The 72089-nt window shown below is 34.5% G+C and overlaps 1 protein-coding gene across 1 annotated transcript; it reads left to right on the top strand.

Moving 5' to 3' along the window:
* Positions 1–44784: 44784 nt before the first annotated feature.
* On the top strand, positions 44785–71482 carry LOC149574921 (dynamin-related protein 5A-like). Its single transcript, XM_089814770.1, has 16 exons — positions 44785–45118; positions 47953–48016; positions 48100–48207; positions 51124–51225; positions 65635–65685; positions 65798–65859; positions 66023–66113; positions 66422–66486; positions 67346–67540; positions 67659–67778; positions 67902–67972; positions 70010–70235; positions 70317–70367; positions 70462–70690; positions 70914–71053; positions 71137–71482. Exons 1-16 carry the CDS (start codon positions 44981–44983, stop codon positions 71260–71262), a joined length of 1839 nt encoding a protein of 612 aa, XP_089670896.1. The 5' UTR covers positions 44785–44980; the 3' UTR covers positions 71263–71482.
* The last annotated feature ends 607 nt before the right edge of the window (positions 71483–72089 follow it).

Raw genomic sequence — 72089 nt, 5'->3', positions numbered from 1 at the left:
TCGGATGACATATTTCGTGATTTTTAACCCTTTAGATTTATTTTGTATGATTTGTTCTATAATGGGTTTTCATATTTTATCTTGGAGGTCTATGGTGAATTTTCCATTAATTAAGTCTTAATAAATAGATTTAATTAATAAATTATTTATTTGAGAAAATTAATAAAATATCATGATCTTTGATATTTTGATTGTAATCAATTAAATGTGAATTATTGGGGAAAAGGAATTAAATAAAAGAAAACTAGAAATTAAAATTAATAATAATTATAAAATAATAATAAAGTAATAAATAAAATAATAATAATAAAAGTTATAAAAATTATAATGAAAGTTATAAAATTTAAATAGAAATTATTTAAAAGTAAATTGGAGTTATAAGCTTGCATGCGAATTAACATGTGTCAACAACGCGGGGGTTAGTGCATCAATTAAGCACAAGGTGTCTACAACTCTATGACTCACCAAAAAGGTGGGAAAAGACCCATGCTTAGTTGGTGACACCTTTCAGCGGTTTCAAGAAGCATTCCAAAGCTTTCTTGAGAGCTCTTCATATTCAGGCATTCATAGAAGCTTAGGAAGGGAGCGTTTTGGAGTGCAATTGGAGCATTGGAGGACTTGAGAACTCTGAAGAAGGCAGGAGCTTGCTCTGCGGATTTTTTGAGGAAGAGCGATTTAGCATCAGAATCCAGGTAGATTCTTGTGATTTTACTTATGCTATTTTCACATCATGCATTCCCTGTCTTCTTCGTGTCTTCCATATGTCTTCTGAGGAATTTCTTATGCAATTCTCAATATGGTAGCTAATTTTATTTGAGAATTCTATATGCTTAGATCTAGAATGAACACGGGGCTAGGGTTTAAATTTGTAGCCAAAACCATCAGATGATTTAATGGATAAAATTTGAGATCAAAAGATTATAGAAAAATTCTGAGAATTGAAATTTTGTGTATATATATGTTCATATTTTTAAATCTGCATATATATATATATATATATATATATATATATATATATATATATATATATATATATATATATATATATATATATATATATATATGCATTATTTATACATATACGTTTCACCGCAAGCAAATGTTGCATCGCGGATTACATTGGAGGGGTGTGTTTTAATAAAATGCAACTTTTAAAATATATATATGATAAATTTTTGAATGGACCGGGGGGAAATATATTTCCTCACCCCTGTCGGTGGCCACATTAATACGGACTGCGGCCACAGAGTACCTGCGGTCTGTAGTGTACCTGCAATCGCAGTGTACTCTGCGACCCGCAGGTTTTATATATTGTATCAGCGGTGATTATTATATCACCGTTGGTTTGAAATTACAAAAGTTTTATTTTATTTGCAACGATATCTCATATGATATTTAATTATGAATTTCGATTTCGTTTGCATTGTTATTAGATATTAAATGTTATTATGTATATATATATATATATTTATGTATGTATATATATATATAAATATATATATGTATATAATTATATATGTATATAATTATATATGTATATATAATTATTTATAAATAATTATTATAAAGTTCTAAATTAATGGATCACTCTTTTAATGATTAAAATATTGATATTGAGCTTGTCAATTATGAAGAGATAATAATAATTAATTTAATTAAACTCAGTTTAATTAAGATTAATTATTAGAATATATAATCTACGTTTTTGATTCATTGAGAATGTCAATTTTTCAAACAATGTCATATAAATCAATTAGAAAATTGAGTCTAATGGAGAAACTTTTATCTATCAAACATACACATGGGTTAGGTAAAACGTGAAACTTCTCCACTTGATATTTATTTGGGAAAACGTAAACTAAGACTTTTAAATTCAAATTTGAAAACTTAGCAAAACCAAAACATGTGTTTATATTGTGTATTGTTATGTTATTGTTTTGAGTTTTGGGTTGACTAGTGTTGACCAGTTTAGGATGTCTACCAGAGGCTTGGGGGTTATGTGATTGTGATGTCATGATGATGTTTTAATCTCGATCTTTATAAACCCAACCATGGTTATGTGATGGAATGCTTTATGTATTGGATGTGAATACTGATTGTTATAGTTGAGATTCTTATGTATGAGACACTTGACTTAAACAATATTTTTGGTCATTGATCAGTTATCCTTGGTTATTTTCTAGTCGCCATGATGGGACTGTAATGTGGATTTATTCTTGATGATGTCATGTGGTGACATGTTTGACTCAACCATTTTTGGAGTCTTCGATCAGTATGATTGAGATATATTTTAGTTATTGAGAACCATTGGATACTTTGATTATCAGTGATACTTCAGTTGCCAATAGAGAGCTGTTGTGGTCATGATTTTCTATGGATGCTTGTTCATGGAGATTTGATGCTTTTATGCATATTTGAAGATTTTATTTTGGTTTATCTTTTGTGACTTTGAGATTTATGATACCATGAGCATTAGGGTAGGATATCTGCATGTAGTGATGGGAAGTGGCTTGCAATGGGGGCCGGGGCCCTAAGAGGCTACCAGGGTAACTCATTGTAAGTTGGATTAATAAGTGATAACATTCACACCTAATACTAACTGAATGAACCTAAAAAGTAAGAGTTTTTGTTCTCACCCATGCCTTGAGTGCTTGTATAGGCCAGGATGGGAGTAGTGAGAACACATGGTTGCGACCTTGCATTCCATAGTATGCCTCGTTAGTATGAGAGGATACTAGTGGCCGCATGAGATCTGTATGGACCCGTGGAGTTTAGCTAACTACCAGGGTAACTTGTACAAGATAAATGCGATGAAACTTTCCCGCTTGCATAGTAGGTTCCTACATGTTATTGTGTGCCTCTGGGAAGTAGATGTTAGTTTTGTGATTGGAACCTTTGAGTTAGTATACTTTTAGGATTCCTGGACTATAGAGATTTATGCTATGTGTTATGGATAGCCTATTTGGGACTTGAGATTATCTCCTCAGCACGGTGGGATTGGACCACTTAGGTACCATGCGGTCGGGTGGTAGTGTATTTTCCACTCTTATCATTTGAGATTCATTGAGGCATCGTGGCTGATGCATCCTTCATGATGGTGGATATGTATCCTTTTTCATTGATGATTAGCATATGTTAGATGATGTTATCTTATGCTTATATTTGCATGTTAGATTACTTTCTACATATGATGTTGTATATGTTAGGAGTGACATTCCTACTATGTTATTACCGGTGATCTCTTCGGTGATTTGGGATGTTACGCACGGAGGGATGGCTAGGGACCACGATGGTCTAATGATGCTATTAATGGTTGGGAGGAACCGTGCACTTAGTTTATTTTTTTTGATCTTTATGATGGATGTATATGTCTTATATGATGATGTATCATGTGTATCATGTGATTATCTTTACTTTGATGTATCATGGATTAGAATAGGATGATGTACCTTATTCTACATATGTATATTCTTTGAGCTTGTCATACCCTGTGACATGTATAGAGGATGATTGAGCATTTGGAAATGTAATGTTTAAACATTGGACTTATCATTATTATTTCATGTGGTTGTTGTACTAGATGGATTCATGTATGTAATTCAACGTTAAGGGATCTTTAAAGAATGTAATCTGTTATGTATGTTAAGTTTACTTTTCAGATGGACATTGCTATTGCTTCCGTTATTGTGAAAAAGTTATATGTGGTATTTACTTTCATGTTTTTTTTTTTGAAAAAAAAAAATGTTACCAAACTTATTGAAACTCTAGGTTAATTCTTTGGATCACTTGGCGGGGCATTACACTAGTTTTTGGGTGTTTGTTGTAGAGAACATAACTAATTATTCTTAATGTATGAGAGTTTGTACACTTCAAGGATTGAAAAGAGCCTAGATTAATTCCTTTTTTCAAGTTCACAAGTTCTAAGTTTTTATAGGTTGGGATATATGGCAATTCTCCTATAGTATCGATTTCTAGCAAACTGTGCAACAGGTTTTTGTGGGTGACTTTCAGGATGGATACACATTTTTCCTTGGGGAATCAGCCTTTGTAAATTTAAGGGGTTTTATAGGACCTATATTTATACCTATATTTAAAAGAATGAGTTATAATTCAACTAGAGCTAGGAGATATCATGATTTTACTCAGATATCAATTTATGAACATTTAATTACTATTGCAGGTCGACTTATGGCATTTAATTTATGTATTTGTATTTAATTTGTGTTTTGAGCCAACTTGTGGCTTAGATTGGTATAAATAGGGTTCCTAGGGATTCTTTTATTCATTATGTAGTTGGAGTTGGAAGGATAAATGTTGATTTGCAAAGCTAGAGCTACAGCTTAGGAACTAGAGGATCTCTTGGTGGACATGTAGGTACAAGTATGGATTGTTCTTGGTGTTCTTATCCAGTTGTGTATCTAGACTAGCTGAGATTGGTTGTAAGTTGGATCTTGTTGGATCTTGAAAAAGTGATTTTTTAAATTTCTATTTGTATTTAGCCCTAACCTAGAAGGCCTTACAGCCGAGCATATTGCATGTAATCAGTTATCTATTCAAAATCAATTATTGTAATTTGGTATCAGATCTTGCATTATTTTTTCTTGCTATTGTGTTTCCATTGTGTGGTTGTATAGTGGGGGGCTAAGAAATCTCCATTGGGGATACTCTTGCCTTGCACTACATCAACAATCACTGGAACTTGTTGATTTGCAACTTGATTTACAACATCTTCATTAGTAGGTATACCTTCATAAAAATATACAAAAGATTTGTATTCCTCTGGTTCCTTCATAGGTTCAGCCTCATGTACCTTTGTATATTCATCAAACTTCACATTTTCACTTTCCAAAACTTTTTTAATGTTAGTATTTAAACACTTATAAGCTTTACTTCTTGTGGAATAGCCAAGGAATATACTGTCTTCACTTTTTGCATCTAATTTACCAATTCTAAAATCTTTGAGAATATAATACTTGCTTCCAAATACCTTAAAATATTTTACATTAGTTGAGTATATATACCATAGTTCAAAAGGTGTTGAATGAGTACCTTTCTTGACTTTCACATGGTTCAAGGTATACAAAGTTGTACTCACAACCTCTCTACAATATTTCAAAGCAACATTCTTCTCCATCATGAGTGTCCTAACACAGTCCATTATAGATATGTTCTTCCTTTCAACAATTCTATTTTGTGGAGGGGTCCTAGGTGCAAATGTTTGTATTTGGATTCCTCTGTCATTATAAAACATCTCAAACTCATTTGATTTAAATTCTCCTCCTCTGTTAGATCTCAAACATTTCACACTTTTACGTGTTTCCTTCTCAACTCTTGCTACGTACCACTTAAACATTTGGAAAGCATTAGATTTATATTTCAAAAACACAACTGTCATCATTCTAGAATAATCATCAACAAATAGTATAATGTACTTCTCATCTTTATAGTTTTTCACATCAATTGGTCCACAAAAGTTAGTATGAACAATCTCCAAAATTCCTTTAGAGGTGTGAGTCTTACTCATAAAAGTAAATTTTGTCATTTTGCCTAACTGACATTGTTTGCAAATTATATTGGTAGGTTTCTTCAACTTAGGCAAACCTCTAACTCTTCTCATGTTATTGATACTAACCAAGTTATCAAAATTAACATGACATAACCTCTTGTGCCATAACCACACATCATCAAATTCTACAACTAGACAAGTAGCATCATCCATATCAAGGTAGAATAGATTGCCTCTAGTTTGATCACCTTTTCCCATTAGTTTTCCATCAATATCATATATCTTAGCTATCTTGTTCTCAAACTCAACCCTTCAACCTGAGCTATTATGTTATGACACACTCAACAAATTATGGTTAAGTTCTTCAACATAATAAGCATTGTCACATAAAATCTTTTATGTGAGTTTGATAGAACCTTTTCCTTTTATCAGGTAGGGTGCATCATTACCAAACCTTATACTATTTCTATCATAATAATTCAAGGTAATGAACTTACTTTTATCTCCCATCATGTGATGTGAACACCCAATATCAATTATCCATCTGTCATTCTTGTTCATACAAGATGCTAGTGTAGTTGCCTCATCCTTATCAGAATCATCCTTCACTACAACATGCACCAATTCATCATCATGATCATTAGATCCATCTTTGGTTTCCTCTTCTGCAATGTAGCAAGAATTCTTATCTTTGTCTTTGTAATCTTTTTTGTCCTCATCTCTTATGCATCTATATTTGTCACCACTTCTATTGTTCTTCTTTTTTGGACATCTAGCAGTAATATAACCAACCTCATTGCAATTAAAACACATGATAGGTAACTTATCTTTGAATTTTCCTTTTCCTCTATGAAATCTCCTTGGTAGTAGTGCTTCAAGTTGTTCTACATCCTCCTAATCTATATCACTGTCACTAGAAACATATTCTACCTTATCCTTCTTCTTCTCATCAGGTTCCTTCAATGATAGCTTACCTTTGAAAGCAAATTCAACATTGTCAGATTTGATGTTGTCAAAATTAGATAGCTCAAAAGTAGTGAACCTATGTACTAGACCTTCAAGAGTTAGATTAGAACCTAGTATACATCTTAGTTCTTGTATTGTAGAAACTCTAATAGCATAAATAGGTAGAAGTGTTCTCAAAACTTTGCTTAAAACAATATCATCATCTATCTTACTAGTAGCTCCTCTTATAACATTAACAACATCTTTTATTCTAGAAAAATATAGAGCAATATTCTCACCTGCTTGTATCCTCATATCATCAAACTTACCTCTAAGACTTTCATATTTGGCTCTTAAAAAATTTGTGTCTCCTCCATAAATGGTGTCAAAATCATCCCACATCTTCTTTGCAGTATCACAATCCTTGATGTCATTAAACTCAGAATAACTTTGGGTAGGGGCAATCTCCAATATTGCCTAGTTGTGTTCTTTCTTCTTTTGCAGATCTTTAGCAATTAGGGCTCCAACAAGATCAACATGCTCAGTGATGATGGTAGATTATACATGGTGTCCAAGACCTCCTAGGTGTAGCTTCATCAGACTTTTCCATGCAATAAATTTTTCCTTCTTAAGCTTGGGTCCCTCTATTTTTGACATCTTGATCTTTGCTTCTAGCACCTTCAAACTAGTCCTCTTAAGAAGATGGCTCTAATACTAATTGTTGGAATTCTTTAGAATAACTAAGAGGGAGGTGAATTAGTTATCGAAGGTCCATATGTACAAATAAAACTTTTGACAGCTTGGTGAACCCATATCCATAAAACATATTCATGCATGCATCCATTAGATCATACAATCACTTAAACTTGTAGATTATTGTCCTATGTCAAAACAACTTTGCACAAATATAAACATGAAACATAACATGTTCAATAACACATTTGATACTAAGATTTTACATGGAAACCTAATTTGGAAAAAACCACCAGTAACATGCTACTCATTCTCACTCTTCTAAAGTGATGCCCTATGAAAGACCAACCCTATTAAAGGTTACAATACACACAATTAAATGTGACTCAATTAGAGGATCTCAATCACCCTATTAGGAGTGAGCCTTATTAGAGGAATTTAAATCATTCACTCAGAATGTCACCCAATTAAAGGATTTACAAATGACTATTAGGTCAACCTTAATCCAAAGGATTTACCCTAGACTGGTACAATGATTAGAAAGTAACACTAAGGCTTGATCTGATAACAAATTGCAAATCACTTTATAGATTATAGATCTTTATTTTAGTCCTACATTCTACTTGGCTTTCACACACATCAGTTATAATATCTTGTTCCCCCTTCAAGCATTAATACTCTTAAGCCTTCTTGCTTTGCTTGTCCATAGCAGTCTATTTGTTTAGTCACTGAATGAAGCAATACTTTAGACCTCTTTTCTAACTTAGGTTCTTGAACATGACCAACCTTGCTTCTAAAACCATCTCTATAAATAGAAACTTAAGATATTTTGTCGTTCATTCTCTATCATCCATTTTATGGTTAGGTAGGATTAGGTAGGATTCAATGAATCTACCCAAATTTTTATTTGAGTCCCTTCTAGAAACTTCTTCTTCATTCCTCTTTGAATTTACCTCAAAACAATTTTGCATGAATTTAGTGCCACCAACTCATCATAGTTAGCTTCCGCATGCCTCACAAAATTCAAGAAAATAAAATAATCGGCTCAAATTTGTCAAAGCTTTGATTTAACATGGATACTGGCACTCAACATCACTATGTTGTCAATCAGCTTCCAAATTATTCTTCCACTCGTCATCCACTAGATAACTCAGCAAACACTAAAGTTTATTGGTACTCGACATCAACTAAACTTTACTCGGTGTACACTATATCACTTGAAATACACTGAACTTTTACTTTGCTCAACTCGAACTAATTTTCTACTCAGCTTGTACTAAATTTCCTTGACACCTACTATCCGCTCAATCAAGCTTGAAAGACTCAATTCTCCCTACTTGTTCTTCTAGACCTAGTCAGTGTATCGAACCTTTGCAACCTTAAGTAGATAATCAAGGCACTATAATATCATTGTCTTAACTAATCTTTGTACTCTTTTTTAATTACCATAACTCAACCTCTCTTCTAGGTTCTTTTGTTATCTCATTTGATCAAAATCTCTTCATCAATCAAACAAATGATAGTACTCAAATCAACTAGGCAACTATCTTACCAGCAAGTAGCAGGTTTGACAGTGACAAAATAATGGTTGAAACACATTCTCATACTTTTGTCAATCTATTTTCAACAAAACACATCTACACAAAAAAATTGATGATGATCAAAATATAACATATGATCTTATGTGACATATAACACAAAAAATAGTATTAAATCCATGGGTCCTAGGTACAATTGTCATATTAACCTCTTAGAACTTTCCACATTGGTTTTGCATCTGATTCTTGTCATCTACCAAAATTGCTTATTATTGTTATGTGTAGATCATAATCTTTCTACACATGAGAAAAGTTTAACACTTTCCTAAAATGATCAATGCTAGTTTGTTGCTTCTTTGAAATGGAGAACAATAGTTTGTTACATCAAACAATTTTTTTGCATAAGTGAAATTAACTCTTTGTAACTTGTTGAACTTGTTCTATATAGTACACATAAATATTCCCATTTTGAGTTTGGCTTTATTTGAACTTATGTTTAACCATAAGTAATTCATTTAGTGAACTTGGGTCATATCATGTGTGTTCATAATATACTAAAGAATACCTCATTTCAAAAAAGTTGTCCCAAATTCTTCTTTTGTGAGCCCCTTTTAATACTCACCCAATATCCCACACACTCATTTTCATCTATAGACCCTCTTAATTCCCCACTATCCAACCACCATCAACCCCCCACACCCCCCAAAAATAGGCAATATACTATTTTTTTGCCCATTTTAAATCCCCAATACAAATACATGTAAATGGTTGTCATCCCATAAATAAAGCACCCAATATTTTATCTCACTCTTGTTTATAAAACCATATCTTTAACATCTAGTCAATCCCCTTTTCATTCAAATTTACTAATAAACCTGTATTACCCATCCAAAATGTCTATAATGTTGCGACTTAGAAGCTATTGCCAAGAATTTGAAATAAGTTAGATATGTGTTAAAGACTTTGAAAAATAATTGCATGTTTGTCTTGGAGCAATTTAATTATTTCTTCACAAAGATAGCTACTATAGTTGAAAATTAAAGGAGAAAGAAGTTGCTAGAACATGGAAGACAAATTGCACTTCATTTGAGATAGCTAGGCATGTAATTTTAAATTTTATTAGAGTATACTTGTTTTTTATTAGGAAAACAGGTTTTACAGGGATCCTAAAACCCAAAGTTTTACAGCATAAAACAACTAAAAGCAGAGAAGACAGAAAAAAAAAAGATGCCTCAAAAGGCTAGAAACAAAAAGGCCTGAAGCCTGAGAAACAAAGGCCAGGAACAGAGCCTGGCGGGTAGACTAGTGTCCCTTCTTTTCCATTGCCTACAGGGTTTCTGCAGCGTCACTTTCCTTCTGGTTGGCCTCTTCCTCCTGGATCGTAGGGAGGAAATGCATCTGGTCCCCCTGACTTTCCTGGATTCCAGTCTCTTTCTGAGGATCTTCCCAGCTGATTCTGTGCTCTGTACTCTGCTCCACATTCCCACAAGACCAACATTGGTCAGATAGTCCCCCAGATTAACAATTTTTTCATTCAAGGTATGGAGGGTATCCACAATCTGTTTAGTCACAACCTGGTGGATGGAATCCAGCCTTTGGACCTTTTGCTTGAGCCGGGTGATTCTGTCCTCCTGATTGTCTCTGGGGTCCTGGCTTCTGTATTTTTCCTAGCTGCCCACCTGGTCTTTACTGCCTCTGGCCTCATGATCCTTGACATCTCCCCTGTTGTTGGTTTGGTTGGACCTGTCCTTCAGAGTCTCAATTTCCTGAAAAAGCCACTTAATGGAGCAAAAATTGTCAATCAGGCTATTCTTTGCATTGTTGAGAAAGTTGAAACCTGTTTCATGAACATTGTTAGAGAGAACCAAAAGAGTCGAGTCAAGGAGCTCATCATAGTGGGTGCTACTGTCGAGATCCCCCAACACCTGGATTTTAGCAGGTTCTCTAACAATGCCCATACTGACACTATCCATGTTGAAATTTCTCCAAGTTCTTCTCTTATTTTTCCTGATGGCCTCCCCCCCCTTTTCAACCATGATTTCTATCATCTCTTTTGGGGGCGAAATGGGGACCTCCAGGGGCGAGGTGGGCGCAGTAGGGCTGGGGGGAAAATTAGTGTAGTCACTGAGATGATCATGGGTTGGGGTCTGGTCCAATTTTCTTTTCTTGGGGTTATCCTGGGTTACCAAGAGGGTTACCTCCTTCTTGTCATTATCTTTCTCCTTGTCGTCTTCCAACTCACTTTCCTTCTCTACCACTGAATCTGCCTCCTCCGACTCTGTATCCAACTCATCACTAGACTCCTTAGGATGAGGGGTTGGAGGGTTAGGGGGAGGGCACCTGGGGCTCTTCCTGCTAGGGAAGTGGAGAGAGGGTTTGGCTTTTGGGGTTTCAGACTTGGCAGATTTTACAACGCGCACTTCCCTTGAGTCTGAGCTGGGAGTGTCCTCTGAGGAGCCACCCAAAGCCCCAATGGACTTGACTCTGGTCTGGGTTTTCAAAAACTCAAAAATGAGGATCAGAAGACCTTTGTGAAGGGTAAGGTTCTTGACAGGACATTTCTTGTACTCTCTATATTCTTAGTCATAGAAGTATAAATATAGAAAGGCAAGGAGATTTTCACTTTATGTCTAAAATGATTAAGCAGAACAAAATGATGGGTCCTGATTCTATCAAACCTGGGCTCCAAAGTGACATACTCTATGATGATCCTCAGAACAAGCCCCTAGAACTTCTTGATGGACTCAATGTCATAGTAGGTGTCAATCTTTACCAGTTTTCTTTTCTCCTTGTCATTCTTGACGAAAGCATTGACAGCATTGGCGAACATCTTCTTATCCCTGAAGAAGCTCATGCCTTCTTAGTATAAGCCTATCACCTCCGCGATGAGACCCTCTGTGATTTGGTGGGAGACACCATCAATTTTGACCTTTTTGTTGTGCTAGGTATCAACCATAATCTTGGTAACCCCCACGTCGAAACCATGGAGCCTCTCCATGAAGCTGGTTATGCCGCCCTTCTGGAGTTTTTTCCAAACCTTTCTTTTTTCTTTCCAACTCTCCGTTTCTCCCCATGGGTCCCTTCTAATCCTTTCTCCCACCATTGCGATATTATGCCTCTCTAACCCTAAACCCTTAACAGAAATGCAGAGCTCAAAGATGAAAAAATTGCTAAGGACGAGAGTTTTAATGCGCATTTTATTGGGTTTAACTCTGGCTTTCTTCTACTTGTGTAATTTGTACACGTTATTATGAAACGGTGGGGGTTCTGCATAACTCCAAATGATTCCCTTTTTAAAACATGATTTAGCATGTCTCATCATCATAAAAAGATTTTGAGTTGGTACCTTGAATTTTCTCCTTTCGGATGAGCTCCATAGCCGCTGTCAAAAAATGATTATTGTTTCCCCACATCATCACCAAATTGAATGTGACCATTGCGTTCGCGAACCAATCAGCAACCACGTTAGCTTCATGGTAGACATGGTAATTTTTAAATTTGCTCAAGTCCATTTTTAGGTCCTCAATTATGCTTTCAATGGTCCATGATGGTTTGGTTACTCCTAAAATACAATTTATTATATTTAGGGAATCTCCTTCAAGCCATAGTTGTTTGATTCCTGAGTCCAGGGCTAGCTTAACAATGAGTCTGGCCGCACTGGCTTCAACCAAATGGTTGGTTTGGTGACCAATAGGGGAGGAGATAGCAGCAATGCCCCCTCCCAAGTTGTTTCTTATGATTCCACTACATCCAGAAGGACCAGGGTTCCCCTTAGCCGCTCCATCGAAATTGGCTTTATGCCAATTTTTGGGGGGGAAGGACCAAGTAGCCTGCTGTCTTCTTTTGATCCTATCTTCTTTCTTGGTCTTAATTTTCCCTCTGTCCTTTATGTTTCCATCTCTAGTTGTGGAATAGTTCTCTTTCATGAGGCCATCAATTTTCTCTGCTATAATACCCTCAGGAGCTTCTTTGTCTCTAAATATCCTGTTGTTGTGCTCCTTCCAGATTCCCCAGCAAAAGTGTGGGATAATCCAGGAACTCAAAATTTGGGATTCCAGGCCTTTGTGGTTGCTACTCCACTGAATGAAGAGATCCTAGATACTGGCTGGTGGGAACTAGTAGAAGTTCATATTGGAAGTCAGAAGACTCCACACTCTAGAGGAAAAGGGGCAGTGAATGAAAATGTGATTAACTATTTCCAGGTCATGCTTACAGAGGCAGCATCTGCTGGGAGTAATTTGGCCTCTCTTGGCTAAATTATCCAGGGTAAGGATTTTGTCTTGCAAGAGGAGCCAAAAGAAAATGTTGATTTTGGGCGTTAATCCAGGGGTCTAGACCTTGGCCCAAATAGGTTTCTCCCCTGTGCCCACAAGGGAAAGATAGTCTAAGGCTACAGTATAATGGCCTCCAGAAGAGTCTCCCCAAACTAAGGCATCGCCTATCTAGTTGATGTTGATAGCATACAAAGAGGCCATCAAAGGCTCGAGATCCTGTGAAAGCTTCGCCAGATTGTGCCATTCATTCCCATTTCTGTAGTTCCTAACCAACATACCATATCTGCCTATTGCCTGATCAACCCGCCTGCCGAATGAAGGATGGTTATTAAGAGGTTCCTGAAAAAGCCAGCTGTCCTGCCAAAAAAGTGTTAGAGTAAATTATTAATTATTAATTATTTATTCTATTTACTTAAGCTTACTTAGGTAAATGCAGTTATTTAATACTTTTATATTTAATGCATGTAGTGGTTAGTTGATGACAACACGGGAGTTTGTTCCCTTCTAGTTGTCAAGCTTATCTTCTACCACCTTCCAGCTTGTTCTACAAGCTTCCATGAGCTCTTTATAAGTGGGCTCCCTCTTTGTATTAACATCACATAACATATCACTTCTCATTGTAAATACATTTTCTTTTTGTGTTTGCATATTTGGCTCTCATGTCTGTTTAGGGTTTTTCCCTTGCTCCATGCTCTTCCCCTTCTTGGCTTTTCTTTGACAGGTCTCGCATGCAAGTGATCTTGGGCGTCTTCGGAGTTGGCTTTCCTCAACTCCAACAAAAAGGATTTTGTCTCCCATTCCAGCTTTCCATTTGGCCTTGGATTTAGCAAGGGGAAGGGCCTTCAAGATACCATTCCAAATGTTAGAACCCAACAGCAGCTCGGCCCCCTGGAAAATGAAGGAGAGAGATAGGCCTCCCAGGTACTTCTCAGCCAAGATGTCCCTCCAAACCCCTGTGCCTTGGAAGATGCACCAAGGGAGTTTAGCTAAGAGGGATTTATTGAGGTGAGAAATTTTCCTAATTCCAAGACCTCCCTAGCTTTTGGGTAAGCAAACCTGGTCCCAGGCTACCAGGTGGTATCTCTTGTGGTCATCAGTTCCAGTCTAGAGAAAGTCCCTCTGAATCCTCTCCATTCTGTCCGCAAACTTAACCGAAATCCCAAAGAGACTGAGGGCATAGGTGGGGAGGTTCTGGAGAATCAAGTTAACCAGGGTGCATTTACCTGCCTGACTGAGGGTGGCCCCTTTCCAACCAGCAAGTTTCTTGATGAAGTTGTCGATAATGCTTGTCCAAAAGGAGTCCGGGGGTTTGGAGCATACTTGTTATTAATTATTTTATTTTGTTTATGAATTTAGAATGAACATGTTTGTGAAAGAGATGTGGTAAGATGAGTAGTTTAAAGTAAATTTATGATAAAGGGATATTTATAATATTTTTCTTCCAAATTAAAATTGACCTTTTTATTTAAAATTTTAATGTAAAATACAAATAGAACTTGAAAATCTTATGTTATTTTGATCTTAATTATTTATTTAAAGTATTTATTACTTTTAAGAAATTAAAGAAAAAAAAACTAAATCATATGGTAAATAACTTTTTATTTTTTAAGGTTGTTATTTTTTAAATTTTCAATTGGAAAGAGGTATGTGAGGAGCGTCATTAACAAACTTAGTCAAGAAAATAATTAAGCTTAGAGATTTCTTACACTTCGAACAAAATTGTCTATTAATAATTCTTTTTTAAATAAATTTGATAGTCATTCAAGTGTCTTTTAACTTGAGTTGGCATGATAGTAGAAGTCATGGACATTAGAATTTCAAAATTTTGGCAACTAAGTGTAACATATGAACTGGCTTGTACATAATAGAACTATCACATTTACAATTGTAGTGGATAAATCTGCAATTATAGTGTAGAAATAAATAAATTCTGGCACTTGGGCACAAGTCCTAACATTTCAAAATAGCCCATGAGTGAGTTTGTACATTTTGTGATGGTGGTGATTGTTGATTAAAATATGAGAACCAAATGGGTGAAATAGTTTAAGTATTATGGTCATTTGATGTCTAGTTTTCTAGCAGAGTAGAAAAGGAATATCATGGACATGAATAACTTTGTGGATTTTTTATTGTAGTTGTAAGAGATAACCGTGCTAGCCATGAATTCAATCTCCTCATTATGTTTTTTTTGATGCATTATTAACCCAAATGCATAGTATCCAAATGTAGGAAAATTTATTATAGGTATGCAAAGAATGCACCATGATGGCCAATATTGCATGAATAATATTTTTTTACTACAAATGATACCTAACATTTTATGAGATGATTCAATGTTTACAAATCCACTTATACATGAATTACTTTTAGTTCGTAGGTAGAAACAAGGAAGTTAAAAATTAATATATCTTTATGTGTATATTAATTACATTACAATCCATCATTATAAAAGGTTCCATACAATATAATAGTTTTCTTAGTCAAAAGAAAATGTATATATAGTAAAATTGCCTAGGGGAAAATTCATTATACCAAGAAATTGATCTTGATTTGCATGAATTAAATTGACAATTAAAAAATCTTAAACTCTTATTTTATAATTGGAAAAGTGTTTTGACTACAAAAAAACACTTAATGATAGTGACAATTATTTATGTTGGATTAATTGTAGAAAATACTTATGAATCAAAGAAGTATGTAGGAAAATCCATATACACATATTTATAAATGTTTTTAACCAATATTTGATGTTGTGCAAATAGACATGATGTTTCACACAACTTATGAAAGCCATTATCTATTCTATTTCAACATGATATTATATTAAATTGAATCTTATAATGGTGATTTTTTATGTAAATAAATTCCAATCGTATATCTATGTACATATGCAATTTGAACGATGGCTAACTTTTTCTTATATTTCTATTTCTTATCCTACAATTGTTGCAACAATTTAGAAAACTACCCTTTCTAAGTTTAAAATATAGACAAATAAAAACACCCTGATTTGAATATTAGCTTTGCATCTTCTTAATTGCAATAAATTATGATTACAATATTATTTTGAATATCCTTTTCAATTATTGTTGGTGGTATTTGGTTGTAATTAAAAACTATAATTTGCATAGTATTTTGAGTATCCTCTTAAAGTATGGGTGGTATTTAGTTGTGAGTGGATCAGTAATTTAACTTTTATGTATTCTTCTTTTAATTAATCATATATAGGAAACATAGACAAAAACAAAGAGGAAAAGTATTGTCTAATATTTATTGCCTTCTTTTCTTTGTATCTTTTTAAAAATTGTACTATTTTGAAAATGTTAAAAGGAAAAAAAATTCTACTTCTTTCTTTTTTAATATTTTTAATATTATTTTAACCTTAAAACAATTTTTTAATTAATTATTTAATAACATTGAATCAAATAAAATAATATATTAAGATCTAATTATTTAAAATATAATAGCAATGAGAAGATGGATGAGTGGCGACATTTAGGTTTCAAGCAATAGATAGATTAGGGATGGTAGGATCATTACATACAAGTTCCATGGGTAGGTGGAAGGAGTAGTTCTAGATTTCATAGAAGGTTTCAATATGGTGAACCCAGAAAGCCTCAGTAGCCCTATAACTATAGGGGAAGCAAATAGTTTTCAAACAAAGGACAAAATCAACATGTTTTAGAGTAGGCAAAGGAGAAGGAAAACCAGGTGGAAACTCTTGAAAGGCATGGGAGCCACCAGAAAGATCATGGAAAAGATCACTCGATGCTCGATTTACCTCAAAAAGGATAGGGGAAGAATGATTTTAATACAATTGCACAAAAATTTTGGAGACCAAAGATTGTATTTGAATAGGAGAAGTACTGGTGGTTGAACCATCTCAGATAATTTTTTTAGTAGTTGATGTGGTGATAATAGGCCAAGGATGGTCAAAGTTAGTGAATTTTTCTAAATACCATTTTTTTTCTCAAATGAGGGGGGGGGGAGGGATGACCTATATGCTAAATAAGTTAAAAATATGGTGTGATAGATAATGGGGTCAGGTTAGAAGTTTTAAAACCCTAGGAAATGGTTTTTATTTGGTAATTATGGATAGCCCTCACAATAGGGATCTTATTCTAAATAGTGGACCTTATATGTTGGAGGGAAAAAGGTTTTTATTTGAAATAATAGGAGCCAAATTTTGACCCAACCAAAGAGATTGTTCAGTCATATCCCATTTGGATTGATCTTTGCAACCTTCCACATGAATACTAGAATGAAGAGTTCTATATTCTTAGAGGGAATAAGTTAAGAAGATATATTAAAATGGTTGAAATGGTGGATAAGCTTACATTTCAAATGTTCCCCCATATTTTCATTGAATGAAATACCTGCCATTCAATGCTTGAGCTTTTGGAACTACATTCTATAGAAGGGGTGTGGCATTAAGCCTTCTCAATAGAAGAGGATTTGAAGGTATGTGAGGCTTTCCTGAGTGAAGATCATGAATCTGTTGGAAATAATTCTTCAATTGTATATTGTTGTTTATGTTTACACAAATTTCGGTATTAATCGAGAAAATGTAGAGTTTGCAACATTGACCTTGTATATCTCAGTACTATTCAAGCAATCGAGTAATGAAGACTTTCTAGTATTGATTGAGTAGTCAATTAATGAAAGAATTCTTGCTTGCAGTATTTATTGAGTGGTCAGGCATTGAAGGAGTCACAATTTCAATCGAGTGTTCAGTTCTAGTGTTGACTAAGTGACAAGAAAATATAATTTTCAAATAATTTATTAATTGATGCTGACTATTTGGATGTTTATTGATATTTTGGAAGGGTATTCAAGCCAAATTTTCCTATCTTATGATATATAAGAAAGGTCAAGTTGAGAAGACAAGAAGTAAGAAGTAGAATATGAAAAAGATGGATATGTGAGTGAAGGAAAAAGGTAGAGTAGGAAAGTGTGGAAGATAAACCACAAATAACATCTGTTAAAAATGCTTTGGAATAACTAAGAGGGGGGGTGAATCAGTTATTCAAGGTCCAAATGTCCTGATAAAACTTTTGCACTAATTATAGTGAGCCCATTTAACTAATCATGCATCCAAGCTAAACATTCTACTTAGAAAGTTATTGAAAATCAACATGCAGGAATAAAAAATAGTGATTTGCATGGAAACCCAATTTGGAAAAAACCACCAGTAACATGCTACATAATTCTCACTCTTCTAAAGTGATGCCCTATGAAAATTTTTTCCTATTAAAGGCTACAACACACTGTTAAATGTGACCTAGTTAAAGGATTTCATCCACCCTATTAAAAGTGGGCCTGGTTAGAGGACTTTTGAACACTCACTTGGAATGTCACCCTATTAAAAGATTTACACAATGGTTGTTAAACCAACCTAAGTCCATAGAATTTTACCCTAACTGATACAATTGTTAGAGAGTAACAGCAAGGGCTTTCAATTTGATACAACTCACAACATAACTTATAGATTTCAAATCTCAATTCAACTCACAAATTTCGCTTCGCTTTTAGTCTTTGCAGCTCTAATAGCTTGTCCTCCTTTCAAGCTTCATCTCCTTGAGTCTCCAACTTGATGTACTAGTGCAATCTCCTCTATGGCCAGTTATCAAAGTAGAGTCTTTGTGCTTTGTTCCTCCCTCTTGATGCTTTCACCTTGACATCCAACCAACCACTCTTGCTTCTTGACTTGTAACTCCTTAAATAGAAGTCTACAATACTTTTCCCACTCTAATCTTCTTGCTCTTCTTTTTAGTTTGAATGGATTAGGTAAGATTCAATGAATCTACCCCTTATCTTGTTCCTTCTAGAAACATCATGCAGAATCCTCTTGAATTCACCCAAAAATGGTTTGCCTAAAATACTATCCCACTAGCTCATCATCCTTATCTTCCATCTGATTCACAAAATTCAAGGTAACAAACTTTGTCAATTTAGTTCTGGCAAATATTTGACTTTTAAATAATGCAACAGCTTGGCACTATTGAATTTTTTATGCTCAGCACATACTGTGTTACTCGGCACCAACTATGTTTTATTGATGCTCGACACTTATTGTGGATTCACTCGACATCAACTAAGTTTTTCTGATGCTCGGCACCTAAACTTTCTTGGCTCCTTCTGTTTCACTCAGCACACAATATATTTTTTTATTTACTTAGCTCTTACTAAAAATCTGCTCAATATGAACTAGCTTGCTCGGCACCCACTGATGAATTTAGTCAAGCTTTGCAGACAACTTTGTTACAACTTATCCTTCTAGAGTTTCTAAGTGTGGCCAACCTTTGTATCTTCAAGTGTATTATCAATACATCATTTTATCATTGTCTTAACTAATCCTTCTACTTTATTGCAAAACTATAACTCAACCTTTCCCTTAGGTACTTTTGTTACATCTTATTGATTAAATGCTCTTCATCAATCAACTAAGTGATAGTACTTGGATCTTATAAACAATTATCATTCTGGCAAATATCAAGTTTGACATCAGTGACAAAACAATGATTGAAAATATTCTTTATCAATAATCTCCCTCTTTTCATCAATATTCCTTCTTCAATAATGATCTTTTCAATCAAATCTTCAACAATCTCCCTCTTTAGCATTGATGGAAAACCAAATTAATCAACCAAGTTATCAAAATGCTAACTAGGTTAAAACAATAAATCAAATACCAAAAAGAAAACTTTCACTTTTTCTGATACAGTGTCTTCTTCTTCTTTGTTATGCTCCCTCTTTGATTTATTATCCTGACTGATTCCATAGCTTCTACTTCTTCCTCCTAACTATTGTTTCCTTTCTCTTTCCTTTTTGCTATTTTTCTATTATTTCTCCCTCTACATGTTTGATTAGTTTTTGTATGACTCCCTCTTTTCTATAGCTTACCACTTTGATCAGTTTTGTTCTTCCTCTTAGCTGCTATTTCTCCCTTTACACATTTAATTTTGTAGATTTGTTTGCTCTTCCTCTTAGCTGCTATTTCTCCCTTTACACATTTGATTTTGTAGATTTGATCAGTTTTTGTTGTTTCTCCCTCTTTGACAATAATGCTAAAGACATACTATTTCAACATCTTGTCATGTAAGTGTAGCATTTATAGGAACTCCAATTTCTCCCTCTGTCACCTTGCTTGTGATTGATTTGAAATCTTAGTACTTTAATTACTTTAGGCAATACCTAAAGTAACTATCCTCTACATCAATTTATAAGATTTCAACAATAAACTCATTTGATGTGGGGCAATCTTGTTGTTTCTTAAGTAGCCTTAGATAGAGGTATTACCCCTAACTTACCTCTAAGATATTCAAATGCATCTTTAGGTAATGGTTTTGTGAAGATGCCACCAATTTGTTTTGTAGAGTTGACATATTCCATCTGTACTTGTTTGTCTTCCACCAATTCTCTTACCTAGTGATACTTAATTGCAATGTGCTTTGTTTTAGCATGCATCATAGGATTCTTTGATATATTGATGGCACTTATGTTATCATAATAGAGTATCATAGGTTTAGTCATCTCTTCCTTCATACCTTGCAACAAATGTTTGATCCATACAATATTGGTGGAGTTGATAATAGTAGCAACATACTTAGCTTCAACTCTAGATTGTGAGGTACAATTTTGCTTTTTGCTAGTCCAAGTGACTAATCTTTTACCTAAGAAGAGTGCTCCTCCATTGGTGTTTTTTCTGTCATCAATATTACCTCCCCAATCTACATCAGTGTAGGCTTTCAACTCAAACTTTTCAATCCTCTCACAGTATAATCTAAAGTCATTTGTTCCTTTTAGGTACCTCATCATTCCTTTTACTCCATAAGATGATTTTCTCTTGGATTTGCAGAAAACCTTGCCACTATTCCAATAGATAATGCAATGTTTGTTCTACTATGCACAACATACTACAACTTTCCAATCATTGATCTATACATTGTCTGATTTACTTCAGTTGACTCATCATTCTTGGATAACTTATGTCTTGTTACCATTGGTGTACTAATTGGTTTTCAATCCTCCAAACCAAATGTTTTGAGTATCTCCTTGATGTATTTTGATTGAGTCACAGATATGCCATGTTTTAGTTGATGTACTTGCAATCCAACAAAGAATTTGATTTATCCAAACATTGACATCTCAAATTCATGTTTCATTTTATCAGCAAAATCTTTGCATAGTGCATCTTTTCCTCAAAATGTTATATCATCAACAAAGATTTCAAATATCAGAATATCTTTACCTTTTTCTACCTTGATATATAGGTTGTTGTTGTCATCTGTTCTCTCAAATCCTATCTTCACAAGATATTTGTGAATTCTCTCATGCCATGCTCTAGGTGCTTGTTTCAAACCATAGAGTGCTTTATGCAGTTTTCAAACCATATCCTTGTTATTTTCATCAACAAATCCCTCTGGTTGTTCTATGTAGACTTCCTCTTCCAGTATACTATTCAAAAAAATAGACTTTACATCCATTTGGTAAACTTTGAAACCTTTGTAAGCAGCATATGCAAGTAGAGTTCTTACTCCTTCCATCCTTGCAATAGGGGAAAATGTTTCCCCGTAGTCTAGTCCTTCTTCTTGTGGATAACCTTTATAGACTAGTCCAACCTTATTCCTTGTAATCTCACCATTCTCATCTAGCTTGTTCCTAAATACCCACTTGGTACCAATCACATTCTTATCAACTGGTCTTGGAACTAAGGTCCAAGTTTTTTTTTTCTCTATCTTCTCTATCTCCTCTTCCATAGCCTTACACCAATTATCATCTTGTAGTACATCCTTCACTTTTTTGGTTTCAATCTTGCTCGGCAACCATGATTCATTCCTTAGTATGTTTCTTATCATTGGTCTAACTTCCTTGTCACCAATGATTTTTTCAGCAAGGTGATTTCTTCTCACATACTTGGATAGTCTTGGTTATGTCCTTGTTTCTATGTTTGGTCTTTCAACTTCAGAGTCACTATGCACATCTCTTTCTGGTATTTCACTATCTCTTTCATGTGTACTAATTTCATAGTCAAAATGTGCATTATCCTCATTCCACAACTCGACTTCTAAATGCAACTCAACATTCACTAGTTGTGACTCGACTGATACTGGAACTTGTTGTTAATTCCCAACTTGATTGACAGCTTCATCTTCAGTAGGCATTCCTTCGTAGAAGTATACAAAGGATCTATACTCTTCTAGTTTCTTGGTTTCATCAACTTGAACTTCTGCATGCTCATCAAAGTTTACATTTTCACTCTCCACTATTTTGTTAGTGTTAGTATTCAAACACTTTTATGCTTTACTTCTAGTGGAGTATCAAAGGAATATGCCTTCATCATTTTTTGCATCAAACTTTCCATTTCTAGAATCTTTAAGAATATAGCACTTACAACCAAACACTTTGAAAAGTTTTACATTGGGTGAGTGACCATACCATAATTCAAAAGGTGTTGCATTTGTACCTTTCTTGACTTGTACTCAATTTAGGGTGTAGACAGAAATACTAATAGCTTCTCTCCACTACTTTAAAGCAACATTCTTCTCCATCATTAGTGTTCTGGCATAGTCTGTCACTAATCTATTCCTTCTCTCTGCAATGCCATTCCGTGGGGGAGTTCTAGGTGCTGATGTTTGTCTTTTAATTCCTTTGTCATTACAAAATGTCTCAAATTCTTTTGATGTGAACTCTCCTCCTCTGTCTAATCTTAGGCACTTTAAACTCTTCTCTATTTCCTTCTCAAGCCTGGCCAAATACCACTTAAACATTTGAAATGCATCAGATTTTTGCTTTAAGAACATGACAATCATCATCCTAGAATAGTCATCCACAAACAACATTATATATCTATCTCCTTTGTAGCTTTGCACTTCTATTGGGCCACATAAATCTATATGGACTAACTCTAATACTTCTTTGGAAGTGTAGGATTTGCTTTTGAAACTTGACTTGGTCATCTTTCCTAGTTGACACTATTTGCACATTGTATTGTCAGGCCTCTTTAGTTTAGGCAAGCCTCTAGCTTTCTTCATTTTGTTGATGCTAATCAGATTATCAAAGTTGACATGACATAGCCTTTTATGTCATAGCCACACATCATCAAATATTACAATAAGACAGGCTACATCCTCCATATCTAGGTAAAACAAATTACTTCTAGTTTGGTCTCCTCTTCCTCTCAGATTTCCATCAGTGCCATAGATTTTGGCAGTTTTGTTTCCAAATTCTACTTTGCATCCTACATTGCCTAACTATGACACACTCAGTAGTTTGTAGTTCAATCCTTCAACATAATATGCATTGTCACATGAAATTTTCTTTGTAAGATTAATAGGACCTTTTCCTTTGATTAGACATGGAGCATCATTTCCAAATCTAACACTATTTCCATCATACTAAGTAAAGGTAATAAATTTACTTTGTTCTCATGTCATGTGATGTGAGCACCCACTATCTATGATCCATTTGTCATTCTTGTTTACACAAGTTACTAGTGTTGTTGCCTCATCTTCATCTAACTCATCCTTCATGGCTATATAGACTACCTCATCATCATTTTTATCAAAATCCTCTTCTTCAACAATATAGCACATTTTGCCTTTGTAATATTTGCTATCATCTTCTCTTCTATTCTTGTTCTTATTGCCTTCTTTGTAGTTATTTTTCTGTGTGCATCTTGTAGCAATATATCCTACTTCATTGCAATTAAAACATATGATAGACAACTTACATTTGAATTTTCCTTTGCCTATGTGAAATCTTCTAGCCAGCAATGCTTCCAATTGTTCCACATCTTCTTCATCTGTGTTGTTGTCACTGGATGCATAATTTTTCTTCTTCTTCTTTGGTTTCACCTCTTTAGTATTTTTCAATGATAGCTTGACCTTGAAAGCAGATTCAAGATTCTCAGGTTTGTAGTTATCAAAGTAAGATAACTCAAATGCAGTAAGTCTTCCCACTATACCTTCAAGTGTTAGCTTGTTTCCTGGTACACATCTTAACTCTTGGATGGCTGAAACTCTAATAGCATAGATAGGGAGCAAGGTTCTTAAGAATTTTCTATTGATAGTATCATCATCTAAATGACTACCCAAACTTCTTATTGCACTTACTACTTCCTTTATTCTAGAGGCATATTGGGCAATGTTCTCAGCTTCCTGCATTCTCATGTCATCAAATTTTCTCTGAGGCTTTCTCTTTTTTCTCTTTGGACATTCTAATCTCCTCCATAAATATCTGTCAGGGCTTTCCACATCTTGAATACAGAGTCATATCCCTTGCTATCATCAAATTCAACATAGTTGAGGGCAGAGGCAATCTCCAGCATTGCCTGATTGTGCTCCTTCATTTTCTTCATATCTTCTATAGTGGGGATAGTTGGATCAACATGTTCCACTTCAATTTATGTTTGTGCATGATCACTTATTGATCTAAGGTGTAGCTTCATTAAACTTTTCCATGCAGTGAAGTTATCTTTGTTGAGCTTGGGAACTTCTCTCTTGAACATCTTGGTCTTCCTACTTCTAGTACCTTTAGACCAAATCAATTGATAGCTTTGATACCAATTGTTAGAAATGCTTAAGAATAACTGAGAGGGGGGGTGAATCAGTTATACAAGGTCCAAATATCCTGATAAAACTTTTTCACTAATTATAGTAAACCCATTTAACTAATCATGCATCCAAGCTAAACATTCTACTTAGCAAGTTACTGAAAATCAACATACAGGAATAAAACATGAAAGATCAACACATAACACAATGATTTACGTGGAAACCCAGTTTGGGAATAACCACTAGTAACATGCTACTCAATTCTCACTCTTCTGAAGTGATTCCCTATGAAAGGCCAACCCTATTATATGCTACAACACACTGTTAAATGTGACCTAGTTAAAGGATTTCATCCACCCTGTTAAAAGTGGGCCTGGTTAAGGGAATTTTGAACAGTCACTTGGAATGTCACCTTGTTAAAGGATTTACACAATGGTTGTTAAACCAACCTAAGTCCATAGGATTTTACCCTAATTGATACAATTGTTAGAGAGTAACAACAAGAGCTTTCGATTTGATAGAACTCACAACATAACTTATAGATTTCAGATCTCAATTTAGCTCACAAATTTTGCCTAGATTTGTCGGCTTGTCCTCCTTTCAAGTTTTGTCTCCTTGAGTCTCCATGCTCGATGTACCAGTGCAATCTCCTCTATGGCCACTTATCAAAGCAGAGTCTTTCTGCTCTATTCCTCCCTCTTGATGCTTTCACCTTGACATCCAACCAACCACTCTTCCTTCTTAACCTGTAACTCCTTAAATAGAAGTTTGGAATACTTTTCTTGCTCTAATCTTCTCACTCTTCTTTTTTTAGTTCGAATGGATTAGGTAAGATTCAATGATTCTACCCCTTATCTTGTTCCTTCTAGAAACATCATGTAGAATCCTCCTAAATTTACCCAAAAATAGCTTACCTAAAATTCTGTGCCACTAGCTCATCATCCTTATCTTCCATCTGATTCACAAAATTCAAGGTAACAAACTTTGTCGGCTCAATTCTAGCAAATATTTGACTTTTCAAATAATGTAGTAGCTCAACACTATTGAATTTTTTATGCTTGGCACATACTGTGTTACTCGGCATCAACTATGTTTTACTGATGTTCAACACTTACTGTGGATTCACTCAGCATCAACTAAGTTTTTCTGATGCTCGACACCTATTACTTGCTCAAAACCTAAACTTGCTCAACTCCTTCTATTTCACTCGGCACACACTAGATTTTTTCATTTGCTTAGCTCTTATTGAAAATCTGCTTGGCATGAACTAGCTTGCTCAGTACCCAATAATGAATTTAGTCAAGCTTTGCAAACAACTTTGTTACAACTTATCCTTCTAGAGTTTCTAAGTGTGGCCAACCTCTGTATCTTCAAGTGTATTATCAATACATCATTTTGTCATTGTCTTAACTGATCCTTGTACTTCATTACAAAACCATAACTCAACCTTTCCCTTAGGTACTTTTGTTACATCTTATTGATTAATTTCTCATCATCAATCAACTAAGTGATAGTACTTGGATCTTATAAGCAATTGTCATTTCAATAAAGAACAGGTTTGACATCGGTGACAAAACAATGATTGAAAACATTCTTTATCAACAATCTCCCTCTTTGGATCAATCTTCCTTCTTCAATAATGATCTTTTCAATAAGATATTCAACAACATCTGATTAGGAAGGATCAAGAGGTGGAGCCAAAACAAAGATTTGAATCTGCAAAGAAAGTTGCTTCATAAATCAGGTCAAATTGTTGTTGCTTTCTAACCATTGTAGCAGTAAAGAAATATCTTAATAGAGTTAACAATAATTTTTTAAATCCTCTAAAAAGGTGACATTTCAAGATTGAGACCTCTAATTAGGCCACTCCTAATAGGGTGATCCAAATTGTCTGACAGGGTCATACTTAACAATATATTTGTAAGCTTTAATTGGGTTGGTTCCTAACATGGCTTACTTCATAAGAGTGAAAATTATTGTGACTAGTTGCAAGGTGTTTTTTTCCCAAATTGGGTTTCCACAATAAATCTCAGTGTCATTTGTGTTCATGTTATTTGCTTATGATTTACATTTTTACAGATAAGTTACTAAAGGATAAAGAAGTTTAATAATCTTATGATTGTTGTGTTAACTAAGCTATCTAGTATTGCATGATAAGTGAAATTTTGTATTGACATCTAAGGGACAAATATTTGTCTTTGTAGTTATCGATTCATCCCTCCCCTCTTAGTTACTCCTCTTACATGTCCAATAGAATAAGATTTTGAAGGTATGTGAGGCTTGCCTGAGTGAAGATCATGAATCTGTTGGTTGTGATGTTATAGGTAAAGGCAAAGCTCATGAATAAGATATCTTTTAAGGAGAATGATATTACTGTCTAAATCACACTCACAAAATGTTGAGAGTTCATGGCTAAAAATTGATGATGAATGGGAGTGTGCAATCATTTGGGATAATCAGACATTGGGGTCAAATCAAGATAGAGGTGAGTAGCAATCAAAGGTTTGTTGGAGTGGGGTTTTAGATATGGGAAAGGATGAGTTTGAATTACAGTTGGTAAGGATTGAAGGTCAAGATGGTCCAATTATAGGTGTTCCTTCAAATAGTGTGGCTTTGGATGAGAAAATGATGTAGGATGAGATGAATCCAAGTCAAGAAGGTGCATATCAAGGAGAGAGTAAACAAAGTACGAAGGATTAGTGTGTAAATCATAGACCCTAGAGATTAGGTTCCCCGATAACAAAAGGACAATTTACAAATGGCCAGTGGTCCAGTAGAATGAAGAAACCTAGTCAAGAAGCTATGAAAACTTATTCAAGATGTGAAGATGTTGGAGAGGACCGGATAAGGGAAGATGACTCTTTGGATGGTGATGAAGTTAGAGATATTCAAATATTTCCCACACAAAATTTAGAGAGCTATTTTGACTCAATAAAGGATTCAAGTGGTCTTATTATGGAATTAGATTTAGAGGAGTCATAAGAAAAGGGAGAGATGGGATTTCTTGGCCTAGATGATGTTTATATTTGTAGTGATAATAGATCTTTGACTCAAAAAAATATTGAGGACCCAAAAGTCAAAGTGGGGGAGAAAAAGAAGAGAGATCATATATCAAATAGGACCCTATTGCAACACGTAGGTAGTACAGCTGGCCAGAGAAATTTAGATTAGGAAGGGGTTATGCCTCTTCTCAAAGGAAATGAAGTTCCTTTTGTGTAATTTTAGGGGCTACAATTGTTGGAAATGATTGAAAAGATCATGAATGAAGAATAATGGAACTGGTAAAGAATGTTTCAATCATTGTTTTGTCATTGATGTCAAACTTGCTACTTGCAGGAATGATAATTACTTAAGTGATCCAAATACTATCAATTGGTTGATTGACAAGGAAGTGGCAATCAATAAGATGTAACTAGAGTACCTAGAGAAAGGTTGAAGTTATGATGTTTTAATGAAGTATAAGGATCAACTAAGCCATTAATGAAATAGTGTATTGATGACATACTCTAAGATACAAAGGATGGACACATTGAGACACATCAAAGATGTAAGGATTAACTAAGTTCATTGGAGAGAACCGAGCTAGCTAGTAAGTGTCAAACAGATTCTTAGTTGAAGCCAAGAAAGTTCAACTTTAGTGTGTGCCAAGTGATCTTCAGGTGCCGAGCAGCCTTCAGGTGCCAAGTGAAGATCAAGTGTCGAGCAAGATACAGGAGCCGAGTAATATTCAAGTGTCGAGGAAAGCAAAAATACTATAGCCGAGTAACACAGAAGGAGCTGAGCATCAATAAACCAATGATGTCGAGTTGCTGCATTATTTGTTAAAGTCAAAGATTCGTCATATCAGCAGCAATAAGGTTGTTACATCAAATTTTGTGAATTAGTTGGATGATAGGGATGAAGACTAGATGTCACAGAATTCTATGTATTCCATGAAAACCATTTTCAAGGAAAATGCTAATGGATTTATCATGAAGTTTCTAGAAGAAACAATTTGGAGGGAAAACAATATTGTTTTCTCAAAAGATTTGAGCGGGAAATGAAGGACATAACTTCTTTATAAGGAGTTATAGGTCAGAGATCAAATGCGCATGCATGAGAGGGAATCGATCATAAGTGTGATCATGCAAAGAAGCCAAAAGGAGTAAGAACAGAGCATCATGACTCTAAGTTGATCAAGTGACCATAGAGTGCTTTGGCATAACAAGTGAAGAACTCAAGGAGACAGATCTTGAAGGGTGAACAAGCTGTCAGCACTGCAAGGGAGGAAAGCCAAGCAAAGAAAAGGACTGAAGAGTGATCTGAAATATGCAAGGTTGAAGTTGCAATCTGTATCAGGTCAAAACCCTTCTAATACTTTCTTACCATTGTATTAGATATTGAAACCCTACATTTCTAGGTTAGCTTAACAGCTAGGTTAATAAGCCTCAGGAAAAGGATAAAGAGATCCCTAAGAGAAGGATAAGAGATCTTTAGAGAGGAGGATAGGAGATCCTTAGAGAGGGATAAAAGATTCTTTTGAGAAGGTGACTGAAAAATCCCATGGACTTGGGTGAGCCTAATAGCTCTATGTAAATCCTTTAATAGGGTGAAATTCTAAGTTGAATGTTCTTAAATCCTTTCACAGAGTCACATCTTACAATGTGTAAAGTCTTTAACAGGGCAGGCCTTTAACAGGGCAGACCATCAGAAGTGGTTGAAATCAATTGCACAGTTATTTTGTGGGTATCACCCCCACCCCATTTTTACCTTCTTATTCCTGGAGGGTTTCTGGGTCATCAAAATCCTTAGTGTTATGGTGTGATGCATGTTTACTTTTCATGATTGTTTCATGTTCAATTGCATGCATGATAATTTCAGTTATAAAGGAAAAAGTTTTATTGGACATCATTGGACCTTGGATAACTGATTCACCCCCCCTCTCAGTTATCTAAATAATTCTAACAACAATGCCCCTGACAAGATTTTCTTGATCAAAAGAGGTTGTGATCAAGTGAGGCTAGATGTAGTTTTATTGCAAGAAACAAAGATAAGAATGAGGAGTTTGCTATGATGGATAGGTGCTTTAGTAGATGGAAGTGTCATTGAGTGGAAGCTTTAGGAGCATCACATGGTCTAGGTGTGTTACGAAAGTCTGATGTTGCTAAAGTTGTATTAATGCAACAAGAACAAAATTGATAATGGTTAAAGTTGTTTTCCAAGCAATTGAGAGGTAGCTTTCATGTCATAAATGTTTATAGACTAAATTAGGATAGGTTGAAGAAAGAGGTATATAATCTCTTTCTCAAGCATTGCAAGCCTTGGAAGAGGAGGTTGTCTTGCTAGGGGGATTTCAATTCTATCCTCAAAATGACAGAAAAGAAGGGAGACAGGGGTTGGATATCTTCAAGTCAATTAGATTTCAATATTTTGTTGTTGAAAATGGGTTGTTTGATGTGCCTTTCAAATGAGAGGAATTCACGTGGACTAATAGAAGGCAATGATTTTTGAATATTATTGAGAAATTGGATAGGTTTCTTATTTTCGGGGATTGGGAAAACTTTCAATGGATGTGTGATGGTGAGATTTTACCCTTGCATGGTTCATACCATTTTCCCATATGTTTGCATCTTCAAGAGGAATATTCTCTAGATAGATGCCCCTTTAAGTTTGAAACAATGTGGCTCAGAGATGAAGGTTTCAAAGATAAGGTTAAGGATTGGTGGCTAAATGCTCCAATGTTTTAAGGTGACAAAGCTTTCAATTTTTTAAAAAAAAAATTGCAGCATTTGAAACAGCAAATGAAGGTTTGGAATGGGAAGCATTTTCTAAACATTTTTGAGAAGAAACTAAATGTGGAAAACTCTCTTAAGATTATAAATGATAAATTCATAAGCTTTGGCATGGTCGAGGAAGATTTTGAGAGAGAAAAACCCTTAAGCAAAGAATATGTTGAAGTTATAGCAAGGGAAGAAATTTAAATCAAGGGAAACTTGGTTGAAGGGGATAATAATATCAAGTTTTTTCACAATTCAATCAAATTGAGAAGGATTCATAATAAGATTTACTGCATCAAAGATGAAGTGGGGAGAGAATACATGACATGATGGAAATTAATAAAAAAGTTATTAAACTCTTTAAGTGAATAGGGAAGAAGGAAGATCTTGATTGGGAGGAGGTGGAGTGGGTTTTAAGTGTAATCCCAAAATCTCTATTAGAGGGGAAGAACACAATGTTGATGGAACGAGTCTGCTTTAAGGAAGTAAAGAAGGCTTTATGGGGTCTTGGCAAAGATAAATCACTAGGTCTTGATGGTTTTTGGACTTTGTTCTTTCAATTCTTTTGGGATTTATTAGGTAGGGACATATGGGAAATGGTAGAGGAGTCTAGAAGTGATGGCTTCATTCTAAAAGTTTTAAATAACACGTTCACTGCTTTGGTCCCAAAAAAGGCAGAGGTGTCATCTTTTGAGGATTTTAGACATATAACTTTATGCAATACTATTTAAAAGGTAATCTCTAAGATGATGGCTAATAGGTTGAAAAGGGTTCTAGATGTTATTATTTCATCAAAATAGAGTGGGTTCTCTCTAGGATGCTCAATCTATGAAGGGGTTATCATAGCCACGAGATGATCCATTCTATTAGAATTAAGAAATTGGAAAAAAATGATGGTTAAATTGGATATTAAGAAGGCCTATGATGAGGTAGATAAAGAATTTGTGTTGATGGTCCTAAAGAGGTTTGGTTTTGATGGTTGGTGGGTGGAGTGGGTTCGAAGTTGCATTTCGAAGTTGCATTTCAACTCCTCATTTCTCAATTTTGGTTAATGAAAGACCACATGGTTTTTTTTAATTGGAGAAAGGAATCCATCAAGGGGATCAAATGGTCCCTTTTCTATTCATAATTATGGTTGAAGTGTTGGGAAGATTAATTTGTAGAAGGAGGGTAGAGGGCCAACAAGAAGGTGTTAAAGTGGCTAAAGGGGTTGAGGTTGTCTCTCATTTATAATATGTAGATGATACTTTTTTTGGCTAGAGAAGCCTTTGAAAGGTGAGCAAGGATTATGAAACAAACTTTGGATTTTTATGGAAGGGTCTCAAGTCAAAAGATAAACTACCAGGAATAAGAGAGCTTCTTCTTTAATGTTCCCTTAAGTAAATGGAGAGTTATAGGTGGAATTCTAAACATTGAAACTAGTTCCCTCCCAAGTCGTTATCTTGGAATTTCTTTGTTCCAAGGACGCAATAAAAAAAAATTATGGTAGGGTTTGTTATATAAATGTTTGCACAAAATGGAAGGATAGAAATATAGATTATTAACTTCGGTTGAATGAAATCTAATATTGAAGTCAATTATTTTTGTAGTTCCTATTTTATCTATGATGTGTTTGGATATCCCTAGAAAGGTGTCTAATATGATAGGGCAAAAGATGAGGAAATTCTTTTGGAATGAGAATGGAGAGGATGAGAAGCTCCCTTTTCTTGCATGGGAGAGGATTTATAGACCAAAAAATAAAGGGGGTGTTGGATTAAGGGAATAGAGTCAAATGAATAAGGCCCTTGGTGCAAAGTTGGTGTGGAATCTTTACAAAAGCTTTGATCAATTATGGGTTAAAATTTTGAGAGAGAAGTATTTGGATTCACAAGAGGTAGAAAGAGTATTACCTATTAGAAACCCCTTGACTGATTCATCAATCTAGAATTTCCTAATGTCTTTTAGGTCTATGGCAATTGATCATGTTTATTGGAAAGTGGGTAATGGTAGGAAGGTGAATTTTTGGGAGAATTCTTGGAATAGTTACCCAAATTTGATGGACTCTCAATAATATAAGGATTTAAAAAGGTTCCTTTGTTGGTTATGGAGTGATAAGGTGATTAATTATGTAGAGTGGGGGGGAGGGCCTTTGGGGGAAAGTTGGAGATGAAAAAGTCATGTGGTGGAAGGGCTCTCAGAATTGCAATAGGAGCAACTTAAGAATATCTTTAACAGTGTGGAAGTTTGTATTATAAATAGTGAAGATGAAGTATTTTGGTGTACCTCATCTTCAAGGGATTATTCACTAAAACTAGGATATAGCTTATTTATCAAGAAATGATGATTCTAGTTTTGATACATGTGATTTATGTTGGCATGGTGATTGTCTCCCAAAAGCTGGTGCATTTTCTTGGTTGGTTGTTCATGGTAGAATCATAACTAGACAACAAAGAAGAAGGTTAGGCTTTGTTGTGGTGTCCACAACACACGTCCCATTCCTCGCTAGGAATGGGGACCTCCTACTTTTTTTGACTCTCGAACTCATAGTTCAGGAGTCGGGAGAAGAAGAGTTTTATTAGACCTTAGAATTTTAGAGTCAAAAATTTGAAAAAATCACAAAAAAATAAATAAATAGAAAAAATAAATAAATTTAAAAAATTTATTATTAAAGATTTTGCGCCACCCGCGCCTCTCATGGAGGTGCACGTGCTCCATGGAGGCATCGCGCGTGCCTCTAATGGAGGCTCCTTATACTTAAGATATATTTTAATATATTCGACAAATCTTTTGAGATAGGTTTCAGACCTCCCCAAGATAAGGTAGAGATTCTAGGAAATTTCAGGGCTTCAGAAATCCAGACTTAGCCAAATTTTAGGGCTTCAAGATTTCAGACTTAGCCAAATTTTAGGGCTTCAAGATTTCAGACTTAGCCAGATTTCAGGATTCACCTCCAGTTTTGTTTGAGTAGCTAGTGTGTCTTTACTATGCATTGTTAACTCTACGGACTAATGTTTGCTTCTTTTGTAGGTAAAAATGGCATCCTCAACTTGTTGAGGTCATAACTTTTGACTCGGGCCTCATAATTCAGAATTGCTTACACCGTTGGAAAGAAGAACTCAAGATCTAATTTCAATCCCTAAAATAGTGAGTCTTTGGTTGCCCAATTTTAGGGATCGACGAAGGTTCCAACTTGAAATTTTGAGCAAAAGACCTCCAAAAAGGTCATTTAAAAATGCCTAGAAAATTTGTGAAAAAATATGAAAAAGCTGCAAATATTTGATCGTCTTGGATAATCTGGATCACTTGGTTTCTCGCCGGGAAGGATTGGATAGGTGGAAAGAAGACAAAGGTCAAAGATACAGAGGTTGGACACATACAGCAAATCAGGTTTCTCATCTTATGCAGCTATTGGGGACAAGATTCAATGCAGGTGCCTTGAGATTTTCGATTGAAGAAGCGGAGGGAGTGCAAGTTTATGAAATTCATTGGCTATAAAGAGGGTGTAAATCATCAAAAAGGGAAAATAATGTATACAAAAAATGATCTAAAACCCCATTTGAGCAAAACCCAAAAATCGTTTTCAAAATTGAGAACTTTGATTTTTTGGCGAATTGAGCTTCCGAGGTCCACAATTCTGAGGTCCGCAGCTCCGCAAGTACGTAGGTCCGCAGCTCCATAGGTCTGTAGGTACATAGGTCTGCAACTCTACATTTTCATGTAGCTCCGCAATTTAGAGGTGCACCGACAGTTGACTGACAGTTCCAAAAATAGCACTTTCCATGCATTGGGAGCACATTTTGACGACAAGTTAACTGTGACACACATCAAGTGAAGGGCCAACTTCTATTTTTGGTGTCTCCATGTACTTCTACTTTGACTAATGGCTTCCTCCTACTTTCTCTCTCATGCTTTCACTGTTTTCGACATGTAAAGGGCTCATGCATCCAATTAATGAATAAAATATGGATGGAGTCCCTCTAAGCACCAATTAGATTGTCAGTTTGTATATATTTAGTTTGTTTTAATGTTTTAAATGCATTTTATTGCATCAAAATATCTCTCACTCTCAACACAAATTGAGGAGACGATTTCTTATAAATACCCCATTGTAAAATGTAACAAGGGCCACCGTTATTATGCAATAAAGTTATGCTTTTGGTGCTAGCATTCAGGGTGTAGTTATTATTGCCTGAATGTGTCATTGTTTTGTGGATTGTATTCATGAGATTGTGATTGAGCCAAAGGTTTATTGTGTTTTTTCTGGTTGTGCGATCTTTTTAGTTCTGGTGTTTGCTACAGATATATGAATTGTGTTGACGTAACGAGCTTGAGAAGAGATCACCCGATTGTGTCTACATAGCTTTTTGTCTTGCATGAGCGCACTTTTCGTGACCTTGCGATTTGATGAAGAGTGAAACATCATTCGATTTGTTAAAGATTCTCACCGATGATTGCATCAGTGGATTCTAGGAAGCGTTGCTCCTGTTTTCATTGGTTTCCTACCGATTTCTTCGAAGGTTTAACTCGCAGCGTGTTGTGTTCTGTAGCTTATGTCCATTTAGGAATTTCAATTTAAAGTTATTTGATTTCATGTTATTTGATTACAGTTTCGTTATTTGCTTTGCTAACCCCCCTTGTTAGAGTAGCACCTCATACTAGTTGCATTGTTAGAATTGCATTCATTGAAAAAATAGAAAAATAGAAAAATATTGTTCTTTTGGTATGATATTTTGAGACAAAAAACATATTTTACTTCAATTCCAAGATAAAAGGGTTTTAGAACCAGCAAAGGCCTCCTCGTGAACACTCACATTTATCTTCTACTGAGCAGATTTTGGTACGTCGCAAGACAAACACTGAACCTTGGAGCGGATCCTTAAAAAGATTTTCTTTTCAAGAGAGGAATTACACTATGGATTCCTGCCATTGACCTCGTGCAAAACTAATGCCCAACAGGCTTTAGTGGGCCTAGTAGATGTGATATGTGTTTAGAGAATGAGGAATATGTGGATCATTTTCTTTTTAATTATCTAGTTGCTAAGGCTTATTGAGAGATGGTGGTAGGTAAACTCGGATGAAAAGTTCCTTGGAGGCAATATTTTCAAGGAGTTTTATGTTAGTTGGTCAAGGCCAAGAATAACATTGGTTCTATCAAATATATGGGTGATTATTCCTTCTATAGTGATATGAGAGATATGGAAGATGAGGAACAAACACATATTTTAGGCTAAAGGGGAATCATTGGAGAGATTGTTGTGGAGAATTGATCATTCAATTGAAGAAGTCATGAGTGTTGCAACTTGGAAAGGTAACTTGGCTAAGATTTATTTTTTAAAGGATGGTTATTTTATTCAAAAATAGTGCAAGGTATAAAGACTAGAAATGAAAGCTTGGGTTTGTAGAAACTCAAGAAAGATGAGAGGGCTATAGATGTTTTATGGGTAGCTCTAGAGGAAGGTTAGATCAAAGAAAATTTTGATGGAGTAGCTAGTGAAAATTTGGGACCCTCAGGAGTAGGTGTGATCATAAGGGATCATAAAGGCAAGATGATGGCTTATGTGGTGTAGAGGTTGAAAGATGGAATAAATAATGTTGCAGATGTGAACGGTGCTTTAGTGGTAGTTATGTGTGCTCAAGCTTTAGGGGTCCCAAAACTACATTTGGAAGGACACTCACTGGTGATTGTAGAGGCTATTAGGTAGGGAAAAAAATCATGCAAGACATCTATAAAATTATGTTAAGAAGGAAATTGTGAGGTGAACAAGTTATCAAAGAGGGCATCTGGTCTGAAGGAGGAGGTAGGGTTACAATTTGAAATTTGTGACCGTTGGCAAATCTTGGCGAATGAGGATTTTTAATTTTTAAATTTAAAACTTTATATTAATTTAATTATTTTCCTTTTTGATGGGTTCAAAGGAATGTTTTATTGTTAAAGTTGGGTTTATGGAGATGTGGGTGGTCAAGGAATGATTAAATGCATGACATCCACAAATATGGGTGATATATTATTAGATCAAATGATGACGCTAATCATTAATAAATTAGGTCTGCAGAGGTGAAAGAACGGGTGATAAATTTTGAAGTGTGGGGAGGCTATTTCTAATGGTAGAAGGAAGAGTTTTTTTCATTCAAATTTGGAGTGGTAGCTGGTTAATGGTGGAAATTGGTGGCTTTTTGGGTGTAGAGATGGAGCCAACTTTCACATTCAAAATGCTAAAACAATAGAAGACTTTTTTTGGCTTGGTGGTGGACCATAGGCTGAAGTTGCTTCTGAGTTTTCCATCCCTAGGTGTAATTATTTCAAGAGTCCAAGAATCATTGGAATGTAAAGGTGGATATTGCAACAATAATAATGGCATGGGGATTAGAGTTAAATGAGAAGGAAGATGAAGCTAAATGGGCTATAGAATCCTTGTTTACAAAGGATTTGATTATGGGTATTAATTCTTTGTTAGATTGGGCTTTCCCAGGCTATGGTTTTAAATATAGTGAGTGTTTTGAAGAGGAAGAGGAGGGGAATGAGGTGGGTCATTTCTCTTTTCTATGGTGGCCTAAAATATTTGATTAATGAGCCTATAAGGAGTGTATTGTTGTTGAGTGGAGAGAGTTAAAGGAGGAAATTCACCTTTTTAGGATCTGCAAGCTCAATGGGTTAAGGGTTTTCTAGTTGCTCACCTTGGTGCCATTAGTCTACAATTATTTGTAGGTGAAGGATGGGTCCATGTGTAATTTCTAGGGGTTTGAGAGTTTTGGGAAAGATGCAAATTTTTGGGTGTTTTGAAAGTTTTTTGCATGATGAGTGGAAGAAAAAAATGGTTCCTTTGGCTTTTTAAGATAAAGATGAAGTGAAAGGTGCTAGTTTTTTGAAGTGGGATGGGGTGGAAAAAGAATGAAAGGATTTCATATGGAGAGAAGGGATGGGCAAAGAAGGGTGGAACTGGTTTTTTTGGCTATGATGGACAAGGTGGAATTTATGAATTATTTTTGCAATGCTTTGGTGATGGTGGGAAAGAAAGATGTCATGATGAAGTTTGATATTGGTTTGGATGAGTGGTTTGTGGTTAGTAGTTTGGGAAAAATGGTAATTTTTTATGGATAACCAGAGTGTCTTTTTATGTTTGTTCGTGTTTTGAATGTGATCATGTGCTATGTAATGATTCAATGTAAAGTTGGGGTCTAGTTTTAAGGTGTTAGATGTTATTTTATGGCCTTATTTATAGATGGCCTTATAATGTAATCTTTTTATATATTAATTAAAAAAAAACTCATATCAGCAACCCAAAAAAATTATTTAACATATAATGCGATCTAGATTCTAGTTTAGTAATCATTAATACCAATAAAGGAAAAAATAATGTGAATTATCCAGTATATTAAATATAACTTTTGCTATTAACCTTGGGTATTGTTTAAGAACAATGTGGTAGGTTCAATATATACATTTATTAGATTTCAATCTATAGACATGTGGCATCTGACCAAGGCTAGTCTCTCATAGATTTAGGCACATCTGTCACAAGAAAAATTATGAGTTGATAAGCTTTAAGTCTTTAATTTCACTCCATTATTAGGCTAAATTTATTCATTACTAAATTAAAGGCATATTTCTCAAAAAATTTGGACTATTCTTTGTTCATCCCTCTTTATTTTCAACTGTTGTGAATAGTTTCCTTAGTGTCATTTCCAACCATAACAATTCAATCATGGATTCAACAATTGTTATTTTTCATTTAAATGAGAACATGAAAATGGTCTTTCTAGGCTCTATTAAGTTGGAAAGGTGGAGCGAGATTTTACAAGTTTTTGATGACATGGTATGGATGTTAGTAAATAGAGTTTTGTGAGAAAAACATTACAATTACATCCAAACATGGAGAAATAATCTAGTGAAGTAATTGGATGTGTCATTGTCTACTTCTTAAGGGTTGGTATTAATCAATGAGACAAAGTGAGACTGTGTGAATATATTTTTGATCCAACATGGATGAAAGAAATCCATAATGTTGTATTTAAAATTAACAATCTAAAATAGAGATTCCATATCCTGAAGCCTACATGGAATGGCTAATTGAGAGTCTAAAACATGCCAAGATTCCAAAATGCCCTATACTGTCAATTAAAGACCCTTCTACATTTGATAAGGCATGGCCAAGAATTTTTTCACAAATTCATTTTTCGCTTAGATGGTATAATATTATCAAAGAAAATAATAATTGGTGGTTGGATCCTTTGTTTAAGAAAGCCAAAATGAGTTTGTCTCCTATAGAATTGGGGGACCATAACAAATTCAAAGTTATTTTGCCTAAGCTTAAAAGATCAATCAAACCAAAGAAGGCAAGTGTGGTCTTGGAAACAATAATTGTTTGTAGCATCAATAAGGATGAAGATATAGACGAAGAAATCATCATAATTAGCAAGGCAAAAGTATAAGATTAACTTTCTGTCACTTTGTTTTAGTCTACTGAATCTGTAGGTAATAGAAAGGTCCAAGTATACAATTTAATTTCTAGTAATAGTCACTATTAGGTTAGGAGCTTTTTCCTATGTAGTCTCTTTATCTCCTATAATCCATGAGAACAATTAAATTTTTGGTTATTTCAAGTTTTGTTAAATACAGTATATCAGATAGTTTTTTGATATAATCAAAATCTATATATAAATTGCAAGCAAAATCACTTATTATAGGATTAAGATTTAAGTCATGATCTATGTACAACTGTGATTTTGTAAACAAGAGGGATAAGATGTATATATAAGACCTTAGAATAATAAAAATGTCCTTTTCATATTCGTTCATATTTACCCATAAAATTTGTGGTACGAAGGATATATAACTGGAAGATTATTGATTAAAAGGAAATAGCCAATAAAATTGATAAGCATATGAGTTAATCTTTCAAAAATTAGTGAATTTTACTATTATATGTAATTTGCTTTTCCCACATGGATTAGATATGCATTATGAATAAAATCTTTTATGCATGATCTTTTAAACATATTTCTAAGAATGAAATACATATATATTTTGGCAAGTTTAATGTATAGAATACACTATTGAAATGTTGATCATGAAAGACTTTCCAAAAAGGAGGAATGATTTCAAAGTTACTAATTCAATAATAGTTTTGTAATCCATTTTCTATGGAATCCTAAATCAAATCTATGATAATGATGAAAAAGTAGCACTTATTGGATATCATTTTATTGATAACTCAAACCAACTATCTTGTTTGATAAGTTTTCCTTCCCTATATGATTCTAGCTCACATCTACACTACACATTAATCATTGGGAATCATTACCCTTTTTTTTTTTTTTTCTTTCCATTTTGATTTTTTTAACAATATTATTCTATGTATAGGATTCCCTTTTATTGTTAGAGTTTTAAATCATAAGCTCCCTTGACAAACTGATTCCCTACTCATCTTCAATTATCTGTCACATTCAGATTGCCCTTGATAAGAAGGTTATGAAGTTATTAGTTATGTATATCTTATTTATTTGTTTTTTCCGGTCCCTTCCTTATTCTATTTTGTAAGTAGATATGATTTTCTGACTAATATTGTATGTTTGAGAATCATAGAGATTTCCAAACATAACAATATCACCAAAAATTCGCTCTACATTTTTTTCTCCTAGAGGTTTAATACATGATTTATCTCTATTTATCTTATGGCCATTATATGATTAGCCTTTGATAGTAGTAGCCTTATTTCATTTTTGGGTTCCCCTTGACTTCTTCCTTTCATCTTTATCATTAGAGTGTTCATCTTGTAAGGACCTTCTACATCAGATACCTTCTGAAGCTTTGGTTGTATAGTAGTATTCACATCTCCCTCTATTAGGTCCACTCAACTATCATATTTTATTCCTTAGCGATACCCAATTTAAGTCTACATGTGTTGTAGCAACATTTTCCCTTCCTCTTCTAAGGTTTAATAATTTTTGAACTTGTTTTCTTTGACATCTTCATTAAAAGACACTTTAGAGATTTTCATCTTTAAAGGTTGGATACTTTCCCCTTTTATTGGTGTAGCTTGAGAATGAAAATTATAAGTGTACATCAACAAGGTGGAAGTATCCGACATTAAGAATTTTAGATTCTTCTCTGAATGTACATATCTTGAAGTTGCAATTCAATTATTTAGTCACTTAGCCAAAATTAATTATAAAGGATTTGGTTAGGACAGGTCTAACCATGGAGATAATTATAAAGCTTCAAGGGCCTGATTCCCAAATCACTTTTGACCAACCGATTATAATGCTTCTTTCCACTCATTTCCTAGTAGTAAGATTAGTCTATATAATTCTTGGTAAATAATTCATCTTTAATATTGATAGGTATCAAGTTCCAACAATATTAACTTAAATGTTTATTGCAATGATGCATATGGTTGAGTTTGAAAATTTTAGCATTGACTTATTATACATAAGATTATTCAAAAGTATATATATTGAAGATTTGGAGAAGGTTTTGATATTTAATAAATGGAAACCAATCATAAGAAGGAATGTGGATTTTTTAATGTTCTTCTATCATGTTAGATTCTCACCTTCCTTTGGCTGAGTTGATCGCTTTATGGATGAAGTTTGGGTCAGGATTTGGAAAAAAATGGATAACATCAGCCTTGAATTTATTAAGCCAAACGATCCTTTTGATGAGTTATCAAACTTAGATGTAATCCATTCTCCTTGTAATCCAATATGTACTTTGAAGATAAAATTTGAAGGATGTGATATTTCTAGAATCTAAAACTAAATATATGTATGATCAACCTTTTAGTGTATGATCATCTTCTAGTAACATTTTGTTAAGGATTAATAAAGCTGATTTTTCTGCACATCGAAACATTTGAACTTCTAATACATAATATGAGTTCTAACCCTCCTTCAAGGAGCTAGTTGTATGTGTGTAGCAATGGATTATCAATTAAGTGAACTATGTAAGGATGAAATATCTTTTAAACTGTTATAATTTGAATTAAAATCAGAGGCATTTACTCTCTGTTGACCCTTTGATTCCTCATTAAAATGAAGAAATTATTGTGATCAAAAGATATGACCTTTTATCAATAAAAGAATAAAATTAATTTAGTTAATTACTTTAATCATTTGATTAATTAGATATTTCATTTTTAATTTATTCATAAATTACTTATTTTTGAATGATTGATTGATATTTAATTTATTTACTTGATTATTTAAATTGAAAAACAATTTATCAAATTGATTAATCTTATCCCAATAATTTTAAAAGTTACATTGATTTACTTAGATTATATTAATTATGTACATTAAACAAAACTCCAATTTTATTTTTAATAAATTGATGACCAAAACAAATGACAAAAGCATAAATGAACAATAGACATCAATTTCAACTCTTATTTAAATACAAGCCTTCTAACATATCAATTTGTCTATCTTGATTTTATGGATTTCATTTTTTACTTTATCACACATTTGTCTACGGAGGGTTAATGCTAGATGCCTTATTCAACTCGATGACCACTCGTCTACAATGACCATTCATATGCTTTTATTCATTTGCAATGAGTTGTCTGTTCTTCCGTTGACAACCACCAGGTACAGGTTTTTAAGATTTCAATTTTTTGTTTTTAGGTTTAGGTTTTTTAATAAGAATTTATTTAATGCTTTTAGTATGAGTATAATGTTTTTTAATTTATAATTTATTTTATGTTAGTAGATTTAAAATATTAAAATAGTTGAAATATTTCAACAGGATTCGATAGAGATTTTAATTTATTTTATTGTTTTTATTAATTTATATATTATTTTAATTTTGGAAACTTTAAAATATTATAGTATAAATTTAATTTTTTAAAAAATTTTGTAAATTTTAAAATGGTTAACTTTTCACATATATAATTTTTAAACTTTAAAATTTTATATTAAAATATTATACTTATTTAAAAAAATTGTAAACTATAAATATTATCATGACTTTATAAATATTATTTATCTTATCTTTATGTCTTTCTTATTTATTTTTAGTTAGTAAAGTGCAAAATAGTATATTTTATAGATCTATTTATTATTACCAAATTATTTATTATATATTGTTTGAATTAATGGTATTATTTTGTATTTAAAGTTTAAAATAGTTTTTATTTTATTAAGAGTAAAAAAAAGGTCATTTTTTATTCTCCTAATTAAAATAGAATTGCTAGGAGATTGTTCTTAATTTAATATGCATTATAGAGTTTTAAATAGTTATTTTTGATATTTTGTTAAACAAAAAAAATGATTTTCTTGTATACCATGTAGGTTGTAATTGAATGGCTCCCAAAAAATCAAAATTTGAAGTATGGAAATATGTGAAAAAGGATGGTTCTAAACTCTATTGTACTAAATGTACGAAAGATTTTACCAGAAGTTTAACAAAGGCAAGAGACTACTTACTAGTATTAGTTGGGGTACAGGGGAAGGTGTTAGAGCATGTCCAAAAGTGAGTAATGAAATGTGAGCTGACATAGAGAGAGAACTATCCCTTTTGAATGAAGCTGACTTGAAAAAAAAGCAAAAAAAATAAAGAATTCAAGAGGATGTGTCTAGGTTCTCATTTATGGCCTCTTCTTTCAGTTTCCTCGAGTTTAACACCATAGGTGCAATAAAACGAAGTGGAACATTAAATAGCTTTCAAAAATTAATAGAGAAACAACAGGTGGATGATGCATGGGTTGATTTTTTTTTTAGAAGTGCCATTCCATTCAATTCATAAAAAAAATCCCCATTTCCATAATGCAGTTTTCAAAATTACGAAGTTTGGCAAAGGTTACACACCTCCATCTTCAAAGGCTATCAAAACAACTCTTTTAGAGTGGTTCAAAGATAGAGTGACAGAAAAATTAGTTGATATCAAAGAATCTTGGAAGTCAATAGGTTGCACTATATTGAGTGATGGGTGGTTAGATATATACTAGAGGCCATTGATTAATGTTTTAATGGCTTTCCTTGAAGGTGTTGTGTTCTTGAAAGTGATTGACACACTGAATCAAAAGAAAACTTCAGAATATATTTTCTAGATATTAGGGGAAACCATTATTGAGGTAGGGGTGGAAAATGTGCTTCAGGTAGTTATTGACAGTTCAACGAATTGTGTGGGAGCTAGGAAGCTGATTGTAGAGAAGTACTCTCAGATCTATTGGAGCCCATGTGTAGCTCATGGTTTCGATTTGATTATCATTGTCACTCATTGGATTATTAACTTTCTAGGGAGTCTTCTAGAGTCTCTAGGCATTCATTACGGGGGAGTGGATCTTGAGATTAGCATGGAGTAGCTAGAATTTTTTTTATGTGTGTTACTGACTAGAATCTGCAAAATGTGTGCCTTTACAATAATATAGTATATCATTCTCCCTCAGATGATCCTTGTCTTTTGAATACAACTGAAATCTTTGCTACTATTATTTCTCGTAATTATGAAGAACTAGTAAACCAAGTTTACAGACACACAAAATACACTTAGCGTACATGTTTACGCAAGAAAGAAACAAGGTCACATGTAGATATAAAGCCTCTTGGAAAGAGAAATTTAAATTAAGATGATATATTGAGTGTATTTTAGAAGGCTAGGTTATCCAAATCATTTATGAAATGATAATTAGAGGGAGGGAGAAATAGTAAGAGAAAGTGCGCACATGAGGGAGGGAAAGGAAAACAAGGAGGAAGCGAGAGGGAGAGAAATAGGAAGAGGAGACAGGAGAGTGGGCAGATGAAGCGATATAATTTGACAGAGATATGTAAGGTGATAAATAGTATATTATAGATAGATACACAAAGAAGATAAAAGATAAATAGAGAAAATAAAATATAAATAATGAGAGGTGAATGGTAAAGAGAGGGGTAAGATAAGATAGACATAAGGAAGGGGAAATGAGTTGATGTATATAAAAAAAAGATATGTAATGCTTACAACAAACATTTGGATAGAAGCAAGACTCGTCAATGGAGCGATTGGTGAAATCACATATATTGTCTATAGAACAGGTACCAAACCACCAAACATATTCATGCATGTTGTTATACGTTTTGAAAACTACAATGGACCACCATGGAATCAAGATGAGCTGATGGAATTGAAAGATAAGGACTCATTTTTATAGCTATATCTAGAGTTAAAAAAAAAATGGTCTCCGTATCCGACCTGCTTTCACTTTTGAAAGATACTAAAAAATGAAAAGCAATCCATATAAAATTATACACAAACAAAAGGAGGACCACCTATATTAGATAGTTGTTTAGACAAAGCGTTTGTATTTTGAGTGTGACAAGAAATCAAAATAACACAACTAAATCAAACATATTACATAAAGAATATACTCAAGCAAATATTCAAAAGTACATAAGACTATCGTCGTAATCCCTTACACCATCAAAGATGCAAGTACTAGTATAATATTTTAGGTTGTATTTTATTTCATTCATGAGAAATTTATGCTCATCAAATTATATATTCAATTCAATCTGATTGCCTTATTCAACAATATAATGATATGAATGCACTAAAGCCAGCTCGAATGAAACGTTTGCCAAGATTGGTATGTTGCGACTTATCCGACCATTAATTACAAATTTGAAAATGACACCTTAAACGGGTGAGTGGGGTTTGGAGGGCCCCCTTGCATTCCCGCCCGCACCCGCATGCGAATTCCCTACAATTCCTGTAAACTTTGCCCATCTGCGCCCCATTAGGTATATTCAAACCTCCGCCATGGACGATTTGGTTGAGCTTGTAAACAGAATTCAGAGATCATGCACTCTGCTGGAAGACCACGGTGCTGCTACTGACACTCTTTCTCTGCCAACTTTATGGTCATCTCTTCCTTCTGTTGTGGTTGTGGGAGGGCAGGTAAATGCTGAATTTTGAAAAGACAGTCTGTGCTAAGTTTTTCAAAATTTAGCTTGAAAAATGGAAATCACACGGACTGTTGAAAAGTTCTGTGTCATTATTTGAATGTCTGTGTCAAGTTTTTCAAAATTTAGTTTGAAAAATGGAAATTATAGTAATTTCGGATAACTAAGCAGTTTATTGTTTTTTCATGGAAAATCTTGGGTTTCACACGGACTGTTGAAAAGTTCTATGTCATTATTTGAATTTCTGTGCCAAGTTCTTCAAAATTTAGTTTGAAAAATGGAAATTACAGTAATTCTGGATAATTAAGCAGTTTATTATTTTTTCATGGAAAATCTTGGGTTTCACACAGACTGTTGAAAAGTTCTATGTCATTATCCGAATCTTGGAAAATGGAAATTACAATAATTCTGTGTAATTAACAGTTTATTGATTTTTTCATGAAAAATCTTAGGTTTCACATGGTCTGTTGAAAAGTTCTATGTCATTATTTGAGTCCATGGGTTCTATTTTGCATGCCAGCAGTCGTACAGGGTCACCTGGCAGGTTAAATTAGTATCTGAACTCCTTTCAACTTACAATTCATCGACTGTTTGAGTTCTTCACTAAATGTTTGTAACTATGAACTAATGTTTAAATTGTAACTCGCCAATCCTGAAAATGTTCCTTGTATATTAGGGGCTGTGGATTGTGAGGGATAAGATGCGCTGATGTTGAATTTATGATAGATTTTGAACCATTGGTGGTTTCATATGCTGAAATATCTGTGGTAAATATTCAAAAATTTATACCTTTTACAGGGAAGTGAGGGTAAATGTATAGTAAACGTTATGAATTATGGTGACTATCGTTACTTGTGCTTACAGAGCCGATTAAATAAGATAAATATATGAGTGGTTTCAGATTGATTACAGTAACTGTCGCCAGTTGAAGATTTATGATGCTAAGATTTTCAAAATTTAGCTTGAAAAATGTGAATTGGAGTAATTTGGGGTGATTAAACACTTTAATGTTTTTCCATGAAAAATCTTGAATTTCACATGTACTGTTGGAAAGCTATATGTCGTTATTTGAATCCATGATCTCTGCTTTGCATGCCACAGTCTTGCATATTCATCTGGCAAGTAAAATTGGCCTTTGAACAAAATTCAACTCATAATTCATGGACTTTTGAAATTCTTTACTAAATATTACTCGCTAACTCTCACAGTTTTTTCCGTTGAATATTAGTGACTATCGATTGTGAGGAATAACTACGAGAGATTATATGCAAAGTTGCATGGATACAGATATGGATACGATATTGGGTATTGGGTATGGATATGGTATTTTTTAATACCTCCAATATGGATACGATTGGACACAACATTAATAAATAGCACATATTCATATGTTTAACACAGTTTTTAAAGTTTTGTAGGAGATTTTCATTACGTCAAAAGCAATATTGACACATAAATGTTGCATAACACTTTACGATATGTAAACATAATAGAGTTGCATTAGAAGATAACTCAAAATAAAGGTTGCTGAAATAGAAAAACTATTTAGTTTTTCATTTGATACAGATTTTGTTTATACTATTTAAAAAATAATAATCTTTAATAATTTATAAAGAAAATAAAACTTGGAAAGATTTATGTCAAATCTTTAAAAAAATCAAATCTTATAGCATTTGGTGCCCGTTGAAAAATCAAAATTTTGTAGGCAGACATGGGTACAATATTCAAATATTCAACTCTGATTATATGTGCTCATGTTGAATATATGATCGGTAGTTGCAGATGCTGAACTCCTCTAGCAAATATTTTAGATTTTTAACTTTTTAGAGGGAAGTGAGGGTAAATGTATAATAAGCGTCATGTTTATGATGAATATCGTTGCTTGTACGTAGAGCCGATTTAATAAGTTAAATATACAAGTGCTCTCAGGTTGATTACGGTAAACGGAACCAATTGAAGGTTTATAATTGTAAGTATCAAGACTTAGAGATCTGTCATGGTAAATAATGGAGATTTAAAGTGCTTTTTTTGAAATTATACTAAGTTCGAATCTGGTTGTTGCATGCCCCGAACTATAGGCTCCCAGCAAACTTTTCTGGTGGAAAAATCATTTGAATAGAATGCCCGCCCTAAACTTACCGCAGATCAATCACTGATGATGAGTTTTTGATATGGAATATGACTAGTTACATGCTGTTCTGCTGAATGCTGTGAAAAATATATTACAATTGGGTATCTAGAAATTTGTAGGATGACTGTTGAGTAAAGCATCGGTAATATCGGCAGACTTTGGACGACAAATTTGATCATAAAATTTGCAAACTGGTTGTATATGGTGGGAGATTTGGTAGGCACTCATTTTTTATGTTATCAGAGTTGTCTGTGCTGACTGCTTTCTGAGTCACATTGGCCTACCTTGATCATTCATAGACGATAACATGATTTATTTCTTCTACTACCGTAGTTAACTTTGAATTTTGGGTGTTGCATGCCTTGAGCCATAGACACAGCAAACTTTTTTGGTGAAAACATAGTTCAGAATAGACTGTCCGCTATAAATTCACTGTAGTCCAATCAGTGATCGTGGGTTTTTGGGAAAATGACTAATTAAACGCTGTTAAACTAAATGTTATGGAAAATACATTATTATTGAGTGTTCACTAATAGTATTGGTACATTGTCGTCTACAAATATGATCATAAAATTTACAAACTGGCTGTCAAAAGTAGGAGATTCTTTGGGCACTCCTTTTTGATGTTATCAGAATTGGCTGTACTTCATAGACACTACTATAATTTTTTCTTTTTCTGTTGATTGGTATTGATTCAGAGCTCTGGGAAATCTTCGGTTCTGGAGAGCATAGTTGGAAGGGATTTTCTACCCCGCGGGTCTGGTAAAAACATTCTTCTTACCTTATAGTTTCTATATGTATGAAAGAGAAAACAGTTACCTTTAGATTAACTTTATGGTATGCAGGCATTGTGACAAGGAGACCACTTGTGGTACAGCTCCATAAGACTAATGGTACCGAAGCAGAGTATGCCGAGTTTTTACATATTCCAAAGAAGCGTTTTTCAGATTTTTGTAAGTATGATTCTAATTGCACTTTTTCTATTCTAGGGCTAGTAGAATATTGTTCTTAAAACCTAGATTGAACTACCCTCATTTATTTGTCTAACTTGGCATTCAAGGTGGGCTTATGCCTCTATCAACAAGACCCATTTCTTTTGAAATTGAAGCACAAACCTCTGTGTTTGTATGTCCTTAGTTTGCACTCCATTATTTATTGTATTTAAAATATTTCGACAGTCCTCTTGCAATGCATGCATTTCAATAACTGATAACATTACAATTCTAAATACTCCTTCAACATTCACGATTTTGTCCATGTTTGCATCCACTGCCGTGCCAATGGGTATTCCCTCCAGGCAAATTTTTTTAACTTCACGGCCTCTGTGTTTTCTGGAACAGCTACCTTGCCCTCTGGCCCAGTGGGTGCTCTGGCTGCTTTGCCTGCTGTGGTCAATTTTCTGCTGCCGTTTCTGATGGCCCTTCTGGCTAGTGCTGGAAGGGTTCCATAGATTTCTGCTGGTGCACAGAGTTTTTCTTGCATTGCCAAATTTGCTGCAGCTATTCCTTCAAAGGAGAAATCTCAACCTCTTGCCTGTGCCAAGACGTTCCCTGTGGTGTTGTGTGGCATGGATGTGGTGGAGAATGTGGATTTCCATCAACACTACAGGCTGGTTTGTAGATTTGTTGGTTTCTGGCATTCCCTTCTGGATCTACATTGCTGGGTTTCTGATTCTTGGAGATCCTTATTCCTTGGAACATTGATCTTTTCCATTGTGCAAAGGGGTTTTTTATTACCTTTTTTTTTCTTTTTTCTGAAGACTATGTTTTGGTGCTAAATAAGCTGCAGGGCTGGTCACTCTCTTTTCGCCAAACCTTGGACAATCTCCTTTAACCCTTTTATTGAACCGCTCAGTGTGCATCTAGTGTGGATTTGTCTCCTTAATTGTCTCCTTTATTTTTGGGAGAATCCTTTCTTTAAAGCCATTGGAAACTTTGTTGGTCATTTCTTGAAGGTGGATGAGGCTACAATAACTATGGGCCACTCCAACTTGACTCAAATTATAGTGGACATTGACATCTCCATATCCCTTTAGGGGGATGTGGTCTCATGGTTGGGAATAGGCCTTGGACACAATCGTTGGATTATGAGGATTTTCCCTGTTGATGTTGATGATGCTTCTCTAGTAGTCATTTGGTTACTGATTGTTCTCTCTCGTGCTGTAAAGGTGTTGTCACTTGGTGGAAGGATGCAAATGATGATCATTTGACTGTCCTTCCATTTGATTCTTCCTTTGATAATTCTTCACAGGCTAGTGGTGACTCCCCCAGGGTGATGCTTCTGTTGTTTCAATACACCCAGAAGACCCCAGTCCATCTCTTGCTGCTAGTGCCGTCCCCTTTGGCCGCACAGACCCTCCTCTATTTAACTCTGATCTTATCCTACCTTTGGTTGTGGACGCACAACATTGTTAGCACTTTTTTCTAGGTGCTGATTATCTTGAGAAGGGAGTTCCACCACCTCCCCTTGTTGGTGAGGACTGTACTGAACGTATTGCCTAGACAGTTGTTCGTTGGATAAGGAAAAGTCGCCTGGCAGGTCCTCATTCTTCCCCCCATGAAACATGTGATGTAGGCTACTTGCTATACTCCTAGTTTGTTGTTAATGTTCTGTTCTAGACTTTGTTGTATTTAGTTGTTTTTATTTTCGCTGTAGGGCTGTTGTAAAAGTCAACACCCTTGTTTTGCTCTTTTTAATTATAAAAAAATACAATTCTAAATGGCTTAGAGGCATTAAGTGCAATTTCTGTCTGGCCAGCTATGTATTAAGCATGTTTAATTTCCTGTATGTACTGAACAACTATTAAACTTTTCGAATTTGTTGTGTCTACTATATAAAGATAATTTTTTAATAACTCTCTATTGTTGTTGGTGCATCATACTTAGAATTGTTTATTTTACGATAGACAGAGCTCAGCTTAAATTAGACATGAAACGTTCTGTTTATGAAGACCATGTAGAGTCCTGATTTGTTGCTGCCACGACTTCGATTGACATCAAAGTAACATTCAGATTGTCTAGTGCAAGGTTGATTGAGTATTCTATATCCCTGGAACTGGGGCAGGGTCAATATTCATTTTGTTAAAACTTTTTATGGACCAGCTAGGAGTCGAACCTAGGATCTCCAATTTGCTGCTGGGGTGCTCTACTACTAAGCTACTGTCCTTTATGGTGACTGGTCCATTGTTGGTTGGTTGCATTGTAGTTGCTTAAGTATCCTAGCTTGGCTTGGGTCTCTTGGCTAGCTTCTGATGCCTTTTAAAGGATTTTATAGAGAGCAAAATAAAATAATGTGGTCTGTAGATCATCAAACAACAACTATGCAATGTAAATGTTATGGGTAAGTGTCAAAATCTCTTTTCATTGAATTTGAGAAGAAATGTACATTTATAGTGATGAACTATGACAGAATAGAGAATAACTCGTGTCTAACTGTGTACTAACAATTAACTGCTTGTTGTTAAACTAAACAAACAATGTTCGTTAATTAGTTGATACCAGAAAAAATGGTTTTGGAGAAAGGTTACTATTGTGTATATGCTTGAAGTCAAGTAGCATTCCTTTTCTTTTTGTCTTTTTCAACTGGTTGTACTAATTGAATAAAAATTATTTGCCTATTATCAGCATCAAATTCTGAGCATGTCGTACACACAAGTATTGTATGCATTTATATTACTAGAATTTTTTGGTGAAGGTACAAGCCTTCTGTAACGGTTTGTTGTTTTCAAGTTGTAGGTACTTTATATAGTTGAAAAGTTTCAGTTGTGCAATTTTCTTAAAGTACATGTTTAGTTTGCACATTCACCATGAATTTAGCTATTCTTTGTCATATGTAACTTTTCAGTTCTGAAAATCTTTTGAGATATGCAGGTGCAGTGCGGAGGGAGATAGAAGAGGAGACCAATAGGGTAACTAGGCACACAAAGCAGATATCCCCTAGACCAATTCATTTGAGCATACATTCTCCACATGGTATGTATGTACAATTAATATGCAAGTGCCCATATTATTTGAGACTTCTACTTTATGGCATTATATTTCTGGCTTGATAATAGATAAAAATTGTAAAGAACTATGCTATATTTTAATCTTTGATATTTTGTTTTCTTATATCTCTGCAGTTTTCACTATATCTGATGTTTTCTTCTCTTTCTTGATATACCCTTGGAACACATTGTTTTGTATCTTGGAAATTTAACATTTCAGAGGAAAAATCTACTCCCATAAACACATCAAGTAACGATTGTTCTTGCAAAATTGTCTGGGATCAATATATGACGTATACAAAGGAAGAAAGCTATTTTAATGTAATCTCCACCCTTACGAACTTTATGGGACCCTAAACTTGGACAGAAATGGAACAAAACCTTTACAAGCATCATTGCTGAAATTCACTATTTAATTTTTTCACACAATACTTATCAAATGGATTCCCAAGAGAAAACCTACTTTGGAAATTTCTGTACCTTCATGAATTTATTTTTACTTCAATTAACTACCCTTTTAGGTTAGTTCTATATGTCATATTAATATTTCAGAAACACTTGTGTCTACATTGTAGTTGCATGGCTGAATTGTTTTAAATGAATTGCATTTCAATCTTACTATTAACATAGAAAGATACCACCCATGTAAAAAGGGTTGTTGGGAAAATAAGATGTTTCTCTCATTCTCCTACACTATTCTAGATGTAATTAAATGATCTAATCTAATAAATGACAAATTATGTTTAGAAAATGCTTGTTGTAATTGGAGTTACCAGAGAGGAATTAATAGGTGTTTATTGGATGTGACTTGGTAGAGGTTTGACCTTGTTATTGATTACTAAAATGTTTAAAACAATATCTGGAACTTAAGTTAAAATGGGGACATGTACTAGGAAGCTATGATGTTTTTGTGTGTACAATTTTGCTATATTGTAGACTAAACCACATAGTGTTGTTTAGTCCCATACCAGGTCATGTTGTGGGATCTAGTGCAAATGTTGTGACTTGGTTATGTATCGATGCAAGCCTTTTGACCCTGTTTTTCATTGTCTTCATGTAACTTGAAAAACATGTCATCTTTCTCACCACACAAGTTGTTAGTTGTAGTTGTGTCAAGTGTTAGTGCTAAACTCCATAATCATCATTTGGAGCATGCAATGGGCATAAAACAAAATTGTAGAAAAAATAGAAGTTGGAGCAAAATGCCTTTGTGCAAATGGTTGCTTTGGAGTTTAGAACTGCCAGGTCCCCATTGTGTATGCACTTGTCAATACTAAATAGTTTGGCACAAAAAGGATCATGTCGCATACGGCTACAATGGAGTTTGGAATCGCTAGGTCCACAACCTATGCAAATGAAGTGATTAGTATAAGAGTAAAAATTGGAGTAATTTGTCATGACATATGTAGCTACTATGGAGTTTAGAACCAATAGGACCTCATAGTATGTGTCTATGACAAACTTTAGTAATATGGAATATTTGTATGCCCTCTTTGTTGAATAGGCCAAATAACTAAGAGGGGGGGTGAATCAATTATTCTCACACACTTATAAAAACTTTTGATATGTTGGTTAGTACTTAAAAATCAACAACTACCACTTAAGTTCTGTCAATTAAAGCACAATAAATCACCTGATCAAAGATGAGCATGGAAGCGCAAAAACACCAACACAATCAACACTAGGATTTACGTGAAAAACCCAAATTGTAAAAAATCACAGAGAAGCTAATTCTCATGAAATGAAAAACACTAATTAGGGTGATAGTAGTTAAGGTGATTTTGTACAACAAAGGCTTAGTGTCCGAAATGATGACTACAACATAAAGGGGTACTATCGGTAGGCTTCACTGCCAGGGTGGCTACACCCTAGATTTACAATGAGGCTTAGTGCCAGAAAACTTATAGCCAGTACTTGAAAGCTGAAATAAGAAACACTATAAAATATAGTCGTCAAGCCTCTGTAATTACAATTTGTTATTGTCTGCACCTCCTCAAATCAGCTAATTGCAGAATTTCACACTTGCATGACATATAACTCTCATATAAGCAACAAAATCACATGAATTGTATACACGAAATTGAATTCATATACATGCATACATCCCCCTTGAAATGATAATATATTTTATTTGGCCTAAGGAAAAAATTATATGTTCTGGAAAAAATCAAGTTTCACATTAGGTGAAAACAAACCAAACCCTTTCCTGGTCTGAAGGTGTCCAAGGTGTAAAATTACCAATTCGAAAACCTCTAGACAACTCCAAATTCGCTAAGGCAACCGAAAAAAAGGGGTCCCCAAAATTTTTTGGGCGATGTTGTGAAAACCTCACAATAGTGTTCTTAGTAGGTTGCAGAGTGTTAGTAAATAGTTTTTCTCATATGATTTTATATGCGAAACAGAGAAAAATGTATACCAACAAATGAATACCTATACAGGACTAAGGAATTCTCTGCTTAAAGTTTCTTCAATAAAAACAGGCGCAACTACCTTTATTGCAAATAAAGATTTTTTATCTTTAAACTCAACAGAACGATCTTTTCAGAATGGAATCTGTTGAGAATGTTGAATCAACTTATTCTATCTCATCAATACAAAATAAATTTTTATGCTAAAGAACCACTCGATTTTAATTATCAATATTATCCATATAACTGAAAATTAAGTAATCGAGTAGGCAGATTTAATAAAACTTGCTTCTCATAGCACCCCAAATTTTGAATTGACAACTTCAGAATCGATAACAAACACAGCTAAGAGCTTTTATATAAATAGTATTTTTAGAAATACTGATTCAAACAAGCGGATAATAGTATCTACTTACAAAACTCTTAACAAAATCAAACTGCATAGTTTTCTTTGTATTTGCAGAATTCTGAAATTCTACTTCTAAAACTTGAGATTAAACCACAAACAAAAATAGTTTTGTCTATTGATCTGTTGGAGATTCACCCTATGCCATACTAGTTATTAAATATTTATAAGGCATGGGGTTGGACAGTTGCCAAAATTACCCCGCCAGGAGCAAATAGTCTTTTGGTTAACATAACTGCTAACCGGAATGCAAGAAAAGCAAAATGAAAAAAAAGAACAACCAAGCGACTATGTGTAACTGCTTCTTTTAATCAGGTAGCACCGTCTCCACTGGCCATGTTTCTTGCCGCTTTCCATGTTTCATAGGTAGTTGAAAATGCTGAAATAACTGATTGATGTGGCAGACCAATGTAGGCAAGCCGCTGTTTCCAGATTTCCTTTTCTTTCTTCAATTCCGCTGTCTTTTCTTCATGCATTTCCAAGTGCATGAGATTAATTATTAGCATGGCTTCAATGTGTGCTACATTTGAAAAATCTTGCTTCGTTGGTGCTTTCTTGTCTTGAAGTTCCTGGAACTTCTTCTGAACTTCCTTGATCACTTCCTCAGATTGGGCAACAGAGTCCTCTTCTTTACCTGTGAACTGCTTGACAAACCATTTAAGATCTCCTTGAATTATCTGGTGTATGATCTTAAGTTCTTGCAGTTTTTCCTTGATTTCAGTCACGCCCTGTATTAATGCTTAATTTCTCCATTCAATATAGTCTTTGATCACATTCAAGGCCTTCTCATCTAAGCCTGCCACAGGACATTCGGCTTGAAATTTCTGTAGTCCAAATTCTTGGATCTCTTCCAGCCATATCACTACCTTCGCCCAATTGTTTTTCTCCTTTTCATATCCTTCATTACTTAGTTCCACCTTTTTAGTAATGGTTGATATTTCTTTCGAAGCCTTATCTAGGAGACCTATATTTTTCACGGTGTCATCCAGGACGCCTTGCACCCATTCCCCTGCTGTTTTTGCAACTGCTTTGGATTTGTGCAGGTTCTCAAGAGATTGTTGGTTGGTTGCAGAGGACACATCGACGATTGCTAACATTTCATTGATCGGTTTTGCCTCAGGATGAAGGATGGCATTGATATATTGAGCCATACTCTTTATTGTTTCCTTCATCTCTTGTTTGTCTTGTCCATCCTTCCATACCCTATGTGCAATCTTCTTATTAAAGGATTTGAAGAATTTCATATCCACCTCACGGTTACCTTTTCCCAGATCAACTTTTGTTATTTGGTAGTCCCGAGGAGCTAGAGATTCGCGTGAACTTCCATCTGGTGGCATGGCTATCTCAGCCGACCAATGCCCTGAATTCTTATTAAACTTGATCCTTGATTTAGTCCTTGCCCTCTTCACCTTAGGTGTTTTTCCTAGACATTTACTGACTAAATCATCAATCGGCATGGAAAGAGGAACCATGCTCCTCTTCTTCTCAACAGAAGTCTCCAACGATTTAGGCGTGATTGGTTCTTTATCGGTGGTAGGGGAGAATTTGGCCAAAGCAAGATTACTCTCTTGGCTTTTAGTATTTACTGGCGACTTTCGAGGTTCAGGTACACTGTCTACCATAGTTAGTTCTTCTGCAACCTTGAGATCCACTGTTACTGTACCCTTGCTTTTGGTTGTTGATGCCTTCCTTGTGCTTGAACGGGTCACCCTTTTTGTCTTAGGAGTACCTTCTTGAACTTGAAGTTGAAGTGGTTATGAAACTGCTTCAGCTTCAACTTCAACCGGACTTGCAATAGGATCATGGATATCTTGATTAGTGATCTCTTTTTGCTTTTTGGGAGCCTTTTTACTTTTGCTTTTTGAAAACTTCCTAGTCGGGTCAGGGGTGGCAACAGTTTTCGATTTTATCCAACTTGCGGTCCTAGCTAGCACATCCTTAGTGCGAGAGAAAACATCATCTTCTTCTCTCCTTCCCCAATCAATTTTGGGAATAGGCATGCATTCAATCTGGTCAATGTAGAATGGGTCAAGCACCTCTTCATAATCCTCTTCTTTCAGCCCACATGTATCAAGATCCACATTAAACATATTAATTTGTTTCACAGTTAGCCATGACCGCAGTCTTTTCCTTACTTCAAATTCATTAGGGCAATTCGCCCAATAGTCTTCTAACTGCGGAGTATGAACCAGAGAGACTGCATTCTTAACATTATTTCTGACAAAACCTATATAATCAAAATCTTCCCAAGGGCGAAAGGGTTTAAAGCACAGACGAATCAATGATGCCCTTGTTAACATAGCTTGCTTTAGGCTAGGACATCTATAGTGTCCAATTTCAATAGGAAAGAACACAGAAGAGGACCTCCTAGAAACCTCAAAAGACTCTACAATAGAGACAAATTGTCTGCACATTTTAGATAGAACTATAGAGTCTAAATAGTAACAAGGTAACTTCAATCATTCACTAGAAAAACCACCCATTCTAATATATGTGAACCTAGGAAATTGGATGTAAAAGCAGCCATAGACTTGTGTAGCTTGCATGGCTTCTTTAGATAGTCTATCGTTTTCATGACCTTGAAGTTCAAAGACCAGTCTTCCCAGAAAGACATCATTCACCCTTCTGAACTCCTTACACAAAGCAGCTTCCTGAAGATCACTGTAATACTGGTAAATGGGCATTTCATCAGTCCAAGGTGAATGTGGGAGATTTTCCCATTCTTTAGACACTGCTAGGATACAAATCAAATAGGAGGACAAGAAAAATGGACCAAAGTTGTTGACAACTACTAAACCCTTGTGCAAATTCTCAGTAATCAGGTCAGCCCAATCAATGAACTTATTTCCCTCAACAATCTTTTGGATGAAGAAATACATCCAAGACTCCCAATGAAATGCATGTTCATTTCCCTTAATTCTATTCAACAGAAGTTCAATGTCTGCAATCTCCTTTATGAAATGCTCAATGGTTAAAGGTTTTGGCAACCTTGAACCACCCTCTGCCAGTTTCAAATACCAAGACTGGGATACCTTATTATCATAATTGCTTTTTCTTTTGGCATATAGGCGCTCTGCTTCCTCGAATGTCCATGGTTCATAGGGTTCTTTGTGAGGAATTCTAAAGGCCGAATAGACACTGGTTTTGTTAATCTTAACTATTACTTCTCTTGAAACTTTCTTGATACACCTTTTGCTAGGGTCATAATGGTTTGCACACTCAATAACAAGTTCTGGGCATGCGATTGTTGCGGGAAAGGCAGCGGCTTCAAGCAACCCACTATTAGCTAGCTTTTCATAAATGGGACCCGACTGGGTGTTTCTGGCTCTCTCAATGACATCAATTAAGTTTTTATTAACCAAAAATGTGTCGTGAATTTCAAGCAAAGAACTAAGTAGACATGGCTTTTCAAACTTGGGCATCTTGGGACGAAATAACGTCATGACTCGCTATAGAGAGATAGGATAGAAAAGATACAAATTGAAATATTTCAAAACAAAGCGAGCAAAAATAAAATTACAGAGGGTTATGGCAACACACTTACAGTTTGACAGAGCTACAACCTGCGATTCGTTCTTCCTACTTGATCGCGCTGGAATTTCTTTTGCAAATGATGAAATGAGTGGTAAAAAGGAAAAATGAGTGCATTTAAGGAATGACTTACAAAGGAAATCGCAGTACAAATATAGCAAGTAAATGCAATAATTACTATTCGTGTGCCGCACATCGGAAAAGACCCTCTATGAGTGATTTGTTTTAAATGCCCATCAAATCCGCACGCCTATTAACAGTCCATGTCATCATGAAATGACAAATTTTCCTTTTTGCCAAATCCTGCCGTATCTGAACACTTGCCACCTTAAAGTTCTTATTTATTATCTTGCATGCCTTGGGAAGAATCTTCATTGGGACCCACCTCGCCTTTTAACTCAAAGATTGAAAGCCTGCATGAAAACAAAGCATTAGTATACAAAATCGAAATCGAAGTTGAAGTTGAAGTTTGGGTTGATCGGGCTTCAACTTCAACTTCGACTTCACCATAACTGACTCGGGAAATGGAAGTGGACCTCAACACATGGAAGACAAATAGGAGCTCGAACTCAAACTTGAAGTTAATTGAAACTTCAAGTTTGACTTCATGATTAAGAAAAGACTCACGACTAAACCTTCCTAGGATAAGAGGAAAAATGTATGTGGTAACACAAAGTATGAATGTTATGAATGTGGTGTTACTATAAATGTTAATGGGTTCTATGCTTATGGAAGACTTAGGAGTGTCTCAATCAATCAATTGTATGACCGCTACTCTTGATGTGAAAAATTGAGTTTGTTATGATCGCTTGAAGGTGAATATTAAAACTGGTAGAATAGTTAGTGACAGGTAGTAGGTGATTTGATTGTTTTATCAAATCTATGAAGAGTTAAGTGGGCCAATCATAAGAGTAAGGAGAACATGACTTGTAGATGTTGTGGTTATGATCGCAACTCATTTGAATGATTGGTGAGTAGGTGTTGTGATGATAGACTAAGTTTCTAGATAATTATTTGTGTTCTTGTGCTCCTAATGGTATATTGAAGATTGATGATCGAGATGGATGCATTTATGAATTCAGTCAAGTTGGACACGTTGTGGAGATGTGTCTCAATGATTGTGGGTGGTGATTTGGAATTCCAAGGATCAATGCAAGTGTGTCATGAAGGTTCTAGGAGGGGTTGTTTGGTCAAAACGTGTTTGGCCGTTCTTCATGAATTCAAACATAAAACAAACAATTGGATGATGCAGTACAAGAAACTCATTATGTGCATCAAGATGTATGTTTGTGCACGTGCTATGCGATCAATGCATTTGAAATTGAAAAGAAAACGTGTTAGGGCAAGTTTAAGGTAGTGGAACATTCAGGGTTCCACAAAATGTTATATATTTGATGAAGGTGAAGAATTGGTATGTTGGTCATGATGCGGTTTAAGTGTGAAGGTGTAGTCAAGCCAAAGGTTAGCGTGGAATGAAGTGAAGTGGTTTTTTGTGCTCCATTAGATCTGCTCAAGCATATGAGGTGCTATTCAACAAATCATTCTACCTATTGTTCCCTAACAATTGCAGCGATAAAATCCCTTAACCGAGTGGATCCTAATAGGTCCTTTATTATAAATCCTTTAACAGGATAGCACTTTAATTAGTATTCAAAGTCCTCTAACAAGGCTACTCTTGACAGGGAAAATCTTCTAACAAAGCTAGAGGTAAAAACCTTGACTAGGTGGCACTTAACAGTGTCTTTGTAAACTCCTCATAGGGTTAAGCTCCTAACATGATGTACTTCAGATTAGTGTACAATTTGTGGGTACTAATTCCCACCATGGTTTTCACCCAAGTTGGGTTTCTACAAAACCAAAATAATTGTGTCAAGTATTGCATTATTTTGTGGTTGTGTTTACCTGTTTAATGCTTTCATTTGTTGTTATTAGGTCTATGCTGTGATAAGGGTTTGAGTGGTTGAAAAGTTGCTTAATTGATTGATTATTGATTCACCCCCCCCCTTAGTAATTTGATCCCTTAGGACTAATACTGATACCATTGTAATGTCTCCTTGAAGGTCACTATTTACTTTTCCTTTTCTCTTAAAATTTTGGTTAATAATCTATTATGGTTGCTCTTTTTTTGTTGGAATGAAATCTCGTTTATACTTGATTGAAAAGGTCTCCACTTTTCATTAGAATCGAGTCACCTCTTTTTGTTGTTGCTTTTGATAGTAATATATTATTTCCCAACTTTCTCTCCCTTCCTTGTCTTGTAATGAAACATTCTTCCTATATATCTTCCAAGGTGGGAAGAGGTACACCTCTTCATGATATTTGCATTTTGTAATGGTCACAACCGTTTTACAATTACTACTCCTTTGAAGAGTTGCATAACTTCATTATTGTTGTCCTTTGCAAGAGTCACAACCTTTCATAATTACCCCCCTTTAAAAGAGTCACAACCCTTCATCATTGTTGCCCTTTGAAATAGTCATAATTTTTTATTATTGTTGCCCCTTTGGAAGAGTTACCTTCCACAATTACCATCCTTTAAAAGAGTCACCTCCCTTCATCATTGTTGCCCTTTGAAAGAGTTATAATTTTTCATTATTACTACCCCTTTAGTTATAACTTTTTATTATTACTACCCCTTTAGAAGAGTCACAACCTTTTAGGTTTAATACTCTTTATTAATTCATATAATCTTTGTTCTTCCTTTTTCTCCCCCCTTCCAAATGAAGTTCCCTTCTCCTTTTTTATATCTCGTGTTTAAGGGAGTCAACTTTTCCTTTCATGCCTCTTTACCCTTCATTAACTTAAACAAGTTTAATTTTGTTATATTCTAATTTTATTATTTTATATAAAATTTATTGTTATTCTTTTTATATTTATATATTTTATTATTATTAATTATTTATCTAATTATTAATAAGAATAAAATTAATTATCAATAATTATTAATTAATTAACTAATTTTATTTTACTTTCATAGTTTACTTTTTTTTTGATAGGTAACATTTTGTATTATATTGATAAAAAGAGATACATTGTTATGGTATGGCTAAATGCCTTTCAGCCTATACTACCCCTGCCCTAACCATACATATGCCATTAGACAAAAATTCAGAGTATGAAGACTTTGACAAAGACAAATCCACCCAACCCAAACACTAAACCGATCAAAAACAAACAAAGCAGAGTCATCACCATCTCCGCTATCTGCTACTCTTTGAACCATCACGTAGCTTCCTCACAAGTGAATGTTGGAGTTGAGTGGTCATCCATCACCGAATTCCCTTGCCTCCCCCGGCGGTGCTTTGGATTGCCCTCCCCCTCTTCGACTAGTAACGAGGCATCAACCCAAACTCCTTTTGATGTGGATGCACCTTCCTTAAGGTGGCATTTCTTCGCAATTTGGTGGTGAATTTTTTGTCTAGGAGCAAGCATGCTCTTCCTCGGCGTGGCCTTCATAAAGCCTTGTTCATGCTCCTTTGGCACCCAAATGTGCTCAGTCAGGAAATCCACTATCGTTTTTGACCCCTATTCTGCTTTGGGAATATGAATGCCTTGCAGATTTGAGGATAGCCACACCACTAGCGGCTGAATAGAAGAGCCCCCTCCACTAATTAGCCTCCAAGGCTTAGTTCCCATCTCAATGCTTACACTCAGAGAAACTCTCTCAATTATGTCCTCCAACCCTAGAAGCTATTGCCTATCCACATGCAGCAACAACCCGACGGGCCTCTTCTTTCGATTCCCCCACCATCAACGCGAGCGCAACAAACAACGATGCCACATCCATATTTGATCTCCTCCTCCAAAATGAGTTCAGATATTCTGGCCCTAGCATCTGTTGAATGCCCTCCAGAAAAGCCAGGTCGTCAAAGACAAAAATATGTTTTAGACACCGCGTGGTAATCTGGCCTTCCTAGGTCTCCATCTGAGAATCTAAGCCGAGAGGGAAATTTGCCTCCATTTCTGTCATGGTGGAAAACAAATGAACTTGACCTGCCTTCTAACTGAATATATCTGCCTTGGAACTCTCTGGAACAAAGTACCAAAGCAAACCAACACTCCAATTGACATGCGCGAGGGATACATCAGTAGATTGGAATCTCTGCTTACTGTAGAATGATTTAATGTAATCGGAAGTCGGACTCATGATGCCTTTCCCTTAAACCATCCAGTTTTAAATTTTCATGAGTGAATTAATGTGTCTAATGGCCGAACAATAGTGCTCTCTTTATTCTAATCCAAGGTGACAAAAGTTCTCAAAGATTTCATTTTGTGGACCCAATGTTGCATTGGCACCTATATTGGCTAGCATATCCGCCACTCTGTTTGCTTCCCAAAATGAATGAGAAACATTAAAATTGTCAAAATCTAGAAGTGATTCTTTGATTTGTTGTATACTTTGATCCAAGTGCCATGCCTCCATCTTTCCTCTCTTAATGCCATTTATGATGATCTCCAAATCACCTTTTAGATGAATTTGTTTACAGCCAATTTTTGCTCCTAAGCCCAGAGCCTCCTTGGCTGTAGAACATTCTGCAGTAGTATTTGTTCCATCATGCAAACGTTTGGTTGCAAACGTGAGAATGTTGCCCTTGTGATCTCTTGCCACACACCCACACCTTGGAACACTCGGGTTTCCCCTGGCTGCCTCGTCAAAGTTAATCTTAATCCAACCATCCTTTGGAGGTGTCCAGAACACCTTTGCCCTCTTCACAGTTGGATTAACCCCAACAAGCCCATGAACGGGCCACTTTCATATTTAACTTTATATAATTATATTGTATTACATTATATTTTTCAATCAATTATCTTTATATTTAATATATTTTTTTTTTGACAAAATTTTATATTTATATTAATAATAACAATTGGTTCAAAAATGGCTCCCAGAGAAAAGAACCAGAAGAGAAAAACTCTGGTCATTGCGTGATACAAAAAGGATGCAGAAGAAGAAAGACTGCATCTAGAGAGAGTATCTATCAACACTAATGAATTTTGTCACTGTGAATCCCAAATCTAGAACATTGTGATTACATAGAGCCCAAAACTCATATAAATACAATTACAATTCATTGTTTGTTGTCGGAGACAACACCAAGAGCCAAGCCAAAAACTGTCATAAAAATTTCCATTGTTGATAATTAATATTCTTATTTAATATTTATCTATTAAATTCTTCTTTATTATTATTTATTTAATAAATTATATTACTTAATTAATTATTTATTATTAAAGCCTATTGAGAAATGGAACATTACAATATTTTTTCAAGATATGAAATTAATTTTATATGCATTTACGTCAACAAAGTTTCTGAAAGACCAAATTTGAAAGATTCCTACTAAACTGAACTAAGAGAATCTAAACTAAATATTTACATTTTTATTGAGCATCAGCTATAGAGATATTATTCTAACATTTTAAAGTACTATATATTTATCAGCACCCCCCATCTGGGGACTTAGGTTTGCTCATCCCACCCTCCTCCCTCTCCCCCTTTCCCCTAAATCCATCCCTCAGCCCCAAAGTTATGTGAAACACCGTTTATTAAGGTTAATAGTAAAGCATGGGCAAAGATGTAGAAACAAAAAAACAGTGGGAAAAATAAGCATCAACATGTAAAAGAAACACGTCAAATGCATGGATTTAAAAATGAGACAAAATTATGAAAAATTCTTTGATTAAAAAATTTAATCTTATTATGATCAGAACTTGGGTCTGGTTGCAATATGTTCAGTATGCAATTTTGGAATTCGCGCTTCACTTAAATATAATTAGAAAAAATGGCTTTTAAATTTAAATTTCTTTTTTAGCGTTCTTAGAATTATCAAATCTATGGAAGTCATATTTTGCAATCTATTTATGTTTTGGCAATAGGTATAGTATATTAATTGCATGAATTTAATATGCTCTAGATCTTTATCGGTTCCTTCTGATCTTTACAATATGCCATTAAAACTATTCTAAGTGGTAGAAGCTTTTAAATGGTCTAACTCATTTCTTCTTTTGTTTGATGGGGTACTGTCTAATTCATTTTTTGCTACTCAATCTCTCAATCTCTAAGATTGAATGTACAATATTTTGTCTTATTCTGCTCTAACAGTCTCTATAGAGCTGTACCTGTTTGCTTTTGACTTCTTTTTGGTGGCATGGAGATGTGAATCTCTTATGTCTTTCCATCAATGTTATCAATGTCATTGTGTTGTTAATTGCCCTTTTATCTTCAAATTCATGCACAAATTATAGAACACTAAAATCACTTGGTATTTATTTTATTCTTAACCATCTTAGCCAACATTTTTGGATATCATAGGTCATATTATTGGATCTGAATTGTAAATTTGGAATTTCAATGTTTCATTTAAATCTATTCGAAAAAAGGACTTTTAGTTTTAATGCTGCTAGACTTGACAGATCTATGCAAGTCAAAGTTCCTGTAAGTGCTTTTATCAAACTTATTATTTCCAATCTAGTTGTGTTTTAGTAATAGAATTTTACTTGCATGAATCTTATATGCACCCGGATCTTATTAGGTTCCATTTGATCCACAAGTTGCCATCAAAACAACTATTGGTAGAAACCCTCTAGACAATAAAAATTGCTCCAGCTCATTTCTCCTCTGTTTGATGTGGGTTTGTCCAGTTCAATTTTGGGTACATAATGTCCAAGATTGACTGAAAAACAGTCTTTGTTGTTGATTGCTCTTTTTCTGTACAGAGCTATACCCGTTTTCCTGTGACTCATTTTTACTGGTATTGAACTCTGCATTTCTTATGTCTTTCCTCTTGGAAACTACAATTGGAACAATTGTTATGTTGTCATTGATGTCAAACCTACTGGATTGACATTTACTAACAGTGTAGAGTGCCATATTAGTTGATTGATGAAGAGGATTTGAAAAGAGAGATAACTAGATGAACTAGTGAAGTTTTTGAGTAAAAGAAGCAAGTATGTTGGAATTACAATGGGCACTTGATCAGTTAGTCTTTGACAAGATAATATGTTGTTTAATTGTTATAAGAAGTGAAGAAGAAAGTGGAGTTGATGTGTAGAAGAGAAAACAAGAAGTTGAGTAAAACACTAAGCTTGATTGAGTGACAATTTCACTAGGTCAATGAAGGAGTTGACGCAGAAGATTAAGGAACTTAAAAGTTGGCCAAGTAAACAGTATTAGCCAAGTTCTAGTTATGGCAGAGGAAGATGATGAAGAAAATGTAGTAGCACCGAGTGTAGTGAAGACTAAGCGAGACAAAACAACAGTGACCGAGCAGAAGAACACAGTGATGATCGAGTGTCAGCAAATTAACAGTTTGTGAAAGAATTGAGCTTGAGTCTGACATAGTTGAATTTTCATATTAGTCAAAATGCGTGGATGATAAGGATTGATGAGCTGGTGTATTTGATGCACGATTTGAGTTTGTTATGTGATCAAAGACAAGGATTCAAGGAAAAGTTTCTACAAGTATCAAGAAAAGAGTAGAAGGAAAAAATGATGGATAGATTCATTGAATCTAATCAAACCGTAAGATCTACGGTGATGTTTAAGCAGTAAAAGATCAAAGCTACCTATTAAGGAGGCATAAGAGATGTTTTCTAAGGTTGGTTTGTTGTTGATTGGCGATTTTGAGAACTTGTGAAGAATAGAGTAGCAGAGAAAAAGGGTGAAGATTGGTGAAGTGTGATTGCTTGAAGGGTTGCCAAGCAGATCAAAGAAGGAGATGATAACGATGTCCAGTCAATGAACCAACAAATGAGTCGAATGGAGATTTGAATTTGCAAAGTGAGTTGTATTTGAATAGGTCAAAACTAGTTGTTACTCTCTAACCATTATGGCAGTCAAAATCCTTTAATCAAGGTTGACTTAACAATCATTTTGTAAGTCCTCTAACCCTTTTTCATAGAGCCAAAGTTTTCATTACCTATCTATCCATATGCATTTTTTTATATTCTAATAATGGGAATACCATTAGTGTTGTGCAGCAGTGTTTTTATTGGATGCAATATTATGGTGATGACTAAATCTATTTGCATTTTGTGTTTTTGTGAGCAGTTGTCAATTTGACACTCATCGACCTTCCTGGTTTAACAAATATTGCTGTAGGTATGGTTATTAACTTCATTATAATTACATCATGAATGTAGTTTCTTTCTTAAAATTATTAAGTTATAATGGAGTTGGTGTTGAATTTGTCTGTATTGCCGCCTTCATGTAGGAGGTCAATCTGATACTGTTGTTTCAGAAATTGAAAATTTAGTTCGCAGTTATGCTGACAAGGTGATTTACCATCGCCAATTTGTGATGCTCTGTGTTGGCGAGTGCTCTTTTGTCTTCTAATTTTTCCTTTGGTGCAAAAGCATCTTGTCAGTTGCAAGGGTTGTTACATATCTATTCATGGTTCAGTGTTTGTAGCTCATCTTTTGTGTACTATTGATTGCAGCCAAATAGTCTTATACTTGCAATCTCTCCTGCAAACCAAGACATAGCAACTTCTGATGCTATAAAGCTGGCACATGACGTTGATCCTTCAGGTTGGCATTCTGAACTAATCTAGAAAATTTAGTTCTCAAGGCAAGAGAATTCCAAATATTTCTGTTGAGATGTGTTTTGGTAATTAAATTCTGTGTATATGTTTGATCCATGACTTTGGAAGCAAGGTAGAAATTCTGATTAAAACACACATAAATCAGGAAATCTTCAACAAATGTTTCTAATATGCATGGAAATGCTTGTTAGTTTCTTTTGGCAGATAGGCTATTTCTCTTCATTTTAATCATTATTCATCTTTCTGTCTAGATTCTGATACATGAAAAGTCAAACTCTTTATGTACTTTTTCAGGCCACAGAACATATGGTGTGTTGACAAAACTCGACTTGATGGACAAGGGTACAAATGCGAGAGATGTGAGTTAATTTTTTAAATTAGAAGCCTCATTATTTTCTGCTTCTACAACTAAACGATCTAACAATCCATTGTGGTTGATCAAGTAGAATGTCTTCAAAAGTTTGTTGTGATTTGCAAGACGGTTTTTGATAGAACATATATGGTTGTAGGGAATTAAAGATTCTGTGCATAGTTTGCAAACTCTATGAGTACTCTGTGAGTTGCTGTGTCCTCTGTTTTTTCTTTTGGCTCCGCAAACTTTTACAAGTCTAACTTGCAAGTTTTAATAAACACAAAAAAAAAAGATAAAAACACACCAATGTGAGTAAAATGCTTGTCAAAACACATTTTTTGGTTATAGAACCATGCATTTTCTCTTTTGAGATGTCTATTTTTAATTCAATACATTTAGCAATTGAATTTTGCAAAAAATATATATTTTTTCAGAAGTCTTAATTCTTAGTACTTTTCAAGTTGCTGCATATTTGCCGAGTTTTTGCCAAGTTGAAAATCTTAGGCTTGCTGAGTACACTCCGAGTCTGAGTCTACGAACCATGATTGTGTATTTGTACTGCATCTAAGGTTGTTTGTTATTGGGTGTTTAATCTCGGGTTCTATCGAATTATGGGTTGGTTTGTATTGCACACTTTCATCATCACTTCTTTATATCCCAGTGAACGGAATCACTTCTAGTTCTATTATGCCTACTATTGTTTGTGTTGAGTGTTCATGTAGCCTTTCCAAGGTACAAGGTCTTAGTCAGGGTTTCCCTGTTGCAAACCCTTTCCCATAACTCTTATACTTTATATTATATATGTTGCGTGTCATGTTGTTTTCAAGATTTAAATTATGTGATTGAATGTCTGGGACTTTGATCAGGTTCTCGAGGGTAGAGCATATCGTTTAGAACAGCCATGGGTTGGTGTAATAAATCGATCACAAGCTGACATCAACATGGGAATCGATATGATGGCTGCTAGAAAGAAAGAACGTGAATTTTTTGCTTCTAGTTCTGATTATAAACACTTGGAAGGCCGAATGGGTTCAGAATATCTAGCCAAGCTCCTTTCTAAGGTGATCTCTTATTGAACAAGTCTACAAGTCCAACAGCATTCAGAATAAGATCTCTGTGTGAGAATGATTTCCATAGTTGTTTTCTCCATGAACTATTGTTGTCTTGTTTGTATTGTAGCGTTTGAAGGATGTGATCAAGGCAAAGCTACCAAGTATTCAATCTTTGACAAACAGGACAATTGTTGAACTTGAAACAGAGCTAAAAAGTTACGGAAATCCCGTTTTTTTGGATGCAGGGGTATGGTCATAATCATTTCTTCTAACATTATATGATACTTGTACGAGTCATAAAGGCCTCGGTCGATTCTTGAAGATTAGAATGCTTCGAATTAGTTTGATTGAAATTGATAACTTTGTGCAGGAACGACTGTATAAAATTCTAGAGATCTGTCGGGCCTTTGATTGTATTTTCAAGGACCATCTTGAGGGAAGGTAAAAGTTTATCCAATCATGAATACTTTCTGGGTTTGCATTGTTTTCTATTGTAGTGATGTTGAAAATAAAACAAGAGTTGTGGTAAGCTTGTTCAATATGCAAGTATTAGTGTTCATAAGCTTAAGCCATAAACTAATATTTTCTTATCCTTTAAATTACTGATGTAAATTAGCGTGGAGTACATTGGAAGGCAGATTAAAAGTTCAAGTTTACTATAATTATTTTCCTTCAAATATGGTGTGTGCAGTTTTAAATTTGAAATTGTTAAAACTAAAGTGGCCATAGATGGTATAAAAATAAGTAATTAGTTCTTATCATGTTAATGTCGACAAGCTTATAGGAATTTCTTCTTGCTGTCTCAAATGTCAATTTGTGATTTTTTTTAGGTGGAGTACTTTAGAGTTATCAGAAAATGATATTCAATATAATTAGTCTATATTGCTTGATTACATTCTTTTGTTAATTGGAAGAAGTTCTAGGAAAAATAGTTAGGAGAGAGGAATCAGTAATCGTGAGGGCTAACTTCCTCAACATAGAATATTATAAGACATTCGATTTTTTTAGAGATGTAAAATGAACATTGAACTTCCACAATTAAGGTTTGAAGGTGTGACTCATCATGCAACTCGTAAAAATAGTGCACCTACTGAAATGGGTCCAAAAAATAACTTTTAAACATTTGACCAAAGATTAATCTAAAAATCTCTAATATTTGAATTTAAAATTATTATTTGTTGTTAATAGAATATTGTATAACTATATGAAATGTAACATATATGCAAATTAAATAAATCAAATAGTTATTATTAATCATAAATATTTGTTATATATAACTTTTATATTAAATACAAAAGAACGAATATTTAAAATAAATAAATAACTTATTGTTGTAAAAATAATACATTATTATATAAAATATAACCTATATCCAACACAAAGGGACTATTAGTTGAATAAAGTTTTTTTGACAATCTCACATAATACATTATTATATAAAATATAACCTATATCCAACACAAAGGGACTATTAGTTGAACACTAAAAGTTTTTTTTTTTTTTTTTTTGACAATCTCACACATTTCATAAGAAAATACAAGGCATTTATTAGTATTCACTTTTTATATTTGTGATGAGACATATTATTGATATGATTTACTCTATGCATATGCATTTCTACCCCAATAGTTATACATATAAGAATAATATTTGTACACTAAGATATCAATGTTTATTTAAGTGAGCATATTATGTTTTGACTGACACAATGTTTTGTTTGAAATAAAAAATTATTTATTTTACTCACTAATGAATTCATTTATTTAGTTTTTCTATAATATTTATAAGTTTTTATGTGTTCAAGAATTGTTTTTTTTTTTATCAACATTTAGATTTTGTTATATATTTACAAATAAACCAATTAATTACAATACATAGTAAAGATGTGTTGGAAAATACTATTAGACCCCGCTCAGTTATTGGTTTCTCTCCTAAATCAGTTTATGATTTAAAATCTTATTTTTTTGAACATCTGTGCACTCTTACCTATACAAATAAAATATTCTATCTCACTGAAAGAGGAGGTGCAATATTTACACATCTAGGCATTATTTATATAGCTGTGCAGTGTAGCGTAACCTCTTTATTAAATCGCTGGTAATTTTGCTAATTTTCATATGAGTGGTGTTTAGTTGACATGCATGCTATTCTTGATTGCATTCTGTTTAGTCTAACATGACTAGTTCGTAGGTTTAAGAGATATATTACTTATATATCCGAGCAGTAGTTGATACACAGACTTACATTAAATGAAGTCGTCTCCTCTTCTTTAGATCACTTTATATCATTTATAGAAATGCGAAGTATTTGAGTTAAATGCAGACTCATGTTTATATTATTCTCTATTTGGCTCAAATATTTTCCATTTGTAGTACTTGTTTCCAATGTTGCTTTGTGATGACTGATGAATCCTTGTGTTGCTTTTCACCTTCAGGTTGCTATTTGACCATGCTAAACCTGTGATATCTTGTATTTCAGGAGAGCAGGGGGGGAGCAAATCTACCTAGTTTTTGAAAAGATCCTCCCTGCAGCCCTAAAATCATTACCTTTTGATGGACAACTATCACTGCAGAATATTAGGAAGGTTATTTCTGAAGCTGATGGTTATCTGCCTCATCTTGTAGCTCCTGAACAAGGCTACCGAAGGCTAATTGAACGATCTCTCAGTTACTTCAAACCCCCAGCAGAGGCAACCGTTAATAGAGTAAATTCAATAAATCATTTCCTTGCAGCTATTTATAGAAGTAAATTACTCGTTTGAGTGTTAATTTAAGGGTATTTACAGGTACACCATATACTGAAAGGGCTTGTTCAAAAGTCCATCAGTGAAACAGAGGCAAGTACTCAATTAGTCATTGCATGTTAAAGTTATTTAAATCTACATAAAATGCTTGTACGTGGTCCAATATCATTGTTGTTTATTAATGCAGGGATTGAAGCACTGCCCTAATCTACGAGCAGAAATCTATGCTGCTGCAACAGAATCTTTAGAAAGGTTTCGCACGGACAGCATGCAAACTGCCCTGAGATTAGTGGAGATGGAATCTAGCTATTTAACCGTAGATTTCTTTCGTAGACTTCCACAAGAAGTAGAGAGAAGTGGAAATGCCACAGAATCTATTTTTGACCGTTACACAGAGGCTCATCTCAGAAGAATTGGTATGCTGATGATTGAAAACTTAAATGATTATTAAAAAATAATAGATTTTCATAAAACATAATGAATGCTACCAGTCAAGGCCTATATCACATCCTGTTTATGAAACTTGACAAGTAAGAAATTCTTATATGTAAATAATTTACAAGGTTTGCATTGGAGACTAATTCAGAAAGTATACTGGAGATTCAATTCTTAATATGTTGCAGTATTTTTTTCCCCCAGGATCAAACGTTTTATCGTATGTGAGAATGGTGTGTGAGACGTTTAAAAACTCTATTCCTAAAGCTGTGGTTCATTGTCAAGTTCGAGAGGCCAAGAATGCTTTGCTTGATCATTTCTATATCACCATTGGGAAAAAGGAGGTAGTGTTCAATGTTAAGACCTTATAAGGCATGGTTAAAAGAAAACAAAACTGGAAATTAATCCTTCTGAGTTTATGCAACAGGCAAATCAGCTTGCAAGTCTATTAGATGAAGATCCCAGAGTGGCGGTGCAGAGAGAAGCTTGTGCAAATCGGCTTGAGCTATTTAGGAATGCTCGTGATGAAATTGAAGCTGTAACTTGGACCTAGTGTAAATATTGTTATGTATTTTTTCCCTATTTTTACCCCTCATTTGTCTTACAATGTTGTGACTTTGGGTGATGGCGGAGTATACCACTAACAAAATTGAAAATATCAACACGAATTGGTGAGTGTTTATTGTATTAGGCATGAAGAAAGTTTGTTGTGTGCTGTTGAAAAGTACCATAAATTCTCTACTGATTGGCTTTAGCGCTTATAAGAACCGAAACTTGTTGTTTTTAGGCTATGTTGTAAGTGGTAGCTATTCTAAGGAGGGGGGAAGCAGAATAGAGACTTTTTCTTATATTTTTATGTTGTTTAGTATATCAAATTTTACTAAAGCATTTAAAACTGAATTATAAACGTGCTTTCATGAAATGGAAATCCAAGATAACACATAATTATAAATAACTCTCAGAAAAAAAAGACACGAGATTTTTGTGTGGAGTGGAAAATCTTCAAAAGCCTTTCGGTTTCGTCATAGGGAGAAAAACCACTCCATTTGAACTTGTAATTTTATTGAGCAACAACTTGTCTTTACAACTTTACTGCTTGGACTTCAACCCCTTTTTTTAAAAGTATTTGAGACCAAATTACTTGCATACATAGCTCTATGAATTCATACACTCATGTACATAAATAACTTTATCATTTTTCTTTCAAGTTCCAAACAAGTATCTCGTGTATAAGGAAATATGATTGTATCTCCTCTTTCTTCCTTTTTTCACACCTAGTGTAAATATTGTTCTGTATTTTTTTTCTTCCTATTTTTGCCCCTCATTTGTCTTACAATGTCTTGGCTATAGGTGGTGGTGGAGCATACCACTAACAAAACT

Source organism: Cupressus sempervirens, chromosome 2, assembly GCF_028749045.1.
Source record: "Cupressus sempervirens isolate cs-2001-9-10 chromosome 2, ASM2874904v1, whole genome shotgun sequence".
In the NCBI taxonomy this organism is placed as follows: domain Eukaryota; kingdom Viridiplantae; phylum Streptophyta; class Pinopsida; order Cupressales; family Cupressaceae; genus Cupressus; species Cupressus sempervirens.
This window is presented reverse-complemented; position numbering and strand designations above follow the sequence as displayed.

Excerpts from the sequence above, each read along its gene's own strand:
- LOC149574921 (XM_089814770.1), top strand. The coding sequence starts at position 44,981 with ATGGACGATTTGGTTGAGCTTGTAAACAGAATTCAGAGATCATGCACT. Across the intron at positions 67,541-67,658 it reads TAGCCAAGCTCCTTTCTAAG|CGTTTGAAGGATGTGATCAA; the intron begins GTGATCTCTTAT and ends TTTGTATTGTAG. Across the intron at positions 70,236-70,316 it reads CAGAGGCAACCGTTAATAGA|GTACACCATATACTGAAAGG; the intron begins GTAAATTCAATA and ends GGGTATTTACAG.